Here is a 72,089-nt window from a genome sequence, read left to right as displayed (position 1 = left end):
TTATTAAACGACGGCTCCCTCACACGACCCTTTCCTCCCTGCCTGATAGGTACGTACTTATCCTGGACACTCAATAGTTGCTCCTTGAACAAGTTCCACATATCAATTACGCACTTGCCTTGGAATCTACTTTTCCAATCCACACATCCTAAGTCATGCCTCAACGCATCATAATTTCCCTGCCCCCAGCTATAACTCTTGCCCTGTAGTACACACTTATCCCTCTCCATCACGAGAGTAAAAATCACCGAATTGTGGTCACTGTCCCCAAAGTGCTCACCTACCTCTAGTTCTAATACCTGGCCTGGTTCGTTACCCAGAACCAAATCCAGTATGGCCTCACCTCTTGTAGGCTTATCTACATATTGTGTCAGGAAACTCTCCTGCACACATTGCACAAACACTGACCCATCTAACGAACTTGAGCTATAGCTTTCCCAATCAATATCAGGAAAGTTAAAGTCTCCCATAACAATCACCCTATTACTGTCGCTCTTCTCCTGAATCATCTTCACAATCCTTTCTTCAACGATTCTAGGACTATTAGGAGGCCTGTAAAAGACTCCTAACAGGGTGACCTCACCTCTCCTATTCCTAACCTCTACCCAAACTACCTCAGATGGCAAATCTTCGTCCATCTTCATTTCCACCGCTGTAATACTATCTTTGACAAGCAAAGCCACACCCCCCCTCTTTTGCCCCCACCTCTGACCCTACTAAAACATTTAAACCCTGGAACCTGCAACACCAAATCCTGTCCCTGATCTAGCCATGTCTCCGTAATAGCCACAACATCGAAGTCCCAGGTACCAACCCACGCTGTGAGTTCACCTACCTTATTTCGTATACTTCTGGAATTAAAGTACACACACTTCAAGCCACTCTTCTGTTTACAGGCACCCTCCTTTAAGATTGATGCCATATTCCTAACCTCCCTACACTCCAGGTCCTGCACGCTGAATGAAACTTAACTAATTTATTTTGAATTCCCACTGCATTCATCCATTCAATGAATCAAACAGCCCTCAATCATTCATTGAAAGAATCTGCACATGCTTTTCGAATCAGTATTGAATTTCCCATTTATTTAATGAAGCAAGTTGCATGCTCTCTCTTAAAGTAACCAACTGCATGCATCTGTTTACTCAAACAACCTGCACGTGTTAATACAATGTTTACAGCTTCTATCATTCATTCAACGTTTCAAGCTTAACTAATTCATTCAGTACAACAAACTGGAGGTATTCATTCAATGAGTAGAGCATCTCACATTGATTCAATACCACGCGTTTAAATCATACATTGAACGAAACAGACCGCACACATTCATTGAATGAAGCAAACTGCATGTGCTATTTCAATTAGTAGTGTTTCTCTCATTTATTCAGTGCCTCGAGCTAAACGAGTTATTTTAATGAAACAGCCTGCCCTTGTTAATTCAATCAGTCGAGCTTCTCTCATTCATTCAGTGCTAGACGTTTAGCGCATTGATTCTAAGAAACAAACGGCGACTTTTAAATTAAATGAAACACACTGCATGGATAGCTTCACTCATTCATTCCGTGGTACGATTTTGACGTTTTAATTCAATGAAGCAAACCACACTCATTCATTCAATTAAACAGACTGCTCGTCTGATTTCAATGAGTAGGGGAAGTCTCATTTATTCAATGCTTCGAGCTGAACTCATTGACTCAATGAAACAAACTGCACACATTCATTCAATCAAACAGATGCGCGTGTAAATTTAATGAGTAGTGCTTCTCTCATTTATTCAATGTCTCCAGCTTAATGTTTTCATTTAATGAAACAAGGTGAAACAAGTGAATCAGTCATTGATTCAATCTTCAATTATTGATTCAATGAATCAAACGGTATTCTTAGATTCAATGAAACAGATGTAACTAACTTGTTAGTTACTCAAACTGCACACTTTCATTCAAAGAAAGACTACACCTGTTAACTCAAAGAGTACAGCTTCTCTACTTTATTCAATATGACAAGCTTAACTCCTTCATTCAATGAAACAAACTGCAATCATTCAATCATTGTATCAAACTTCAATAATAGATTCAATGAATCAAACGTTATTCATTGATTCAATGAATGAAACTTAACTAATTTATTTTGAATTCCCACTGCATTCATTCATTCAATGAATCAAACAGCCCTCAATCATTCATTGAAAGAATCTGCACATGCTAATCGATACAGTAAAGAATTTCCCATTCATTTAATGAAGCAAGTTGCATGCTCTCTCGTAAAGGAAATAACTGCATGCAACCGTTTACTCAAACAACCTGCACGTGTTAATTCAATGGGTACAGCTTCTTTCATTCATTCAACGTTTCAAGCTTAACTAATTCATTCAGTACAACAAACTGGAGGTATTCATTCAATGAGTAGAGCATCTCACATTGATTCAATACCAAGCCTTCAAATCATCCTTTGAACGAAACAGACTGCACACATTCATTGAATGAAACAAAGTGCATGTGCTATTTCAATGAGTAGTGTTTCTCTCATTTATTCAGTGCCTCGATCTAAACGAGTTATTTTAATGAAACAGCCTGCACTAGTTAATTCAATCATCGAGCTTCTCTCATTCATTCAGTGCTAGACGTTTAGCGCATTGATTCTAAGAAACAAACTGCAACTTTTAAATCAAATGAAACACACTGCATGGATAGCTTCACTCATTCATTACATAGTACGAGTTTGACGTTTTAATTCTAATGAAGCAAACCACACTCATTCATTCAATTAAACAGACTGCTCGTCTGATTTCAATGAGCAGAGGAAGTCTCATTTATTCAATGCCTCGAGCTGAACGCATTGACTCAATGAAACAAACTGCACACCTTCATTCAATCAAACAGATTGCGCGTGTAAATTTAATGAGTAGTGCTTCTCTCATTTATTCAATGTCTCCAGCTTAAGATTTTCATTTAATGAAACAAGGTGAAACAAGTGAATCAGTCATTGATTCAATCTTCAATTATTGATTCAATGAATCAAACGGTATTCTTAGATTCAATGAAACAGATGTAAATAACTTGTTAACTGCACACTTTCATTCAAAGAAAGATTACATGTGTTAACTCAAAGAGTACAGCTTCTCTACTTTATTCAATATGACAAGATTAACTCCTTCATTCAATGAAACAAACTGCAATCATTCAATCATTGTATCAAACTTCAATAATAGATTCAATGAATCAAACGTTATTCATTGATTCAATGAATGAAACTTAACTAATTTATTTTGAATTCCCACTGCATTCATCCATTCAATGAATCAAACAGCCCTCAATCATTCATTGAAAGAATCTGCACATGCTAATCGATACAGTAAAGAATTTCCCATTCATTTAATGAAGCAAGTTGCATGCTCTCTCGTAAAGGAAATAACTGCATGCAACCGTTTACTCAAACAACCTGCACGTGTTAATTCAATGGGTAAAGCTTCTTTCATTTATTCAACGTTTCAAGCTTAACTAATTCATTCAGTACAACAAACTGGAGGTATTCATTCAATGAGTAGAGCATCTCACATTGATTCAATACCACGCGTTCAAATCATCCTTTGAACGAAACAGACTGCACACATTCATTGAATGAAACAAACTGCATGTGCTATTTCATTGAGTAGTGTTTCGCTCATTTATTCAGAGCCTCGAGCTAAACGAGTTATTTTAATGAAACAGCCTGCACTAGTTAATTCAATCATCGAGCTTCTCTCATTCATTCAGTGCTAGACGTTTAGCGCATTGATTCTAAGAAACAAACGGCAACTTTTAAATTAAATGAAACACACTGCATGGATAGCTTCACTCAATCATTCCGTGGTACGAGTTTGACGTTTTAATTCAATGAAGCAAACCATACTCATTCATTCAATTAAACAGACTGCTCGTCTGCTTTCAATGAGTAGGGGAAGTCTCATTTATTCAATGCTTCAAACTTCAAACATTGTTTCAATGAATCAAACGTTATTCATTGATTCAATGAATGGGATTTAACTCATTTATTTAATGATTCCAACTGCATTCATCCATTCAATGATTCAAACAGCACTCAGTCATTCCATGAAAAAATCTGCACATGCTAATCGAATGCTTTTCCCATTCATTCACTGCAACAAGTTGCATGCTTTCTGTCAATGAAACCAAGTGTTTGCATTCATTTAATCAAACAGCCTGCACGTGTTAATTCAATGAGTTAGAGCTTCTCTCATTCTTTCAATGCCACCAGTTTAGCTTATTGAAGCCAAGAAACAATCGGCACGTATTCATTCAATGAAAAACACTGCTTGTCCAAAAGCAATGAGTAGAGCTTCAGTCATTCATTCAGTGGTACGAATTTGACGTATTAATTCAATGAACAAACTGCACTCATTCATTCAATAAAACACATTGCGTTTGTTAATTCAAAGAGTAGAGTTTCCGCCATTCATTGAATGCCTCGAGCTAAACGAATTCTTTCGAGAAACAAATTGCACACATTCAGTCAATGAAAGAGACTGCTGGTTTGCTTTCAATGAGTACAGGTATTCTCATGTATTTAATGCCTCGAGCTGAACGCATTGACACAATCAAACAAACTGCACACATTCATTCAATCAAACAGATTGCGCGTGTAAATTCAATGACTAGTGCTTCTCTCGTTTATAAAATGTCCCGAGCATAAGTATTTCATTTAATGCAACAAGCTGAAACAAATAAATCAGTCGTTGGTTCAAACCGCAATCATTGATTCAATGAATCAAACGGTATTGTTAGATTCAATGAGACAGATGTAACTAACTTATTTAGTGAATTAAACTGCACACATTCATTGAAAGAAACATACCGCAGATGTTAACTCAAAGAGTATAGCTTCTCAACTTTATTCAATATTAACAGCTGAACTCCTTCGTTTATGAAACAAACTGCACTCATTCAATCACTGTATCAAACTTCAATCATTGTTTCAACAAATCAAACGTTATTCATTGATTCAATGAATGGGATTTAACTCATTTATTTAATGATTCCCACTGCATTCATCCATTCAATGATTCAAACAGCACTCAGTCATTCCATGAAAAAATCTGCACATGCTAATCGAATGCTTTTCCCATTCATTCAATGAAACAAGTTGCATGCTTCCTGTCAATGAAACCAAGTGTTTGCATTCATTTAATCAAACAGCCTGCACTTGTTAATTCAATGAGTAGAGCTTCTCTCATTCTTTCAGTGCCACCAGTTTAGCGTATTGAATCCCAGAAACAAACGGCACGTATTCATTCAATGAAAGACACTGTATGTCCAAAAGCAATGAGTAGAGGTTCAGTCATTCATTCAGTGGTACGAATTTGACGGATTAATTCACTGAAACACACTGCATTCATTCATTCAGTGAAACACATTGCGTTTGTTTATTCAATGACTAGAGCTTCCGCCATTCATTGAATGCCTCGAGCTAAACGAATTCTTTCGAGAAACAAATTGCACACATTCATTGAATGAAGCACACTGCTGGTTTGCTTTCAATGAGTACAGGTATTCTCATGTATTCAATGATTCGAGCTGAACGCATTTATACAATGAAACAAACTGCAGTCATTCATTCAATCAACAGATTGCGCGTGCAAATTCAATGAGTAGTGCTTCTCTCGTTTATTCAATGTCTCGAGCTTAAGGATTTCATTTAATGCAACAAGCTGAAACAAATGAATCAGTCGTTGATTCAAACCTCAATCAGTGATTCAATGAATCAAACGGTATTCTTAGATTCAATGAGACAGATGTAACTAACTTGTTTAGTTACTCAAACTGCACACTTTCCTTCAAAGAAAGCCTGCAAGTGTTAACTCAAAGAGTACAGCTTCTTTACTTTATTCAATATGACAAGCTTAACTCCTTCATTCAATGAAACAAACTGCAATCATTTAATCATTGTATCAAATTTCAATAATAGATTCAATGAATCAAACGTTCTGCATTGATTCAATGAATGAAACTTAACTAATTTATTTTGAATTCCTACTGCATTCATCCATTCAATGAATCAAACAAAACTCAATCATTCATTGAAAGAATCTGCACATGCTTTTCGAATCAGTATTGAATTTCCCATTTATTTAATGAAGCAAGTTGCATGCTCTCTCTTAAAGTAACCAACTGCATGCATTCGTTTACTCAAACAGACTGCACGTGTTAAATCAATGGGTACAGCTTCTTTCATTCATTCAAAGTTTGAAGCTTACACATTCAGTACACAAACTGGAGGTATTGATTCAATGAGTAGAGCCTCTCACATTGATTCAATACCAGGCGTTTAAATCATCCATTGAACCAAACAGACTGCACCCATTCATTTGAATGAAACAAACTGCATGTGCTATTTCAATCAATACTGTTTCTCTCATTTATTCAGTGCCCCGAGCTAAACGCTCTATTTTAATGAAACAGCCTGCACTTGTTCATTCTCTCATTCATTCTGTGCCAGAAGTTTAGCACATTGATTCTAAGAAAAAACGGCAACTTTTAAATTAAATGAAACACACTTCACTCATTCATTCCGTGGTACGAGTTTGACATTTTAATTCAATGCAGCAAACCACACTCTTTCATTCGATTAAACAAACTGCTCGTCTGCTTTCAATGAGTAGAGGAAATCTCATTTATTCAATGCCTCGAGCTGAATGCATTGACTCATTGAAACAAACTGCACACATTCATTCAAACAAACAGATTGCGCGTGTAAATTTAATGAGTAGTGCTTCTCTCATTTATTCAATGTCTCCAGCTTAATGTTTTCATTTAATCAAACAAGGTGAAACAAGTGAATCAGTCATTGATTCAATCTTCAATTATTGATTCAATGAATCAAACGGTATTCTTAGATTCAATGAAACAGATGTAACTAACTTGTTAGTTACTCAAACTGCACACTTTCATTCAAAGAAAGACTACACCTGTTAACTCAAAGAGTACAGCTTCTCTACTTTATTCAATATGACAAGCTTAACTCCTTCGTTTCATGAAACACACTGCAATCATTCAATCACTGTATCAAACTTCAATCGTTGTTTCAATAAATCAAACGTTATTCATTGATTAAATGAATGGGATTTAACTCATTTATTTAATGATTCCAACTGCATTCATCCATTCAATGATTCAAACAGCACTCAGTCATTCCATGAAAAAATCTGCACATGCTAATCGAATGCTTTTCCCATTCATTCAATGAAACAAGTTGCATGCTTCCTGTCAATGAAACCAAGTGTTTGCATTCATTTAATCAAACAGCCTGCACTTGTTAATTCAATGAGTAGAGCTTCTCTCATTCTTTCAGTGCCACCAGTTTAGCGTATTGAATCCCAGAAACAAACGGCACGTATTCATTCAATGAAAGACACTGTATGTCCAAAAGCAATGAGTAGAGGTTCAGTCATTCATTCAGTGGTACGAATTTGACGTATTAATTCACTGAAACACACTGCATTCATTCATTCAGTGAAACACATTGCGTTTGTTTATTCAATGACTAGAGCTTCCGCCATTCATTGAATGCCTCGAGCTAAACGAATTCTTTCGAGAAACAAAGTGCACACATTCAGTCAATGAAAGAGACTGCTGGTTTGCTTTCAATGAGTACAGGTATTCTCATGTATTTAATGCCTCGAGCTGAACGCATTGACACAATCAAACAAACTGCACACATTCATTCAATCAAAAAGATTGCGCGTGTAAATTCAATGACTAGTGCTTCTCTCGTTTATAAAATGTCCCGAGCATAAGTATTTCATTTAATGCAACAAGCTGAAACAAATAAATCAGTCGTTGGTTCAAACCGCAATCATTGATTCAATGAATCAAACGGTATTCTTAGATTCAATGAGACAGATGTAACTAACTTATTTAGTGAATTAAACTGCACACATTCATTGAAAGAAACATACCGCAGATGTTAACTCAAAGAGTATAGCTTCTCAACTTTATTCAATATTAACAGCTGAACTCCTTCGTTTATGAAACAAACTGCACTCATTCAATCACTGTATCAAACTTCAATCATTGTTTCAACAAATCAAACGTTATTCATTGATTCAATGAATGGGATTTAACTCATTTATTTAATGATTCCAACTGCATTCATCCATTCAATGATTCAAACAGCACTCAGTCATTCCATGAAAAAATCTGCACATGCTAATCGAATGCTTTTCCCATTCATTCAATGAAACAAGTTGCATGCTTCCTGTCAATGAAACCAAGTGTTTGCATTCATTTAATCAAACAGCCTGCACTTGTTAATTCAATGAGTAGAGCTTCTCTCATTCTTTCAGTGCCACCAGTTTAGCGTATTGAATCCCAGAAACAAACGGCACGTATTCATTCAATGAAAGACACTGTATGTCCAAAAGCAATGAGTAGAGGTTCAGTCATTCATTCAGTGGTACGAATTTGACGTATTAATTCACTGAAACACACTGCATTCATTCATTCAGTGAAACACATTGCGTTTGTTTATTCAATGACTAGAGCTTCCGCCATTCATTGAATGCCTCGAGCTAAACGAATTCTTTCGAGAAACAAATTGCACACATTCATTGAATGAAGCACACTGCTGGTTTGCTTTCAATGAGTACAGGTATTCTCATGTATTCAATGATTCGAGCTGAACGCATTTATACAATGAAACAAACTGCAGTCATTCATTCAATCAACAGATTGCGCGTGCAAATTCAATGAGTAGTGCTTCTCTCGTTTATTCAATGTCTCGAGCTTAAGGATTTCATTTAATGCAAAAAGCTGAAACAAATGAATCAGTCGTTGATTCAAACCTCAATCAGTGATTCAATGAATCAAACGGTATTCTTAGATTCAATGAGACAGATGTAACTAACTTGTTTAGTTACTCAAACTGCACACTTTCCTTCAAAGAAAGCCTGCAAGTGTTAACTCAAAGAGTACAGCTTCTTTACTTTATTCAATATGACAAGCTTAACTCCTTCATTCAATGAAACAAACTGCAATCATTTAATCATTGTATCAAACTTCAATAATAGATTCAATGAATCAAACGTTCTGCATTGATTCAATGAATGAAACTTAACTAATTTATTTTGAATTCCTACTGCATTCATCCATTCAATGAATCAAACAAACCTCAATCATTCATTGAAAGAATCTGCACATGCTTTTCGAATCAGTATTGAATTTCCCATTTATTTAATGAAGCAAGTTGCATGCTCTCTCTTAAAGTAACCAACTGCATGCATTCGTTTACTCAAACAGACTGCACGTGTTAAATCAATGGGTACAGCTTCTTTCATTCATTCAAAGTTTGAAGCTTACACATTCAGTACACAAACTGGAGGTATTGATTCAATGAGTAGAGCCTCTCACATTGATTCAATACCAGGCGTTTAAATCATCCATTGAACCAAACAGACTGCACCCATTCATTTGAATGAAACAAACTGCATGTGCTATTTCAATCAATACTGTTTCTCTCACTTATTCAGTGCCCCGAGCTAAACGCTCTATTTTAATGAAACAGCCTGCACTTGTTCATTCTCTCATTCATTCAGTGCCAGAAGTTTAGCACATTGATTCTAAGAAAAAACGGCAACTTTTAAATTAAATGAAACACACTTCACTCATTCATTCCGTGGTACGAGTTTGACATTTTAATTCAATGCAGCAAACCACACTCTTTCATTCGATTAAACAAACTGCTCGTCTGCTTTCAATGAGTAGAGGAAATCTCATTTATTCAATGCCTCGAGCTGAATGCATTGACTCATTGAAACAAACTGCACACATTCATTCAAACAAACAGATTGCGCGTGTAAATTTAATGAGTAGTGCTTCTCTCATTTATTCAATGTCTCCAGCTTAATGTTTTCATTTAATCAAACAAGGTGAAACAAGTGAATCAGTCATTGATTCAATCTTCAATTATTGATTCAATGAATCAAACGGTATTCTTAGATTCAATGAAACAGATGTAACTAACTTGTTAGTTACTCAAACTGCACACTTTCATTCAAAGAAAGACTACACCTGTTAACTCAAAGAGTACAGCTTCTCTACTTTATTCAATATGACAAGCTTAACTCCTTCGTTTCATGAAACACACTGCAATCATTCAATCCCTGTATCAAACTTCAATCGTTGTTTCAATAAATCAAACGTTATTCATTGATTCAATGAATGGGATTTAACTCATTTATTTAATGATTCCAACTGCATTCATCCATTCAATGATTCAAACAGCACTCAGTCATTCCATGAAAAAATCTGCACATGCTAATCGAATGCTTTTCCCATTCATTCAATGAAACAAGTTGCATGCTTCCTGTCAATGAAACCAAGTGTTTGCATTCATTTAATCAAACAGCCTGCACTTGTTAATTCAAAGAGTAGAGCTTCTCTCATTCTTTCAGTGCCACCAGTTTAGCGTATTGAATCCCAGAAACAAAGGGCACGTATTCATTCAATGAAAGACACTGTATGTCCAAAAGCAATGAGTAGAGGTTCAGTCATTCATTCAGTATTACGAATTTGACGTATTAATTCAATGAAACACTCAGCATTCATTCATTCAGTGAAACACATTGCGTTTGTTTATTCAATGACTAGAGCTTCCGCCATTCATTGAATGCCTCGAGCTAAACGAATTCTTTCGAGAAACAAATTGCACACATTCATTGAATGAAGCAAACTGCTGGTTTGCTTTCAATGAGTACAGGTATTCTCATGTATTCAATGCCTCGAGCTGAACGCATTGACACAATGAAACAAACTGCAGACATTCATTCAATCAACAGATTGCGCGTGCAAATTCAATGAGTAGTGCTTCTCTCGTTTATTCAATGACTCGAGCTTAAGGATTTCATTTAATGCAACAAGCTGAAACAAATGAATCAGTCGTTGATTCAAACCTCAATCAGTGATTCAATGAATCAAACGGTATTCTTAGATTCAATGAGACAGATGTAACTAACTTGTTTAGTTACTCAAACTGCACACTTTCCTTCAAAGAAAGCCTGCAAGTGTTAACTCAAAGAGTACAGCTTCTCTACGTTATTCAGTATGACAAGCTTAGCTCCTTCATTCAATGAAACAAACTGCAATCATTCAATCATTGTATCAAACTTCAATAATAGATTCAATGAATCAATCGTTATTCATTGATTCAATGAATGAAACTTAACTAATTTATTTTGAATTCCCACTGCATTCATCCTTTCATTGAATCAAACAGCCCTCAATCATTCATTGAAAGAATCTGCACATGCTTTTCGAATCAGTATTGAATTTCCCATTTATTTAATGAAGCAAGTTGCATGCTCTCTCTTCAAGTAACCAACTGCATGCATTCGTTTACTCAAACAGACTGCACGTGTTAAATCAATGGGTACAGCTTCTTTCATTCATTCAAAGTTTGAAGCTTACCTAATTTATTCAGTACAACAAACTGGAGGTATTGATTCAATGAGTAGAGCCTCTCACATTGATTCAATACTACGCGTTTAAATCATCCATGGAACCAAACAGACTGCACCCATTCATTGAATGAAACAAACTGCATGTGCTATTTCAATGAGTACTGATTCTCTCATTTATTCAGTGCCCCGAGCTAAACCATTTATTTTAATGAAACAGCCTGCACTTGTTCATTCTCTCATTCATTCAGTGCCAGAAGTTTAGCTCATTGATTCTAAGAAACAAACGGCAACTTTTAAATTAAATGAAACACACTTCACTCATTCATTCCGTGGTACGAGTTTGACATTTTAATTCAATGCAGCAACCACACTCTTTCATTTGAATAAACAGACTGCTCGCCTGCTTTCAATGAGTAGAGGAAATCTCATTTATTCAATGCCTCGAGCTGAATGCATTGACTCAATGAAACAAACTGCACACATTCATTCAATCAAACAGATTGCGCGTGTAAATTTAATGAGTAGTGCTTCTCTCATTTATTCAATGTCTCCAGCTTATGGTTTTCATTCAATGCAACAAGCTGAAACAGATGAATCAGTCGTTGGTTCAAAACTCAATCATTGCTTCAATGAATCAAACGGTATTCTTAGATTCAATGAGACAGATGTAAATAACTTATTTAGTGAATTAAACTGCATACATTCATTGAAAGAATCATACTGCACATGTTAACTCAAAGAGTAGAGCTTCTCTACTTTATTTAATATGACAAGCTTAACTCCTTCGTTTCATGAAACAAACTGCAATCATTCAATCCCTGTATCAAACTTCAATCATTGTTTCAATGAATCAAACGATATTCATTGATTCAATGAATGTGGTTTATCTCAATTATTTAATGATTCCAACTGCATTCATCCATTCAATGATTCAAACAGCACTCAATCATTCCATGAAAAAATCTGCACATGCTAATCGAATGCTTTTCCCAATCATTCAATGAAACAAGTTGCATGCTTCCTGTCAATGAAACCAAGTGTTTGCATTCATTTAATCAAACAGCCTGCACTTGTTAATTCAATGAGTAGAGCTTTTCTCATTCTTTCAGTGCCACCAGTTTAGCTTATTGAAGCCAAGAAACAAACGGCATGTATTAATTCAATGAAACACACTGTATGTCCAAAAGCACTGAGTAGAGCTTCCGTCATTTATTTAGTGGTACGAATTTGACGTATTAAAACAAAGAAACAAGCTGCACTCATTCATTCAATACAACACATTGCGTTTGTTAATTCAATTACAAGAGCTTCCGCCATTCATTGAATGCCTCGAGCTAAATGAATTCTTTCGAGAAACAAATTGCACACACTCATTGAATGAAACAGACTGCTGGTTTGCTTTCAATGAGTACAGGTATTCTCATGTATTCAATGCCTCGAGCTGAACGCATTGACACAATCAAACAAACTGCACACATTCATTCAATCAAACAGATTGCGCTTGCAAATTCAATGAAGTAGTGCTTCTCTCGTTTATACAATGTCTCCAGCTTAAGGATTTCATTTAATACAACAAGCTTACACAAATGAATCAGTCGTTGGTTCAAAACTCAATCATTCATTCAATGAATCAAACGGTATTCTTAGATTCAATGAGACAGATGTAACTAACATATTTAGTGAATTAAACTGCACTTATTCATTGAAAGAAACATACTGCACATGGTAACTCAAAGAGTAGAGCTTCTCTACTTTATTCAATATGACAAGCTTAACTCCTTCGTTTAATGAAACAAACTGCAATCATTCAATCACTGTATCAAACTTCAATCATTGCTTCAATAAATCAACCGATATTCATTGATTCAATGAATGGAATTTAACTCATTTATTTAATGATTCCAACTGCATTCATCCATTCAATGATTCAAACAGCACTCAGTCATTCCATGAAAAAATCTGCACATGGTAATCGAATGCTTTTCCCATTCATTCAATGAAACAAGTTGCATGCTTCCTGTCAATGAAACCAACTGTTTGCATTCATTTAATCAAACAGCCTGCACTTGTTAATTCAATGAGTAGAGCTTCTCTCATTCTTTCAGTGCCACCAGTTTGGCGTATTGAATACAAGAAACAAACGGCAATTAATCATTCAGTGAAAAACACTGCTTGTCCAAAAGCAATGAGTAGAGCTTCAGTCATCCATTCAGTGGTACGAATTTGACGTATTAATTCAATGAACAAACTGCACTCATTCATTCAATAAAACACATTGCGTTTGTTAATTCAAAGAGTAGAGTTTCCGCCATTCATTGAATGCCTCGAGATAAACGAATTCTTTCGAGAAACAAATTGCACACATTCAGTCAATGAAAGAGACTGTTGGTTTGGTTTCAATGAGTACAGGTATTCTCATGTATTTAATGCCTCGAGCTGAACGCATTGACACAATGAAACAAACTGCACACATTCATTCTATCAAACAGATTGCGCGTGTAAATGCAATGAGTAGTGCTTCTCTCGTTTATACAATGTCCCAAGCATAAGGATTTCATTTAATGCAACAAGCTGAAACAAATGAATCAGTCGTTGATTCAAACCTCAATAATTTATTCAATGAATCAAACGGTATTCTTAGATTCAATGAGACAGATGTAACTAACTTGTTTAGTTACTCAAACTGCACACTTTCATTCAAAGAAAGCCTGCACGTGTTAACTCAAAGAGTACAGCTTCTTTACTTTATTCAATATGACAATCTTAGATCCTTCATTCAATGAAACAAATTGCAATCATTCAATCATTGTATCAAACTTCAATAATAGATTCAATGAATCAAACGTTATTCTTTGATTCAATGAATGAATCTTAACTAATTTATTTTGAATTCCCACTGCATTCATCCATTCAATGAATTCAAACAGCCCTCAATCATTCATTGAAAGTATCTGCAAATGCTAGTCGAATCAGTATTGAAATTCCCATTCATTTAATGAAGCAAGTTGCATGCTCTCTCTTAAAGTAACCAACTGCATGCATTCGTTTTCTCAAACAGACTGCACGTTTTAATTCAATGGGTACAGCTTCTTTCATTCATTCAAAGTTTGAAGCTTACCTAATTAATTCAGTGCAACAAACTGGAGGTATTCATTCAATGAGTCGAGCCTCTCACATTGATTCAATACCACGTGTTTAAATCATCCATGGAACCAAACATACTGCACCCACTCATTGAATGAAACAAACTGCATGTGCTATTTCAATGAGTAGTGTTTCTCTCATTTATTCAGTGCCTCGAGCTAAACGATTTATTTTAATGAAACAGCCTGCACTTGTTCATTCTCTCATTCATTCAGTGCCAGAAGTTTAGCGCATTGATTCTAAGAAACAAACGGCAACTTTTAAATTAAGTGTAACACACTTCACTCATTCATTCCGTGGTACGAGTTTGACGTTTCAATTCAGTGAAGCAAACCACACTCTTTCATTCGATTAAACAGACTGCTCGTCTGCTTTCAATGAGTAGATGAAGTCTCATTTATTCAATGCCTCGAGCTGAACGCATCGACACAATGAAACAAACTGCACACCTTCATTCAATCAAACAGATTGCGCGTGTAAATTTAATGAGTAGTACTTCTCTCATTTATTCAATGTCTCCAGCTTAAGGTTTTCATTTAATGCAACAAGCTGAAACAAATGAATCAGTCGTTGGTTCAAACCTCAATGAATCAAACGGTATTGTTAGATTCAATGAGACAGGTGTAACTAACTTATTTAGTGAATTAAACTGCACACATTCATTGAAAGAAACATACCGCAGATGTTAACTCAAAGAGTATAGCTTCTCAAATTTATTCAATATTAACAGCTGAACACCTTCGTTTATGAAACAAACTGCAATCATTCAATCACTGTATCAAACTTCAATCATTGTTTCAATAAATCAAACGGTATTCATTGATTCAATGAATGTGATTTATCTCAATTATTTAATGATTCCAACTGCATTCACCCATTCAATGATTCAAACAGCACTCAGTCATTCCATGAAAAAATCTGCATATGCTAATCGAATGCTTTTCCCATTCATTTAATGAAACAAGTTGCATGCTTCCTGTCAATGAAACCAAGTGTTTGCATTCATTTAATCAAACAGCCTGCACTTGTTAATTCAATGAGTAGAGCTTCTCTCATTCTTTCAGTGCCACCAGTTTAGCGTATTGAATCCAAGAAACAAACGGAACTTATTCATTCAATGAAACACACTGTATGTCCAAAGGCAATGAGTAGTGGTTCAGTCATGCATTCAGTGGTACGAATTTGACGTATTAATTCAAAGAAACACACTGCATTCATTCATTCAGTGAAACACATTGCGTTTGTTTATTCAATGACTAGACCTTCCGCCATTCATTGAATGCCTCGAGCTAAACGAATTCTTTCGAGAAACAAATTGCACACATTCAGTCAATGAAACAGACTGCTGGTTTGCTTTCAATGAGTACAGGTATTCTCATGTATTCAATGCCGCGAGCTGAACGCATTGACACAGTGAAACAAACTGCACACATTCATTCAATCAAACAGATAGCTCGTGTAAATTCAATGAGTAGTGCTTCTCTCGTTTATACAATGTCCCGAGCATAAGGATTTCATTTAATGCAACAAGATGAAACAAATAAATCAGTCGTTGATTCAAACCTCAATCATTGATTCAATGAATCAAACGGTATTCTTAGATTCAATGAGACAGATGTAACTAACTTGTTTAGTTACTCAAACTGCACACTTTCATTCAAAGAACGCCTGCACGTGTTAAATCAAAGAGTACAGCTTCTTTACTTTATTCAATATGACAAGCTTAACTCTTTCATTCAATGAAACAAACTGCAATCTTTCAATCATTGTATCAAACTTCAATAATAGATTCAATGAATCAAACGTTATGCATTGATTCAATGAATGAAACTTAACTAATTCATTTTGAATTCCCACTGCATTCATCCATTCAATGAATTCAAACAGCCCTCAGTCATTCATTGAAAGAATCTGCACATGCTTTTCGAATCAGTATTGAATTTCCCATTTATTTAATGAAGCAAGTTGCATGCTCTCTCTTAAAGTAACCAACTGCATGCATTCGTTTACTCAAACAGACTGCACGTGTTAAATCAATGGGTACAGCTTCTTTCATTCATTCAAAGTTTGAAGTTTACCTAATTCATTCAGTACAACAAAATGGAGGTTTTGTTTCAATGAGTAGAGACTCTCACATTGATTCAATACCACGCGTTTAAATCATCCATTGAACCAAACAGACTGAACACATTCATTGAATGAAACAAACTTATTGTGCTATTTCAATGAGTACTGTTTCTCTCATTTATTCAGTGCCCCGAGCTAAACGCTCTATTTTAATGAAACAGCCTGCACTTGTTCATTCTCTCATTCATTCAGTGCCAGAAGTTTAGCGCATTGATTCTAAGAAAAAACGGCAACTTTTAAATTAAATGAAACACACTTCCCTCATTCATTCCGTGGTACGAGTTTGACATTTTAATTCATTGAAGCAAACCACACTCTTTCATTCGATTAAACAGACTGCTCGTCTGATTTCAATGAGTAGAGGAAATCTCATTTATTCAATGCCTCGAGCTGAATGCATTGACTCAATGAAACAAACTGCACACATTCATTCAATCAAACAGATTGCGCGTGTAAATTTAATGAGTAGTGCTTCTCTCATTTATTCAATGTCTCCAGCTTAAGGTTTTCATTTAATGCAACAAGCTGAAACAAATGAATCAGTCGTTGATTCAAACCTCAATCATTGATTCAATGAATCAAACGGTATTGTTAGATTCAATGAGACAGATGTAACTAACTTATTTAGTGAATTAAACTGCACACAATCATTGAAAGAAATATACTGCACATGTTAACTCAAAGAGTAGAGCTTCTCTACTTTATTCAATATGACAAGCTTAACTCCTTCGTTTCATGAAACAAATTGCAATCATTCAATCACTGTATCAAACTTCAATCATTGTTTCAATGAATCAAACGTTATTCATTGATTCAATGAATGGAATATAACTCATTTTTTAATGATTCCAACTGCATTCATCCATTCAATGATTCAAACAGCACTCAGTCATTCCATGAAAAAATCTGCACATGGTAATCGAATGCTTTTCCCATTCATTCAATGAAACAAGTTGCATGCTTTCTGTCAATGAAACCAAGTGTTTGCATTCATTTAATCAAACAGCCTGCACTTGTTATTTCAATGAGTTAGAGCTTCTCTCATTCTTTCAATGCCACCAGTTTAGCTTATTGAAGCCATGAAACAATCGGCACGTATTCATTCAATGAAACACACTGCTTGTCCAAAAGCAATGAGTAGAGCTTCAGTCATTCTTTCAGTGGTACGAATTTGACGTATTAATTCAATCAAACAAGCTGCACTCATTCATTCAATGAAACACATTGCGTTTGTTAATTCAATGACTAGACATTCCGCCATTCATTGAATGCCTCGAGCTAAACGAATTCTTTCGAGAAACAAATTGCACACATTCATTGAATGAAACAGACTGCTGGTTTGCTTTCAATGAGTACAGGTATACTCATGTATTCAATGCCTCGAGCTGAACGCACTGACACAATCAAACAAACTGCACACATTCATTCAATCAAACAGATTGCGCTTGCAAATTCAATGCGTAGGGCTGCTCTCGTTTATTCAATGTCTCGAGCTTAAGCATTTCATTTAATGCAACAAGCTGAAACAAATGAATCAGTCGTTGATTCAAACCTCAATCATTGATTCAATGAATCAAACGGTATTCTTAGATTCAATGAGACAGATGTAAATAACTTGTTTAGTTACTCAAACTGCACACTTTCATTCAAATAAAGGCTGCAAGTGTTAACTCAAAGAGTACAGCTTCTCTACGTTATTCAGTATGACAAGCTTAGCTCCTTCATTCAATGAAACAAACTGCAATCATTCAATCATTGTATCAAACTTCAATAATAGATTCAATGAATCAATCGTTATTCATTGATTCAATGAATGAAACTTAACTAATTTATTTTGAATTCCCACTGCATTCATCCATTCAATGAATCAAACAGCCCTCAATCATTCATTGAAAGAATCTGCACATGCTTATCGAATCAGTATTGAATTTCCCATTTATTTAATGAAGCAAGTTGCATGCTCTCTCTTAAAGTAACCAACTGCATGCATTCGGTTACTCAAACAGACTGCACGTGTTAAATCAATGGGTACAGCTTTCTTTCATTCATTCAACGTTTCAAGCATAACTAATTAATTCAGTACAACAAACTGGAGGTATTGATTCAATGAGTAGAGCCACTCACATTGATTCAATACCACACGTTTAAATTATCCATTGAACCAAAGAGACTGCACCCATTCATTGAATGTAAGAAACTGCATGTGCTATTTCAATGAGTACTGTTTCTCTCATTTATTCAGTGCCCCAAGCTAAACGATTTATTTTAATGTAACAGTCTGCACTTGTTCATTCTCTCATTCATTCAGTGCCAGAAGTTTAGCGCATTGATTCTAAGAAACAAACGGCATTTTTAAATTAAATGAAACACACTTCAGTCATTCATTCCGTGGTGAATTAAACTGCCCACATTCATTGAAAGAATCATACTGCACATGTTAACTCATAGCGTTGAGCTTCTCTACTTTATGCAATATGACAAGCTTAACTCCTTCGTTTAATGAAACAAACTGCAATCATTCAATCACTGTATCAAACTTCAATCATTGTTTCAATGAATCAAACGTTATTCATTGATTCAATGAATGCGATTTAACTCATTTATTTAATGATTCGAACTGCATTTATCCATTCAATGATTCAAACATCACTCAGTCATTCCATGAAAAAAATCTGCACATGCTAATCGAATGCTTTTCCCATTCATTCAATGAAACAAGTTGCATGCTTTCAGTCAATGAAACCAAGAGTTTGCATTCATTTAATCAAACAGCCTGCACTTGTTAATTCAATGAGTAGAGCTTCTCTCATTCTTTCAGTGCCACCAGTTTAGTTTTTTGAAGCCAAGAAACAAACGGCACTTATTCATTCAATGAAACACACTGCATGTCCAAAAGTAATGAGTAGAGGTTCTGTCATTCATTCAGTGGTACGGATTTGACGTATTAAAACAATGAAAAAACTGCACTCATTCATTCAATGAAACACATTGCATTTGTTAATTCAATGACTAGAGCTTCCGCCATTCATTGAATGCCTCGAGCTAAACGAATTCTTTCGAGAAACAAATTGCACACATTCATTCAATGAAACAGACTGCTGGTTTGCTTTCAATGAGTACCGGTATTCTCATGTATTCAATGCCTCGAGCTGAACGCATTGACACAATGAAACAAACTGCACACATTCATTCAATCAAACAGATTGCGCGTGTAAATTAAATGAGTAGTGCTTCTCTCGTATATACAATGTCTCGAGCTTAAGGATTTCATTTAATACAACAAGCTTAAACAAATGAATCAGTCGTTGGTTCAAACCTCAATCATTGATTCAATGAATCAAACGGTATTGTTAGATTCAATGAGACAGATGTAACTAACTTATTTAGTGAATTAAACTGCACACAATCATTGAAAGAAATATACTGCACATGTTAACTCAAAGAGTAGAGCTTCTCTACTTTATTCAATATGACAAGGTTAACTCCTTCGTTTCATGAAACAAACTGCAATCATTCAATCACTGTATCAAACTTCAATCATTGTTTCAATGAATCAAACGTTATTCATTGATTCAATGAATGGGATTTAACTCATTTTTTAATGATTCCAACTGCATTCATCCATTCAATGATTCAAACAACAGTCAGTCATTCCATGAAAAAATCTGCACATGCTAATCGAATGCTTTTCCCATGCATTCAATGAAACAATTTGCATGCTTTCTGTCAATGAAACCAAGTGTTTGCATTCATTTAATAAAACAGCCTACACTTGTAAATTCAATGAGTAGAGCTTCTCTCATTCTTTTAATGCCACCAGTTTAGCTTGTTGAAGCCAAGAAACAATCGGCACGTATTCATTCAATGAAACACACTGCTTGTCCAAAAGCAATGAGTAGAACTTCAGTCATTCATTCAGTGGTACGAATTTGACGTGTTAATTCAATGAAACAAACTGCACTCATTCATTCAATAAAACACATTGCGTTTGTTAATTCAAAGAGTAGAGCTTCAGCCATTCATTCAATGCCTCGAGCTAACCGAATTCTTTCGAGAAACAAATTGCACACATTCATTCAATGAAAGAGAATGCTGGTTAGCTTTCAAGGAGTACAGGTATTCTCATGTATTCAATGCCTCGAGCTGAACGCATTGACACAGTTAAACAAACTGCACTCATTCATTCAATCAAAAAGATTGCGCGTGTAAATTCAATGACTAGTGCTTCTCTCGTTTATACACTGTCCCGAGCATAAGGATTTCACTTAATGCAACAAGGTGAAACAAATGAATCAGTCGTTGATTCAAACCTCAATCATTGATTCAATGAATCAAACGGTATTCTTAGATTCAATGAGACAGATGTAACTAACTTGTTTAGTTACTCAAACTGCACACTTTCATTCAAAGAAAGCCTGCACGTGTTAACTCAAAGAGTACAGCTTCTTTACTTTATTCAATATGACAAGCTTAGCTCCTTCATTCAATGAAACAAATTGCAATCATTCATCATTGTATCAAACTTCAATAATACATTCAATGAATCAAACGTTATTCATTGATTAAACGAATGAAACTTAACCAATTTATTTTGAATTCCCACTGCATTCATCCATTCAATGAATTCAAACAGCCCTCAATCATTCATTGAAAGAATCTGCAGATGCTAGTCGAATCAGTATTGAATTTCCCATTCATTTAATGAAGCAAGTTGCATGCTGTCTCTTAAAGTAAACGACTGCATGCATTCGTTTACTCAAACAGACTGCACGTATTAATTGAATGGGTACAGCTTCTTTCATTCATTCAACGTTTGAAGTTTACCTAATTCATTCAGTGCAAAAAACTGGAGGTATTCATTCAATGAGTAGAACCTCTCACATTGATTCAATACCACGCGTTTAAATCATCCATGGAACCAAACAGACTGCACCCATTCATTGCATGAAACAAACTGCATGTGCTATTTCAATGAGTACTGTTTCTCTCATTTATTCAGTGCCTCGAGCTAAACGATTTATTTTATTGAAACAGCCTGCACTTGTTCATTCCCTCAATCATTCGGTGCCAGAGGTTTAGCGCATTGATTCTAAGAAACAAACGGCAACTTTTAAATTAAGTGAAACACACTTCACTCATTCAGTCGTGGTACGAGTTTGACGTTTTAATTCAGTGAAGCAAACCACTCTCTTTCATTCGATTAAACAGACTGCTCGTCTGCTTTCAATGAGTAGACGATGTCTCATTTATTCAATGCCTCGAGCTGAATGCAGTGACTCAATGAAACAAACCGCACACATTCATTCAATCAAACAGATTGCGCGTGTAAATTTAATGAGTAGTGCTTCTCTCATTTATTCAATGTCTCGAGCTTAAGGTTTTCATTTAATGCAACAAACTGAAACAAATGAATCAGTCGTTGGTTAAAAACTCAATAATTGATTCAATGAATCAAACGGTATTCTTAGATTCAATGAGACAGATGTAACTAACTTATTTAGTGAATTAAACTGCACACATTCATTGAAAGAAAAATACTGCACATGTTAACTCAAAGAGTAGAGCTTCTCTACTTTATTCAATATGACAAGGTTAACTCCTTCGTTTCATGAAACAAACTGCAATCATTCAATCCCTGTATCAAACTTCAATCATTGTTTCAATGAATCAAACGATATTCATTGATTCAATGTATCGGATTTATCTCATTTATTTAATGATTCCAACTGCATTCATCCATTCAATGATTCAAACAGCACTCAGTCATTTCATGAAAAAATCTGCACATGCTAATCGTATGCTTTTCCCATTCATTCAATGAAACAAGTTGCATGCTTTCTGTCAATGAAACCAAGTGTTTGCATTCATCTAATCAAACAGACTGCACTTGTTAATTCAATGAGTAGAGCTTCTCTCATTCTTTCAGTGCCACCAGTTTAGCTTATTGAAGCCAAGAAACAAACGGCACTTATTCATTCAATGCAACACACTGCATATCCAAAAGCAATGAGTAGAGCTTCAGTCTTTAAACAGTGGTTACGAATTTGACGTATTAAAACAATGAAACAAGCTGCACTCATTAATTCAATGAAACACATTGCGTTTGTTAATTCAATGTCTAGACATTCCGCCATTCAAAGAATGCCTCGAGCTAAACGAATTCTTTCGAGAAACAAATTGCACACATTCATTGAATGAAACAAACTGCTGGTTTGCTTTCAATGAGTACAGGTATTCTCATGTATTCAATGCCTCGAGCTGAACGCACTGACACAATGCAACAAACTGCACACATGCATTCAATCAAACAGATTGCGCTTGCAAATTTAATGAGTAGTGCTTCTCTTGTTTATTGAATGTCTCGAGCTTAAGGATTTCATTTAATGAAACAAGCTGAAACAAATGAATCAGTCGTTGATTAAAACCTCAATCAATGATTCAATGAATCAAACGGTATTCTTAGATTCAATGAGACAGATGTAACGAACTTGTTTAGTTACTCAAACTGCACACTTTCATTCAAACAAAGTCTGCACGCGTTAACACAAAGTGTACAGCTTCTCTACTTTATTCAGTATGACAAGCTTAGCTCCTTCATTCAATGAAACAAACTGCAATCATTCAATCATTGTATCAAACTTCAATAATAGATTCAATGAATCAATCGTTATTCATTGATTCAATGAATGAAACTTAACTAATTTATTTGAATTCCCACTGCATTCATCCATTCAATGAATCAAACAGCCCTCAATCATTCATTGAAAGAATCTGCGCATGCTTATCGAATCAGTATTGAATTTCCCAATCATTTAATGAAGCAAGTTGCATGCTCTCTCTTAAAGTAACCAACTGCATGCATTCGTTTACTCAAACAGACTGCACGTGTTAAATCAATGGGTACAGCTTCTTTCATTCATTCAACGTTTCAAGCTTACTTAATTCATTCAGTACAACAAACTGGAGGTATTCATTCAATGAGTAGAGCCTCTCACATTGATGCAATACCACGCGTTTAAATCATCCATTGAACCAAACACACTGCACCCATTCATTGAATGAAACAAACTGCATGTGCTATTTCAATGAGTACTGTTTCTCTCATTTATTCAGTGCCCCGAGCTAAACCATTTATTTTAATGAAACAGCCTGCACTTGTTCATTCTCTCATTCATTCAGTGCCAGAACTTTAGCGCATTGATTCTAAGAAACAAACGGCAACTTTTAAATTAAATGAAACACACTTCACTCATTCATTCCGTGGTACGAGTATGACGTTTTAATTCAATGAAGCAAACCACACTTTTTCATTCGATTAAACAGACTGCTCGTCTGATTTCAATGAGCAGAGGAAGTCTCATATATTCAAGGCCTCGAGCTGAATGCATTGACTCAATGAAACAAACTGCACACATTCATTCAATCAAACAGATTGCGCGTGTAAATTTAATGAGTAGTGCTTCTCTCATTTATTCAATGTCTCCAGCTTAAGGTTTTCATTTAATGCAACAAGCTGAAACAAATGAATCAGTCGTTGGTTCAAACCTCAATCATTGATTCAATGAATCAATCGGTATTCTTAGGTTCAATGAGACAGATGTAACTAACTTATTTAGTGAATTAAACTGCACACATTCATTGAAAGAAACATACTGCACATGTTAACTCAAAGAGTAAAGCTTCTCTACTTTATTCAATATGACAAGCTTAACTCCTTCGTTTAATCAAACAAACTGCAATCAATCTGTATCAAACTTCAATCATTGTTTCAATGAATCAAACGTTATTCATTGATTCAATGAATGGGATTTAACTCATTTATTTAATGATTCCAACTTTATTCATCCATTCAATGATTCAAACAGGACTCAGTCATTCCATGAAAAGATCTGCACATGCGAATCGAACGCTTTTCCCATTCATTCAATGAAACAAGTTGCATGCTTTCTGTCAATGAAACCAAGTGTTTGCATTCATTTATTCAAAAAGCTTGCACCTGTTAATTCAATGAGTAGAGCTTCTCTCATTCTTTCAGTGCCACCAGTTTAGCTTATTGAAGCCAAGAAACAAACGGCACATATTCATTCAATGAAACACACTGCATGTCCAAAAGCAATGAGTAGAGCTTCAGTCATTCTTTCAGTGGTACGAATTTGACATATTAATTCAATGAAACGAACTGCACTCATTCATTCATTAAAACACATTGCGTTTGTTAATTCAAAGAGTAGAGCTTGCGCCATTCATTGAATGCCTCGAGCTAAACGAATTCTTTCGAGAGACAAATTGCACACATTCATTGAATGAAACAGACTGCTGGTTTGCTTTGAATGAGTAGTGCTTCTCTCAATGAGTCGATATGAATACTGAGGCACGAATAAGTAGAATGGATGGCTTTGAGATATGTAGAGAAGAGGTGTTGGAAATTCTGGCAAGGGTGAAAATAGATAAGTCCCCTGGGCCTGATGGCATTTATCCTAGGATTCTCTGGGAAGCAAGGGAGGAGATTGCAGAGCCATTGGCCTTGATTTTTGTGTCCTCTTTGATTACAGGAGTAGTGCCAGAGGACTGGAGGGTAGCAAACGTGGTTCCCTTGTTCAAGAAGGGGAGTAGGGATAATCCTAGTAACTATAGGCCAGTGAGTCTCACTTCTGTTGTGGGCAAAGTCTTAGAGAGAATTGTAAGGGATAGGATTTATGCACATCTGGATAAGAATAATGTGATCAAGGATAGCCAGCATGGTTTTGTGAAGGGCAGGTCGTGCCTCACAAACCTTATTGAATTTTTGAGAAGGTGACTAAGGAGGTAGATGAGGGTAAAGCGGTAGATGTGGTATATATGGATTTTAGTAATGCGTTTGATAAGGTCCCCCATGGTAGGCTACTGCAGAAAATACAGAGATATGGCATCGAGGGTGAGTTGGAGGTTTGGATTAGGAATTGGCTGGCTGGAAGAAGACAGAGGGTAGTAGTTGATGGCAAAGGTTCATCTTGGAGTGCCGTCACTAGTGGTGTTCCGCAAGGATCTGTTTTGGGACCATTGCTGTTTGTCATTTTTATAAATGACCTGGAGGAAGGGTTAGAAGGTTGGGTGAGCAAGTTTGTAGATGATACGAAAGTCGGAGGAGTCGTAGACAGTGAGGAAGGATGTGGCAGGTTACAGCGGGATATAGAGAAGCTGCAGAGCTGGGCAGAAAGGTGGCAAATGGAGTTCAATGTAGCTAAGTGTGAGGTGATTCACTTTGGTAAGAGTAATAAAAAGATGGGGTACTGGGCTAATGGTCGGATACTTGGTAGTGTGGAAGAGGAGAGGGATCTTGGTGTCCATGTACACAGATCTCTGAAAGTTGCCACCCAGGTAAATAGTGCAGTGAAGAAGGCATATGGCGTACTGGCTTTTATTGGTAGAGGAATTGAGTTCCGGAGTCCTGAGGTCATGCTTCAGTTGTATAAGACTCTGGTGAGGCCGCATCTGGAATATTGTGTGCAGTTTTGGTCGCCATACTATAGGAAGGATGTGGAGGCACTGGAACGGGTGCAGAGGAGGTTTACCAGGATGTTGCCTGGTATGGTAGGAAGATCATATGAGGAAAGGCTGAGGCACTTTGGGTTGTTTTCATTGGAGAAAAGAAGGTTTAGGGGTGACTTGATAGAGGTGTACAAGATGATTAGGGGGTTAGATAGGGGTGACAGTGAGAACCTTTTTCCACGTATGGAGTCAGCTATTACAAGGGGGCATAGCTTTAAATTAAGGGGGAGGTAGATATAGGACTGATGTTAGGGGTAGGTTCTTCACTCAGCGAGTCGTAAGTTCATGGAATGCCCTGCCAGTAGCAGTAGTGGACTCTCCCTCTTAATGGGTATTTAAGCGGGCATTGGATAGGTATATGCAGGATAGTGGCTTAGTGTAGGTTAGGTGTGCTTTAATCGGCGCAACAACGAGGGCCGAAGGGCCTGTACTGCGCTGTAATGTTCTATGTTCTATGTATTCAATGCCTCGAGCTGAACGCATTGACACAATGAAACAAACTGCACACATTCATTCAATCAAACAGATTGCGCGTGCAAATTCAATGAGTAGTGCTTCTCTCGTGTATTCAATGTGTAGAGCTTAAGGATTTCATTTAATGCAACAAGCTGAAACAAATGAATCAGTCGTTGATTCAAACCTCAATCATTGACTCAATGAATCAAACGGTATTCTTAGATTCAATGAGACAGATGTAACTAACTTGTTTAGTTACTCAAACTGCACACTTTCATTCAAAGAAAGACTGCACGTGTTATCTCAAAGAGTACAGCTTCTCTACTTCATTCAATATGACAAGCTTGGCTCCTTCATTCAATGAAACAAACTGCAATCATTCAATCATTGTATCAAACTTCAATAATAGATTCAATGAATCAATCGTTATTCATTGATTCAATGAATGAAACTTAACTAATTTATTTTGAATTCCCACTGCATTCATCCATTCAATGAATCAAACAGCCCACAATCATTCATTGAAAGAATCTGCACATGCTGGTCGTATCAGTATTGAATTTCCCATTCATTTAATGTAGCAAGTTGCATGCTCTCTCTTAAAGAAACCAACTGCATGCATTCGTTTACTCAAACAGACTGGACGTGTTACATCAAAGGGTACAGCTTCTTTCATTCATTCAACGTTTCAAGCTTACCTAATTCATTCAGTACAACAAACTGGAGGTATTCATTCAATGAGTAGAGCCTCTCACATTGATGCAATACCACGCGTTTAAGTCATCCATTGAACCAAACAAGACTGCACCCATTCATTGAATGAAACAAACTGCATGTGCTATTTCAATGAGTATGTTTCTCTCATTTATTCAGTGCCCCGAGTTAAACGCTTTATTTTAATGAACAATCTCATTGATTCAGTGCCAGAAGTTTAGCGCATTGATTCTAAGAAACAAACGGCAACTTTTAAATTAAATGAAACACACTTCACTCATTCATTCCGTGGTACGAGTATGACGTTTTAATTCAATGAAGCAAACCACACTTTTTCATTCGATTAAACAGACTGCTCGTCTACTTTCAATGAGTAGAGGAAATCTCATTTATTCAATGCCTCGAGCTGAATGCATTGACTCAATGAAACAAACTGCACACATTCATTCAATCAAACAGATTGCGCGTGTAAATTTAATGAGTAGTGCTTCTCTCATTTATTCAATGTCTCCAGCTTAAGGTTTTCATTTAATGCAACAAGCTGAAATAAATGAATCAGTCGTTGGTTCAAACCTCAATCATTGATTCAATGAATCAATCGGTATTCTTAGGTTCAATGAGACAGATGTAACTTACTTATTTAGTGAATTAAACTGCACACATTCATTGAAAGAAACATACTGCACATGTTAACTCAAAGAGTAAAGCTTCTCTACTTTATTCAATATGACAAGCTTAACTCCTTCGTTTAATCAAACAAACTGCAATCAATCTGTATCAAACTTCAATCATTGTTTCAATGAATCAAACGTTATTCATTGATTCAATGAATGGGATTTAACTCATTTATTTAATGATTCCAACTGCATTCATCCATTCAATGATTCAAACAGCACTCAGTCATTCCATGAAAAGATCTGACATGCGAATCGAACGCTTTTCCCATTCATTCAATGAAACAAGTTGCATGCTTTCTGTCAATGAAACCAAATGTTTGCATTCATTTATTCAAAAAGCTTGCACTTGTTAATTCAAAGAGTAGAGCTTCTCTCATTCTTTCAGTGCCACCAGTTTAGCGTATTGAAGCCAAGAAACAAACGGCACGTATTCATTCAATGAAACACACTGCATGTCCTAAAGCAATGAGTAGAGCTTCAGTCATTTATTCAGTGGTACGAATTTGACATATTAATTCAATGAAACGAACTGCACTCATTCATTCATTAAAACACATTGCGTTTGTTAATTCAAAGAGTAGAGCTTGCGCCATTCATTGAATGCCTCGAGCTAAACGAATTCTTTCGAGAATAAAATTGCACACATTCATTGAATGAAACAGACTGCTGGTTTGCTTTCAATGAGTAGTGCTTCTCTCAATGAGTCGATATGAATACTGAGGCACGAATAAGTAGAATGGATGGCTTTGAGATATGTAGAAGAGGTGTTGGAAATTCTGGCAAGGGTGAAAATAGATAAGTCCCCTGGGCCTGATGGCATTTATCCTAGGATTCTCTGGGAAGCAAGGGAGGAGATTGCAGAGCCCTGGCCTTGATTTTTGTGTCATCTTTGTCTACAGGAGTAGTGCCAGAGGACTGGAGGGTAGCAAACGTGGTTCCCTTGTTCAAGAAGGGGAGTAGGGATAATCCTAGTAACTATAGGCCAGTGAGTCTCACTTCTGTTGTGGGCAAAGTCTTAGAGAGAATTGTAAAGGATAGGATTTATGCACATCTGGATAAGAATAATGTGATCAAGGATAGCCAGCATGGTTTTGTGAAGGGCAGGTCGTGCCTCAGAAACCTTATTGAATTCTTTGAGAAGGTGACTAAGGAGGTAGATGAGGGTAAAGCGGTAGATGTGGTATATATGGATTTTAGCAATGCGTTTGATAAGGTCCCCCATGGTAGGCTACTGCAGAAAATACAGAGATATGGCATCGAGGGTGAGTTGGAGGTTTGGATTAGGAATTGGCTGGCTGGAAGAAGACAGAGGGTAGTAGTTGATGGCAAAGGTTCATCTTGGAGTGCCGTCACTAGTGGTGTTCCGCAAGGATCTGTTTTGGGACCATTGCTGTTTGTCATTTTTATAAATGACCTGGAGGAAGGGTTAGAAGGTTGGGTGAGCAAGTTTGCAGATGATACGAAAGTCGGAGGAGTCGTAGACAGTGAGGAAGGATGTGGCAGGTTACAGCGGGATATAGAGAAGCTGCAGAGCTGGGCAGAAAGGTGGCAAATGGAGTTCAATGTAGCTAAGTGTGAGGTGATTCACTTTGGTAAGAGTAATAAAAAGATGGGGTACTGGGCTAATGGTCGGATACTTGGTAGTGTGGAAGAGGAGAGGGATCTTGGTGTCCATGTACACAGATCTCTGAAAGTTGCCACCCAGGTAAATAGTGCAGTGAAGAAGGCATATGGCGTACTGGCTTTTATTGGTAGAGGAATTGAGTTCCGGAGTCCTGAGGTCATGCTTCAGTTGTATAAGACTCTGGTGAGGCCGCATCTGGAATATTGTGTGCAGTTTTGGTCGCCATACTATAGGAAGGATGTGGAGGCACTGGAACGGGTGCAGAGGAGGTTTACCAGGATGTTGCCTGGTATGGTAGGAAGATCCTATGAGGAAAGGCTGAGGCACTTGGGGTTGTTTTCATTGGAGAAAAGAAGGTTTAGGGGTGACTTGATAGAGGTGTACAAGATGATTAGGGGGTTAGATAGGGGTGACAGTGAGAACCTTTTTCCACGTATAGAGTCAGCTATTACAAGGGGGCATAGCTTTAAACTAAGGGGGGGGTAGATATAGGACTGATGTTAGGGGTAGGTTCTTCACTCAGCGAGTCGTAAGTTCATGGAATGCCCTGCCAGTAGCAGTAGTGGACTCTCCCTCTTAATGGGTATTTAAGCGGGCATTGGATAGGTATATGCAGGATAGTGGCTTAGTGTAGGTTAGGTGTGCTTTAATCGGCGCAACATCGAGGGCCGAAGGGCCTGTACTGCGCTGTAATGTTCTATGTTCTATGTTCTATGTATTCAATGCCTCGAGCTGAACGCATTGACACAATGAAACAAACTGCACACATTCATTCAATCAAACAGATTGCGCGTGTAAATTCAATGAGTAGTGCTTCTCTCGTTTATTCAATGTGTAGAGCTTAAGGATTTCATTTAATGCAACAAGCTGAAACAAATGAATCAGTCGTTGATTCAAACCTCAATCATTGATTCAATGAATCAAACGGTATTCTTAGATTCAATGAGACAGGTGGAACTAACTGGTTTAATTACTCAAACTGCACACTTTCATTCAAAGAAAGACTGCACGTGTTAACTCAAAGAGTACAGCTTCTCTACTTCATTCAATATGACAAGCTTAGCTCCTTCATTCAATGAAACAAACTGCAATCATTCAATCATTGTATCAAACTTCAATAATATATTCAATGAATCAATCGTTATTCATTGATTCAATGAATGAAACTTAACTAATTTATTTTGAATTCCCACTGCATTCATCCATTCAATGAATCAAACAGCCCACAATCATTCATTGAAAGAATCTGCACATGCTGGTCGAATCAGTATTGAATTTCCCATTCATTTAATGTAGCAAGTTGCATGGTCTCTCTTAAAGAAACCAACTGCATGCATTCGTTTTGTCAAACAGACTGCACGTGTTACATCAAAGGGTACAGCTTCTTTCATTCATTCAACGTTTCAAGCTTACCTAATTCATTCAGTACAACAAACTGGAGGTATTCATTCAATGAGTAGAGCCTCTCACATTGATTCAATACCACGCCTTTAAATCATCCATTGAACCAAACAGACTACACCCATTCATTGAATGAACCAAACTGCATGTGCTATTTCAATGAGTAATGTTTCTCTCATTTATTCAGTGCCCCGAGTTAAACGCTTTATTTTAATGAACAAGCCTGCACAAGTTCATTCTCTCATTCATTCAGTGCCAGAGTTTAGCGCATTGATTCTAAGAAACAAACGGCAACTTTTAAATTAAATGAAACACACTTCACTCATTCATTCCGTGATACGAATTTGACGTTTTAATTCCATGAAGCAAACCACATTCTTTCATTCGATTAAACAGACTGCTCGTCTGCTTTCAATGAGTTGAGGAAATCTCATTTATTCAATGCCTCGAGCTGAATGCATTGACTCAATGAAACAAACTGCACACATTCATTCAATCAAACAGATTGCGCTTGTAAATTTAATGAGTAGTGCTTCTCTCATTTTTTGAATGTCACGAGCTTAAGTTTTCATTTAATCCAACATGCTGAAACAAATGAATCAGTCGTTGGTTCAAACCTCAATCATTGATTCAATGAATCAATCAGTATTCTTAGATTCAATGAGACAGATGTAACTAACTTATTTAGTGATTTAAACTGTACACATTCATTGAAAGAAACATACTGGACATGTTAACTCAAAGAGTAGAGCTTCTCTACTTTATTCAATATGGCAAGCTTAACTCCTTCGTTTATTAAAACAAACTGCAATCATTCAATCACGGTATCAAACTTCAATCATTGTTTCAATGATTCAAACGTTATTCATTGATTCAATGTATGGGATTTAACTCATTTATTTAATGATTCCAACTGCATTCAATGATTCAAACATCACTCTGTCATTCCATGAAAAAAGATCTGCACATGCTAATCGAATGCTTTTCCCATTCATTCAATGAAACAAGTTGCATGCTTTCTGTCAATGAAACCAAGTGTTTGCATTCATTTAATGAAACAGCCTGCACTTGTTAATTCAATGAGTAGAGATTCTCTCATTCTTTCAGTGCCACCAGTTTAGCGTATTGAATCCAAGAAACAAACAGCACTTATTCATTCAGTGAAACACACTGCATGTCCACAAGCAATGAGTAGAGCTTCAGTCATTCATTCAGTGGTACGAATTTGACGTATTAATTCAATGAAACAAACTGCACTCATTCATTCAATGAAACTCATTGCGTTTGATAATTCAATGACTAGAGCTTCCGCCATTCATTGAATGCCTCGAGCTAAACGAATTCTTTCGAGAAACAAATTGCACACATTCATTGAATGAAACAGACTGCCGGTTTTCTTTCAATGAGTACAGGTATTCTCATGTATTCAATGCCTCGAGCTGAACACATCGACACATTGAAACAAACTGCACACATTCATTCAATCAAACACATTGCGCGTGCAAATTCAATGAGTAGTGCTTCTCTCGTTTATTCAATGCCTCGAGCGTAAGGATTTCATTTAATGCAACAAGCTGAGACAAATGAATCAGTCGTTGATTCAAACCTCAATCATTGATTCAACGAATCAAACGGTATTCTTAGATTCAATGAGACAGATGTAACTAACTTGTTTAGTTACTCAAACTGCACACTTCCATTCAAAGAAAGACTGCACGTGTTAACTCAAAGAATACATCTTCTCTACTTTTTCAATATGACAAGCTAAACTCATTCATTCAATGAAACAAACTGCAATCATTCAATCATTGTATCAAACTCAATAATAGATTCAATGAATCAAACGTTATTCATTGATTCACTGAATGAAACTTAACTAATTTATTTGAATTCCCACTGCATTCATTCATTCAATGAATCAAACAGCCCTCAATCATTCATTGAAAGAATCTGCGCATGCTTATCGAATCAGTATTGAATTTCCCGTTCATTTAATGAAGCAAGTTGCATGCTCTCTCTTAAAGTAACCAACTGCATGCATTCGTTTACTCAAACAGACTGCACGTGTTAAATCATTGGGTACAGCTTCTTTCATTCATTCAACGTTTCAAGCTTACCTAATTTATTCAGTACAACAAACTGGAGGTATTCATTCAATGAGTAGAGCCTCTCACATTGATTCAATACGACGCGTTTAAATCATCCATTGAACCAAACACACTGCACCCATTCATTGAATGAAACAAACTGCATGTGCTATTTCAATGAGTACTGTTTCTCTCATTAATTCAGTGCGCCGAGCTAAACGATTTATTTTAATGAAACAGCCTGCCCTTGTTCATTCTCTCATTCATTCAGTGCCAGAAGTTTAGCGCATTAATTCTAAGAAACAAACGGCAACTTTTAAATTAAATGAAACACACTTCACTCATTCATTCCGTGGTACGAGTTTGACGTTTTAATTCAATGCAACAAACCACACTCTTTCATTCGATTAAACAGACTGCTCGTCTGCTTTCAATGAGTAGTGGAAATCTCAGTTTTCAATGCCTCGAGCTGAATGCATTGACTCAATGAAACAAACTGCACACATTCATTCAATCAAACAGATAGCGCGTGTAAATTTAATGAGTAGTGCTTCTCTCATTTATTCAATGTCACGAGCATAAGGATTTCATTTAATCCAACAAGGTGAAACAAATGAATCAGTCGTTGATTCAAACCTCAATCATTGATTCAATGAATCAAACGGTATTCTTAGATTCAATGAGACAGATGTAACTATCTTGTTTAGTGAATTTAACTGCACAGATTCATTGAAAGAAACATACTGCACATGTTAACTCAAAGAGTAGAGCTTCTCTACTTTATTCAATATGACAAGCTTAACTCCTTCGTTTAATGAAACAAACTGCAATCAATCAGTATCAAACTTCAATCATTGTTTCAATGAATCAAACGTTATTCATTGATTCAATGAATGGAATTTAACTCATTTATTTAATGATTCCAACTTTATTCATCCATTCAATGATTCAAACATCACTCAGTCATTTCATGAAAAGATCTGCACATGCGAATCGAACGCTTTTCCCATTCATTCAATGAAACAAGTTGCATGCTTTCTGTCAATGAAACCAAGTGTTTGCATTCATTTAATCAAACAGCCTGCACTTGTTAATTCAATGAGTAGAGCTTCTCTCACTCATTCAGTGCCACCAGTTTAGCTTATTGAAGCCAAGAAACAAACGGCACGTATTCATTCAATGAAACACACTGCATGTCCAAAAGCAATGAGTAGAGCTTCAGTCATTCATTCAGTGGTACGAATTTGACATATTAATTCAATGAAACAAACTGCACTCATTCATTCATTAAAATACATTGCGTCTGTTAATTCAAAGAGTAGAGCTTGCGCCATTCATTGAATGCCTCGAGCTAAACGAATTCTTTCGAGAAACAAATTGCACACATTCATTGAATGAAACAGACTGCTGGTTTGCTTTCAATGAGTACAGGTATTCTCATGTATTCAATGCCTCGAGCTGAACGCATTGACACAATGAAACAAACTGCACACATTCATTCAATCAAACAGAGTGCGCTTACAAATTCAATGAGTAGTGCTTCTCTCGTGTATTCAATGTGTAGCGCTTAAGGATTTCATTTAATGCAACAAGCTGAAACAAATGAACCAGTCGTTGATTCAAACCTCAATCATTGATTCAATGAATCAAACGGTATTCTTAGATTCAATGAGACAGATGTAACTAACTTGTTTAGTTACTCAACTGCACACTTTCATTCAAAGAAAGACTGCACGTGTTAATTCAAAGAGCACATCTTCTCTACTTTTTCAATATGACAAGCTTAGCTCCTTCATTCAATGAAACAAACTGCAATCATTCAATCATTGTATCAAACTTCAATAATGGATTCAATGAATCAAACGTTATTCAGTGATTCAATGAATGAAACTTAACTAATTTATTTTGAAATCCCACTGCATTCATCCATTCAATGAATCAAACAGCCCTCAATCATTCATTGAAAGAATCTGCACATGCTTATCGAATCAATATTGATTTTCCCATTTATATAATGAAGCAACTTGCACGCTCTCTCTTAAAGTAACCAACTGCATGCATTCGTTTACCAAAACTCACTGCATTTGTTAAATCAATGGGTACAGATTCTTTCATTCATTCAACGTTTCAATCTTACCTAATTCATTCACTACTACAAACTGGAGGTATTCATTCAATGAGCAGAGCCTCTCACATTGATTTAATATCACGCGTTTAAATCATCCATTCAACCAAACACACTGCACCCATTCATTGAATGAAACAAATTGCAAGTGCTATTTCAATGAGTACTGTTTCTCTCATTTATTCAGTGCCCCGAGCTTAACGATTTATTTTAATGAAACAGCCTGCACTTGTTCATTCTCTCATTCATTCAGTGCCAGAAGTTTAGCGCATTGATTGTAAGAAACAAACGGCAACTTTTAAATTGAATGTAACACACTTCACTCATTCATTCCGTGGTACGAGTTTGACGTTTTAATTCAATGAAGCAAACCACATTCTTTCATTCGATTAAACAGACTGCTCGTCGCCTTTCAATGAGTAGAGGAAATCTCATTTATACAATGCCTCGAGCTGAATGCATTGACTCAATGAAACAATCTGCACACATTCATTCAATCAAACAGATTGCGCGTGTAAATTTAATGAGTAGTGCTTCTCTCATTTATTCAATGGCTCCAGCTTAAGGTTTTCATTTAATGCAACAAGCTGAAACAAATGAATCAGTCGTTGGTTCAAACCTCAATCATTGATTCAATGAATCAAACGGTATTCTTAGATTCAATGAGACAGATGTAACTAACTTATTTAGTGAATTAAACTGAACACATTCATGGAAAGAAACATACTGCACATGTTAACTCAAAGAGTAGAGCTTCTCTACTTTATTCAATATGACCAGCTTAACTCCTTCGTTCAATGAAACAAACAGCAATCATTCAATCACTGTATCAAACTTCAATCATTGTTTCAATGAATCAAACGTTATTCATGAAATCAATGAATGGGATTTATCTCATTTATTTAATGATTCCAACTGCATTCATCCATTCAATGATTCAAACAGCACTCAGTCATTCCATGAAAAGATCTGCACATGCTAATCGAATGCTTTTCCCATTCATTCAATGAAACAAGTTGCATGCTTTTTGTCAATGAAACCAAGTGTTTGCATTCATTTAATCAAACAGCCTGCACTTGTTAATTCAATGAGTAGAGATTCTCTCATTCTTTCAGTGCCACCAGTTTAGCTTATTGAAGCCAAGAAACAAACGGCACGTATTCATTCAATGAAACACACTGCATGTCCAAAAGCAATGAGTAGAGCTTCAGTCATTCATTCAGTGGTACGAATTTGACGTGTTAATTAAATGAAACAAACTGCACTCATTCATTCAATGAAACACATTGCGTCTGTTAATTCAATGTCTAGAGCTTCCGCCATTCATTGAATGCCACGAGCTAAACGAATTCTTTCGAGAAACAAATTGCGCACATTCATTCAATGAAACAGGCTGCTGGTTTGCTTTCAATGAGTACAGGTATTCTCATGTATGCAATGCCTCGAGCTGAACGCATTGACACAATGAAACAAACTGCACACATTCATTCAATCAAACAGATTGCGCGTGCAAATTCAATGAGTTATGCTTCTCTCGTTTATTCAATGTCTCGAGCTTAAGGATTTCATTTAATGCAACAAGCTGAAACAAATTAATCAGTCGTTGATTCAAACATCAATCATTGATTCAATGAATCAAACGGTATTCTTAGATTCAATGAGACAGATGTAACTAACTTGTTTAGTTACTCAAACTGCACACTTTCATTCAAAGAAAGACTGCACGTGTTAATTCAAAGAGCACATCTTCTCTACTTTTTCAATATGACAAGCTTAGCTCCTTCATTCAATGAAACAAACTGCAATCATTCAATCGTTGTATCAAACTTCAATAATGGATTCAATGAATCAAACGTTATTCAGTGATTCAATGAATGAAACTTAACTAATTTATTTTGAAATCCCACTGCATTCATCCATTCAATGAATCAAACAGCCCTCAATCATTCATTAAAAGAATCTGCACATGCTTATCGAATCAATATTGATTTTCCCATATATAATGAAGCAACTTGCACGCTCTCTCTTAAAGTAACCAACTGCATGCATTCGTTTACCAAAACTCACTGCATTTGTTAAATCAATGGGTACAGATTCTTTCATTCATTCAACGTTTCAATCTTACCTAATTCATTCACTACTACAAACTGGAGGTATTCATTCAATGAGCAGAGCCTCTCACATTGATTTAATATCACGCGTTTAAATCATCCATTCAACCAAACACACTGCACCCATTCATTGAATGAAACAAATTGCAAGTGCTATTTCAATGAGTACTGTTTCTCTCATTTATTCAGTGCCCCGAGCTTAACGATTTATTTTAATGAAACAGCCTGCACTTGTTCATTCTCTCATTCATTCAGTGCCAGAAGTTTAGCGCATTGATTGTAAGAAACAAACGGCAACTTTTAAATTGAATGTAACACACTTCACTCATTCATTCCGTGGTACGAGTTTGACGTTTTAATTCAATGAAGCAAACCACATTCTTTCATTCGATTAAACAGACTGCTCGTCGCCTTTCAATGAGTAGAGGAAATCTCATTTATACAATGCCTCGAGCTGAATGCATTGACTCAATGAAACAAACTGCACACATTCATTCAATCAAACAGATTGCGCGTGTAAATTTAATGAGTAGTGCTTCTCTCATTTATTCAATGGCTCCAACTTAAGGTTTTCATTTAATGCAACAAGCTGAAACAAATGAATCAGTCGTTGGTTCAAACCTCAATCATTGATTCAATGAATCAAACGGTATTCTTAGATTCAATGAGACAGATGTAACTAACTTATTTAGTGAATTAAACTGAACACATTCATTGAAAGAAACATACTGCACATGTTAACTCAAAGAGTAGAGCTTCTCTACTTTATTCAATATGACCAGCTTAACTCCTTCGTTCAATGAAACAAACTGCAATCATTCAATCACTGTATCAAACTTCAATCATTGTTTCAATGAATCAAACGTTATTCATGAATTCAATGAATGGGATTTATCTCATTTATTTAATGATTCCAACTGCATTCATCCATTCAATGATTCAAACAGCACTCAGTCATTCCATGAAAAGATCTGCACATGCTAATCGAATGCTTTTCCCATTCATTCAATGAAACAAGTTGCATGCTTTTTGTCAATGAAACCAAGTGTTTGCATTCATTTAATCAAACAGCATGCACTTGTTAATTCAATGAGTAGAGATTCTCTCATTCTTTCAGTGCCACCAGTTTAGCTTATTGAAGCCAAGAAACAAACGGCACGTATTCATTCAATGAAACACACTGCATGTCCAAAAGCAATGAGTAGAGCTTCAGTCATTCATTCAGTGGTACGAATTTGACGTATTAATTAAATGAAACAAACTGCACTCATTCATTCAATGAAACACATTGCGTCTGTTAATTCAATGTCTAGAGCTTCCGCCATTCATTGAATGCCACGAGCTAAATGAATTCTTTCGAGAAACAAATTGCGCACATTCATTCAATGAAACAGGCTGCTGGTTTGCTTTCAATGAGTACAGGTATTCTCATGTATGCAATGCCTCGAGCTGAACGCATTGACACAATGAAACAAACTGCACACATTCATTCAATCAAACAGATTGCGCGTGCAAATTCAATGAGTTATGCTTCTCTCGTTTATTCAATGTCTCGAGCTTAAGGATTTCATTTAATGCAACAAGCTGAAACAAATTAATCAGTCGTTGATTCAAACATCAATCATTGATTCAATGAATCAAACGGTATTCTTAGATTCAATGAGACTGATGTAACTAACTTGTTTAGTTACTCAAACTGCACACTTTCATTCAAAGAAAGACTGCACGTGTTAATTCAAAGAGTACAGCTTTATTCAATATGACAAGCTTAGCTCCTTCATTCAATGAAACAAACTGCAATCATTCAATCATTGTATCAAACTTCAATAATGGATTGAATGAATCAAACGTTATTCAGTGATTCAATGAATGAAACTTAACTAATTTATTTTGAATTCCCACTGCATTCATCCTTTCAATGAATCAAACAGCCCTCAATCATTCATTGAAAGAATCTGCACATGCTTATCGAATCAGTATTGAATTTCCCATTTATTTAATGATGCAAGTTGCATGCTCTCTCTTAAATTAACCAACTGCATACATTCGTTTACTCCAACACACTGCACGTGTTAATTCAATGGGTACAGCTTCTTTCATTCATTCAACGTTTCAAGCTTACCTAATTCATTCAGAGCAACAAACTGGAGGTATTCATTCAATGAGTAAAGCCTCTCACATTGATTCAATACCACGCGTTGAAATCATCCATGGAACCAAACTGACTGCACTCATTCATTGAATGAAACAAACTGCATGTGCTATTTCAATGAGTACTGATTCTCTCATTTATTCAGTGCCCCGAGCTAAACCATTTATTTTAATGAAACAGCCTGCACTTGTTCATTCTCTCATTCATTCAGTGCCAGAAGTTTAGCGCATTGATTCTAAGAAACAAACGGCAACTTTTAAATTAAATGAAACACACTTCACTCATTCATTCCGTGGTACGAGTTTGACGTTTTAATTCAATGAAGCAAACCACACTCATTCATTCAATTAAACAGACTGCTCGTCTGCTTTCAATGAGTAGAGGAAGTATCATTTATTCAATGCCTGGAGCTGAATGCATTGACTCAATGAAACAAACTGCACACATTCGTTCAATCAAACAGACTGTGCGTGTAAATTTAATGAGTAGTGCTTCTCTCATTTATTCAATGTCTCGAGCTTAAGGTTTTCATTTAATGCAACAAGCTGAAACCTCAATCATTGAGGTTGCTTCAAACCTCAATCATTGATTCAATGAATCAAACGGTATTCTTAGATTCAATGAGACAGATGTAACTAACTTATTTAGTGAATTAAACTGCACACATTCATTGAAAGAAACATACTGCACATGTTAACTCAAAGAGTAGAGCTTCTCTACTTTATTCAGTATGACAAGCTTAACTCCTTCGTTTAATGAAACAAACTGCAATCATTCAATCACTGTATCAAACTTCAATCTTTGTTTCAATGAATCAAACTTTATTCATTGATTCAATGAATGGGATTTAACTCATTTATTTAATGATTCCAACTGCATTCATCCATTCAATGATTCAAACAGTACTCAGTCATTCCATGAAAAGATCTGCACATGCTAATCGAATGATTTTCCCATTCATTCAATGAAACAAGTTGCATTGTTTCTGTCAATGAAACCAAGTGTTTGCATTCATTTAATCAAGCAGCCTGCACTTGTTAATTCAATGAGTAGAGCTTCTCTCAGTCTTTCAGTGCCTCCAGTTTAGCTTATTGAAGCCAAGAAACAAACGGCAAATATTTATTCAATCAAACAGATTGCGCGTGCAAATTCAATGAGTTATGCTTCTCTCGTTTATTCAATGTCTCGAGCTTAAGGATTTCATTTAATGCAACAAGCTGAAACAAATGAAACAGTCGTTGAATCAAACCTCAATCATTGATTCAATGAATCAAACGGTATTCTTAGATTCAATGAGACAGGTGTAACTAACTTGTTTAGTTACTCAAACTGCACACTTTCATTCAAACAAAGACTGCAAGTGTTAACTTAAAGAGTTCAGATTCTCTACTTTATTAAATATGACAAGCTGAGCTCCTTCATTCAATGAAACAAACTGCAATCATTCAATCATTGTATCAAACTTCAAAAATAGATTCAATGAATCAAACGTTATTCATTGATTCAATGAATAAAACTTAACTAATTTATTTCGAATTCCCACTGCGTTCATCCATTCAATGTATCAAACAGCCCTCAATCATTCATTGAAAGAATCAGCACATGCTTATCGAATCAATATTGAATTTCCCATTTATTTAATGAAGCAAGTTGCATGCTCTCTCTTAAAGTAAACAACTGCATGCATTCCTTTACTCAAACAGACTGCACGTGTTAAATCTATGGGTGCAGCTTCTTTCATTCATTCAACTTTTCAAGCTTACCTAATTCATTCAGTACAACAAACTGGAGGTATTCATTCAATGAGTAGAGCCTCTCACATTGATTCAATGCCACGCGTTTAAATCAAACATTGAACCAAACAGAGTGCACCCATTCATTGAATGAAACAAACTACATGTGCTATTTCAATGAGTACTGTTTCTCTCATTTATTCAGTGCCCCAACTAAACGATTTATTTTAATGAAACAGCCTGCACTTGTTCATTCTCTCATTCGTTCAGTGCCAGAAGTTTAGCGCATTGATTCTAAGAAACAAGTGGCATCTTTAAAATTAAATGAAACACAATTCACTCATTCATTCCGTGGTACGATTTTGACGTTTTAATTCAATGAAGCAAACCACACTCTTTCAGTCGATTAAACAGACTGCTCGTCTGCTTTCAATGAGCAGAGGAAATGTCATTTATTCAATGCCTCGAGCTGAATGCATTCACTTAATGAAACAAACGGCACACATTCATTCATTCAAACAGATTGCGCGTGTAAATTTAATGAGTAGTGCTTCTCTCATTTATTCAATGTCTCGAGCTTAAGGTTTTCCTTTAATGCAACAAGCTGAAACAAATGAATCAGTCGTTGCTTCAAACCTCAATCATTGATTCAATGAATCAAACGGTATTCTTAGATTCAATGAGACAGATGTAACTAACTTATTTAGTGAATTAAACTGCACACATTCATTGAAAGAAACATACTGCACATGTTAACTCAAAGAGTAGAGCTTCTCTACTTTATTCAATATGACAAGCTTAACTCCTTCGTTTAATGAAACAAACTGCAATCATTCAATCCCTGCATCAAACTTCAATCATTGTTTCAATTAATCAAAAGATATTCATTGAGGCAATGTATGGGATTTGTCTCAATTATTTAATGATTCCAACTGCATTCATCCATTCAATGATTCAAACAGCACTCAGTCATTTCATGAAAGGATCTGCACATGCTAATCGAATTCTTTCCCCATTCATTCAATGAAACAAGTTGCATGCTATCTGTCAATGAAACCAAGTGTTTGCATTCATTTAATCAAACAGCCTGCACTTGTGAATTCAATGAGTAGAGCTTCTCTCATTCTTTCAGTGCCTCCAGTTTAGCTTATCGAAGCCAAGAAACAAACGGCACTTATTCATTCAATGAAACACACTGCATGTCCAAAAGCAATGAGTAGAGCTTCAGTCATTCATTCAGTGGTACGAATTTGACGTATTAATTAAATGAAACAGACTGCACTCATTCATTCAATGAAACACATTGCGTTTGTTAATTCAATGACTAGAGCTTCCGCCATTCATTGAATGCCTCGAGCTAAACGAATTCTTTCGAGAAACAAATTGCACACATTCATTGAATGAAACAGACTGCTGGTTTGCTTTCAATGAGTATTCAATGCCTGGAGCTGAACGCATTGACACAATGAAACAAACTGCACACATTCATTCAATCAAACAGATTGCGCGTGCAAATTCAATGAGTAGTGCTTCTCTCGTTTACTCAATGTCTCAAGCTTAAGGATTTCATTTAATGCAACAAGCTGAAACAAATGAATCAGTCGTTGATTCAATCCTCAATCATTGATTCAATGAATCAAACGGTATTCTTAGATTCAATGAGACATATGTAACTAACTTGTTTAGTTACTCAAACTGCACACTTTCATTCAAACAAAGACTGCACGTGTTAACTCAAAGCGTACAGCTTCTGTACTTTATCCAATATGACAAGCTGAGCTCCTTCATTCAATGAAACAAACTGCAATCATTCATTCCTTGTATCAAACTTCAATAATAGATTCAATGAATCAAACGTTATTCATGAATGGGATTTAACTCATTTATTTAATGATTCCAACTGCATTCATGCATTCAATGATTCAAACAGCACTCAGTCATTCCATGAAAAGATCTGCACATGCTAATCGAATGCTTTTCCCATTCATTCAATGAAAAAAGTTGCATGCTTTCTGTCAATGAAACCAAGTGTTGCATTCATTTAAAAAAAAACAGCCTGCACTTGTTAATTCAATGAGTAGAGATTCTCTCAGTTTTTCAGTGCCACCAGTTTAGCTTATCGAAGCCAAGACACAAACGGCACGTATTCATTCAATGAAACACACTGCATGTCCAAAAGCAATGAGTAGAGCTTCAGTCATTCATTCAGTGGTACGAATTTGACGTATTAATTCAATGAAACAAACTGCACTCATTCATTCAATGAAACACATTGCGTTTGTTAATTCAATGACTAGAGCTTCCGCCATTCATTGAATGCCTCGAGCTAAACGAATTCTTTCGAGAAAAAAATAGCACACATTCATTGAATGAAACAGACTGCTGGTTTGCTTTCAATGAGTACAGGTATTCTCATGTATTCAATGCCTCGAGCTGAACGCATTGACACAATGAAACAAACTGCACACATTCATTCTATGAAACAGATTGCGCATGCAAATTCAATGAGTAGTGCTTCTCTCGTTTATTCAATGTCTCGAAATTAAGGATTTCATTTAATGCAACAAGCTAAAACAAATGAAACAGTCGTTGAATCAAACCTCAATCATTGATTCAATGAATCAAACGGTATTCTTAGATTCAATGAGACAGATGTAACTAAATTGTTTAGTTACTCAAACTGCACACTGTCATTCAAACAAAGTCTGCAAGTGTTAACTCAAAGAGTACAGCTTCTCTACTTTATTCAATATGACAAGCTGAGCTCCTTCATTCAATGAAACAAACTTCAATCATTCAATCATTGTATCAATCTTCAATAATAGATTCAATGAATCAAACGTTATTCATTGATTCAATGAATGAAACTTAACTACTTTATTTTGAATTCCAACTGCATTCATCCATTCAATGTATCAAACAGCCCTCAATCATTCATTGAAAGAATCAGCACATGCTTATCGAATCAATATTGAATTTCCCATTTATTTAATGAAACAAGTTGCATGCTCTCTCTTAAAGTAAACAACTGCATGCATTCCTTTACTCAAACAGACTGCACGTGTTAAATCAATGGGTACTGCTTCTTTCATTCATTCAACGATTCAAGCTTACCTAATTCATTCAGTACAACAAACTGGAGGTATTCATTCAATGAGTACAGCCTCTCACATTGATTCAATACCACGCGTTTAAATCATCCATTGAACAGAACAGTCAGCACCCATTCATTGAATGAAACAAACTGCATGTGCTATTTCAATGAGTAGTGTTATTCTGATTTATTCAGTGCCCCGAGCTAAACGATTTATTTTAATGAAACAGCCTGCACTTGTTCAATCTCTCATTCATTCCGAACTAGAAGTTTAGTGCATTGATTCTAAAAAAACAAACGGCAACTTTTAAATTAAATGCAACACACTTGACTCATTCATTCTGTGGTACGAGTTTGACGTTTTAATTCAATGAAGCAAACACCACTCTTTCATTCGATTAAACAGACTGCTCGTCTGCTATCAATGAGTAGAGGAAATCTCATTTATTCAATGCCTCGAGCTGAATGCATTGACTCAATGCAACGAACTGCACACATTCAATCAATCAAACAGATTGCGCGTGTAAATTTAATGAGTAGTGCTTCTCTAATTTATTCAATGTCTCGAGCTTAACGTTTTCATTTAATGCAACAAGCTGAAACAAATGAATCAGCCCTTGGTTCTTTCCTCAATCAGCGATTCAATGAATCAATCGATATTCTTAGATTCAATGAGACAGATGTAACTAACTTGTCTAGTTACTCAAACTGCACACTGTCATTCAAACAAAGACTGCAAGTGTTAACTCAAAGAGTACAGCTTCTCTACTTTATTCAATATGACAAGCTGAGCTCCTTCATTCAATGAAACAAACTGCAATCATTCAATCATTGTATCAAACTTCAATAATACATTCAATGAATCAAACGTTATTCATTGATTCAATGAATGGGATTTAACTCATTTATTTAATCATTTCAACTGCATTCATCCATTCAATGATTCAAACAGCACTCAGTCATTCCATGGAAAAAAACCTGCATATGCTAATCGAATGCTTTTCCCATTCATTCAATGAAACAAGTTGCATGCTTTCTGTCAATGAAACCAAGTGTTTGCATTCATTTAATCAAACAGCCTGCACTTGTTAATTCAATGAGTAGAGCTTCTCTCATTCTTTCAGTGCCACCAGTTTAGCGTATTGAAGCAAAGAAACAAACGGCACTTATTCATTCAATGAAACACAATGCATGTCCAAAAGCAATGAGTAGAGCTTCAGTCATTCATTCAGTGGTACGAATTAGACGTATTAATTCAATCAAACAAACTGCACTCATTCATTCAATGAAACAGACTGCTGGTTTGCTTTCAATGAGTACAGGTATTCTCATGTATTCAATGCCTCGAGCTGAACGCATTGACACAATGAAACAAACTGCACACATTCATTCAATCAAACAGATTGCGCGTGTAAATTCAATAAGTAGTGCTTCTCTCATTTATTCAATGTCTCGAGCTTAAGGATTTCATTTAATGCAACAAGCAGAAACAAATGAATCAGTCGTTGGTTCAAACTTCAATCATTGATTCAATGAATCAAACGGTATTCTTAGATTCAATGAGACAGATGTAACTAACTTATTTAGTGAATTAAACTGCACACACTCATGGAAAGAAACATACTGCACATGTTAACTCAAAGAGTAGAGCTTCTCTACTTTATTCAATATGACAAGCTTAACTCCTTTGTTTAATGAAACAAACTGCAATCATTCAATCACTCTATCAAACTTCAATCATTGTTTCAATGAATCAAACGTTATTCATTGATTCAATGAATTGGGATTTAACTCATTTATTTAATGATTCCAACTGCATTAATCCATTCAATGATTCAAACAGCACTCAGTCATTCCATGATAAAATATTTGCACATGCTAATCGAATGCTTTTCCCATTCATTCAATGACACAAGTTCCATGCTTTCTGTCAATGAAACCAAGTGTTTGCATTCATTTAATCAAACAGTCTGCACTTGTTAATTCAATGTGTAGAGCTTCTCTCATTCCTTCAGTGCCACCAGTTTAGCGTATTGAAGCCAAGAAACAAACGGCACTTATTAATTCAATGAAACACACTGCATGTCCAAAAGCAATGCGTAGAGCTTCAGTCATTCATTCAGTGGTACGAATTAGACGTATTAATTCAATCAAACAAACTGCACTCATTCATTCAATGAAACACATTGCGTTTGTTAATTCAATGACTAGAGCTACCGCCATTCATTTAATGCCTCGAGCTAAACGAATTCTTTCGAGAAACAGATTGCACACATTCATTCAATGAAACAGACTGCTGATTTGCTTTCAATGAGTACAGGTATTCTCATGTATTCAATGCCTGGAGCTGAACGCATTGACACAATGAAACAAACTGCACACATTCATTCAATCAAACAGATTGCGCGTGTAAATTCAATGAGTAGTGCTTCTCTCATTTATTCAATGTCTCGAGCTTAAGGATTTCATTTAATGCAACAAGCTGAAACAAATGAATCAGTCGTTGGTTCAAACTTCAATCATTGATTCAATGAATCAAACGGTATTCTTAGATTCAATGAGACAGATGTAACTAACTTATTTAGTGAATTAAACTGCACACATTCATGGAAAGAAACATACCGCACATGTTAACTCAAAGAGTAGAGCTTCTCTACTTTATTCAATATGACAAGCTTAACTCCTTCGTTTAATGAAACAAACTGCAATCATTCAATCACTCTATCAAACTTCAATCATTGTTTCAATGAATCAAACGTTATTCATTGATTCAATGAATGGGATTTAACTCATTTATTTAATGATTCCAACTGCATTCATCCATTCAATGATTCAAACAGCACTCAGTCATTCCATGAAAAAATATCTGCACATGCTAATCGAATGCTTTTCCCATTCATTCAATGACACAAGTTGCATGCTTTCTGTCAATGAAACCAAGTGTTTGCATTCATTTAATCAAACAGCCTGCACTTGTTAATTCAATGAGTAGAGCTTCTCTCATTCCTTCAGTGCCACCAGTTTAGCGTATTGAAGCCAAGAAACAAACGGCACTTCTTAATTCAATGAAACACACTGCATGTCCAAAAGCAATGAGTAGAGCTTCAGTCATTCATTCAGTGGTACGAATTAGACGTATTAATTCAATCAAACAAACTGTACTCATTCATTCAATGAAATACATTGCGTTTGTTAATTCAATGACTAGAGCTTCCGCCATTCACTGAATGCCTTGAGCTAAACGAATTCTTTCGATAAACAAATTGCACACATTCATTAAATGAAACAGACTGCTGGTTTCCTTCAATGAGTACAGGTATTCTCATGTATTCAATGCCTCGAGCTGAACGCATTGACACAATGAAACAGACTGCACACATTCATTCAATCAAACAGATTGCGCGTCCAAATTCAATGAGTAGTGCTTCTCTCGTTTATTCAATGTCTCGAACTTAAGGATTTCATTTAATGAAACAAGCTGAAACAAATGAAACAGTCTTTGAATCAAACCTCAATCAGCGATTCAATGAATCAATCGGTATTCTTCGATTTAATTAAACAGATGTAACTAACTTGTTTAGTTACTCAAACTGCACACTGTCATTCAAACAAAGACTGCAAGTGTTAACTCAAAGAGTACAGCTTCTCTACTTTATTCAATATGACAAGCTGAGCTCCTTCATTCAATGAAACAAACTGCAATCATTCAATCATTGTATCAAACTTCAATAATAGATTCAATGAATCAAACGTTATTCATTGATTCAATGAATGGGATTTAACTCATTTATTTAATCATTTCAACTGCATTCATCCATTCAATGATTCAAACAGCACTCAGTCATTCCATGAAAAAAAACCTGCACATGCTAATCGAATGCTTTTCCCATTCATTCAATGAAACAAGTTGCATGCTTTCTGTCAATGAAACCAAGTGTTTGCATTCATTTAATCAAACAGCCTGCACTTGTTAATTCAATGAGTAGAGCTTCTCTCATTCTTTCAGTGCCACCAGTTTAGCGTATTGAAGCAAAGAAACAAACGGCACTTATTCATTCAATGAAACACAATGCATGTTCAAAAGCAATGAGTAGAGCTTCAGTCATTCATTCAGTGGTATGAATTAGACGTATTAATTCAATCAAACAAACTGCACTCATTCATTCAATGAAACACATTGCGTTTGTTAATTCAATGACTAGAGCTACCGCCATTCATTTAATGCCTCGAGCTAAACGAATTCTTTCGTGAAACAGATTGCACACATTCATTCAATGAAACAGGCTGCTGGTTTGCTTTCAATGAGTACAGGTATTCTCATGTATTCAATGCCTCGAGCTGAACGCATTGACACAATGAAACAAACTGCACACATACATTCAATCAAACAGATTGCGCGTGTAAATTTAATGAGTAGTACTTCTCTCATTTATTCAATGTCTCGAGCTTAAGGTTTTCATTTAATGCAACAAGCTGAAACAAATGAATCAGTCGTTGTTTCAAACCTCAATCATTGATTCAATGAATCCAACGGTATTCTTAGATTCAATGAGACAGATGTAACTAACTTATTTAGTGAATTAAACTGCACACATTCATTGAAAGAAACATACTGCACATGTTAACTCAAAGAGTAGAGCTTCTCTACTTTATTCAATATAACAGCTTAACTCCTTCGGTTTAATGAAACAAACTGCAATCATTCAATCACTCTATCAAACTTCAATCATTGTTTCAATGATACAAACGTTATTCATTGATTCAATGAATGGGATTTAACTCATTTATTTAATGATTCCAACTGCATTCATGCATTCAATGATTCAAACAGCACTCAGTCATTCCATGAAAAAAAATCTGCACATGCTAATCGAATGCTTTTCCCATTCATTTAATGAAACAAGTTGCATGCTTTCTGTCCATGAAACCAAGTGTTTGCATTCATTTAATCAAACACCCTGCACTTGTTAATTCAATGAGTAGAGCTTCTCTCATTCTTTCAGTGCCACCAGTTTAGCTTATTGAAGCCAAGAAACAAACGGCACGTATTCATTCAATGAAACACAATGCATGTTCAAAAGCAATGAGTAGAGCTTCAGTCATTCATTCAGTGGTACGAATTAGACGTATTAATTCAATCAAACAAACTGCACTCATTCATTCAATGAAACACATTGCGTTTGTTAATTCAATGACTAGAGCTACCGCCATTCATTTAATGCCTCGAGCTAAACGAATTCTTTCGTGAAACAGATTGCACACATTCATTCAATGAAACAGGCTGCTGGTTTGCTTTCAATGAGTACAGGTATTCTCATGTATTCAATGCCTCGAGCTGAACGCATTGACACAATGAAACAAACTGCACACATACATTCAATCAAACAGATTGCGCGTGTAAATTTAATGAGTAGTACTTCTCTCATTTATTCAATGTCTCGAGCTTAAGGTTTTCATTTAATGCAACAAGCTGAAACAAATGAATCAGTCGTTGTTTCAAACCTCAATCATTGATTCAATGAATCCAACGGTATTCTTAGATTCAATGAGACAGATGTAACTAACTTATTTAGTGAATTAAACTGCACACATTCATTGAAAGAAACATACTGCACATGTTAACTCAAAGAGTAGAGCTTCTCTACTTTATTCAATATAACAGCTTAACTCCTTCGGTTTAATGAAACAAACTGCAATCATTCAATCACTCTATCAAACTTCAATCATTGTTTCAATGATACAAACGTTATTCATTGATTCAATGAATGGGATTTAACTCATTTATTTAATGATTCCAACTGCATTCATGCATTCAATGATTCAAACAGCACTCAGTCATTCCATGAAAAAAAATCTGCACATGCTAATCGAATGCTTTTCCCATTCATTTAATGAAACAAGTTGCATGCTTTCTGTCCATGAAACCAAGTGTTTGCATTCATTTAATCAAACACCCTGCACTTGTTAATTCAATGAGTAGAGCTTCTCTCATTCTTTCAGTGCCACCAGTTTAGCTTATTGAAGCCAAGAAACAAACGGCACGTATTCATTCAATGAATCACACTGCATGTCCAAAAGCAATGAGTAGAGCTTCAGTCATTCATTCAGTGGTACGAATTTGATCTATTAATTCAATCAAACAAACTGCACTCATTCATTCAATGAAACACATTGCGTTTGTTAATTCAATGACTAGAGCTTCCGCCATTCATTGAATGCCTCGAGCTAAACGAATTCTTTCGAGAAAAAAATTGCACACATTCATTGAATGAAACAGACTGCTGGTTTGCTTTCAATGAGTACAGGTATTCTCATGTATTCAATGCTTGGAGCTGAACGCATTGACACAATGAAACAAACTGCACACATTCATTCAATCAAACAGATTGCGCGTCCAAATTCATTGTGTAGTGCTTCCCTCGTTTATTCAATTTCTCGAATTTAAGGATTTCATTTCATGCAACAAGCTGAAACAAATGAACCAATCTTTGAATCAAACCTCAATCATTGATTCAATGAATCCAACGGTATTCTTAGATTCAATGAGACAGATGTAACTAACTTGTTTAGTTACTCAAACTACACACTTTCATTCAAACAAAGACTGCAAGTGTTAACTCAAAGAGTACAGCTTCTCTACTTTATTCAATATGACAAGCTGAGCTCCTTCATTCAATGAAACAAACTGCAATCGTTCAATCATTGTATCAAACTTCAATAATAGATTCAATGAATCAAACGTTATTCATTGATTCAATGAATGAAACTTAACTAATTTATTTTGAATTCCCACTGCATTCATCCATTCAATGTATCAAACAGCCCTCAATGATTCATTGAAAGAATCAGCACATGCTTATCGAATCAATATTGAATTTCCCATTTATTTAATGAAGCAAGTTGCATGCTCTCTCTTAAAGTAAACAACTGCATGCATTCGTTTATTCAAACAGACTGCACGTGTTAAATCAACGTTTCAAGCTTACCTAATTCGATCCGTACACCAAACTGGAGGTATTCATTCAATGAGTAGAGCCTCTCACATTGATTCAATACCACGCGTTTAAATCATCCATTGAACAAAAGAGTCTGCACCCATTCATTGAATGAAACAAACTGCATGTGCTATTTCAATGAGTACAGTATCTCTCATTTATTCAGTGCTCCGAGCTAAATGATTTATTTTAATGAAAAAGCCTGCACTTGTTCAATCTCTCATTCATTCCATGCCAGAAGTTTAGCGCATTGATTCTAAAAAACAAACGGCAACTTTTAAATTAAATGAAACACACTTTACTCATTCATTCCGTGGTCCGAGTTTGACGTTTTAATTCAATGAAGCAAACCACACTCTTTCATTCGATGAAACAGACTGCTGGTTTGCTTTCAATGACTACAGGTATTCTCATGTATTCAATGCCTCGAGCTGAACGCACTGACACAATGAAAAAAACTGCACACATTCATTCAATCAAACAGATTGCGCGTGTAAATTCAATGAGTAGTGCTTCTCTCATTTATTCAATGTCTCGAGCTTAAGGATTTCATTTAATGCAACAAGCTGTAACAAATGAATCAGTCGTTGTTTCAAACCTCAATCATTGATTCAATGAATCAAACGGTATTCTTAGATTCAATGAGACAGATGTAACTAACTTATTTAGTGAATTAAACTGCACACATTCATTGAAAGAAACATACTGCACATGTTAACTCAAAGAGTAGAGCTTCTCTACTTTATTCAATATGACAGCTTAACTCCTTCGGTTTAATGAAACAAACTGCAATCATTCAATCACTCTATCAAACTTCAATCATTGTTTCAATGAATCAAACGTTATTCGTTGATTCAATGAATGGGATTTAACTCATTTATTTAATGATTCCAACTGCATTCATGCATTCAATGATTCAAACAGCACTCAGTCATTCCATGAAAAAAAATCTGCACATGCTAATCGAATGCTTTTCCCATTCATTTAATGAAACAAGTTGCATGCTTTCTGTCAATGAAACCAAGTGTTTGCATTCATTTAATCAAGCAGCCTGCACTTGTTAATTCAATGAGTAGAGCTTCTCTCATTCTTTCAGTGCCACCAGTTTAGCTTATTGAAGCCAAGAAACAAACGGCACGTATTCATTCAATGAATCACACTGCATGTCCAAAAGCAATGAGTAGAGCTTCAGTCATTCATTCAGTGGTACGAATTTGATCTATTAATTCAATCAAACAAACTGCACTCATTCATTCAATGAAACACATTGCGTTTGTTAATTCAATGACTAGAGCTTCCGCCATTCATTGAATGCCTCGAGCTAAACGAATTCTTTCGAGAAAAAAATTGCACACATTCATTGAATGAAACAGACTGCTGGTTTGCTTTCAATGAGTACAGGTATTCTCATGTATTCAATGCTTGGAGCTGAACGCATTGACACAATGAAACAAACTGCACACATTCATTCAATCAAACAGATTGCGCGTCCAAATTCATTGTGTAGTGCTTCCCTCGTTTATTCAATTTCTCGAATTTAAGGATTTCATTTCATGCAACAAGCTGAAACAAATGAACCAATCTTTGAATCAAACCTCAATCATTGATTCAATGAATCCAACGGTATTCTTAGATTCAATGAGACAGATGTAACTAACTTGTTTAGTTACTCAAACTACACACTTTCATTCAAACAAAGACTGCAAGTGTTAACTCAAAGAGTACAGCTTCTCTACTTTATTCAATATGACAAGCTGAGCTCCTTCATTCAATGAAACAAACTGCAATCATTCAATCATTGTATCAAACTTCAATAATAGATTCAATGAATCAAACGTTATTCATTGAGTCAATGAATGAAACTTAACTAATTTATTTTGAATTCCCACTGCATTCATCCATTCAATGTATCAAACAGCCCTCAATCATTCATTGAAAGAATCAGCACATGCTTATCGAATCAATATTGAATTTCCATTTATTTAATGAAGCAAGTTGCATGCTCTCTCTTAAAGTAAACAACTGCATGCATTCGTTTATTCAAACAGACTGCACGTGTTAAATCAACGTTTCAAGCTTACCTAATTCGATCCGTACACCAAACTGGAGGTATTCATTCAATGAGTAGAGCCTCTCACATTTATTCAATACCACGCGTTTAAATCATCCATTGAACAAAAGAGTCTGCACCCATTCATTGAATGAAACAAACTGCATGTGCTATTTCAATGAGTACAGTATCTCTCATTTATTCAGTGCTCCGAGCTAAATGATTTATTTTAATGAAAAAGCCTGCATTTGTTCAATCTCTCATTCATTCCATGCCAGAAGTTTAGCGCATTGATTCTAAAAAACAAACGGCAACTTTTAAATTAAATGAAACACACTTTACTCATTCATTCCGTGGTCCGAGTTTGACGTTTTAATTCAATGAAGCAAACCACACTCTTTCATTCGATGAAACAGACTGCTGGTTTGCTTTCAATGACTACAGGTATTCTCATGTATTCAATGCCTCGAGCTGAACGCACTGACACAATGAAAAAAACTGCACACATTCATTCAATCAAACAGATTGCGCGTGTAAATTCAATGAGTAGTGCTTCTCTCATTTATTCAATGTCTCGAGCTTAAGGATTTCATTTAATGCAACAAGCTGTAACAAATGAATCAGTCGTTGTTTCAAACCTCAATCATTGATTCAATGAATCAAACGGTATTCTTAGATTCAATGAGACAGATATAACTAACTTATTTAGTGAATTAAACTGCACACATTCATTGAAAGAAACATACTGCACATGTTAACTCAAAGAGTAGAGCTTCTCTACTTTATTCAATATGACAGCTTAACTCCTTCGGTTTAATGAAACAAACTGCAATCATTCAATCACTCTATCAAACTTCAATCATTGTTTCAATGAATCAAACGTTATTCATTGATTCAATGAATGGGATTTAACTCATTTATTTAATGATTCCAACTGCATTCATGCATTCAATGATTCAAACAGCACTCAGTCATTCCATGAAAAAAAATCTGCACATGCTAATCGAATGCTTTTCCCATTCATTTAATGAAACAAGTTGCATGCTTTCTGTCAATGAAACCAAGTGTTTGCATTCATTTAATCAAGCAGCCTGCACTTGTTAATTCAATGAGTAGAGCTTCTCTCATTCTTTCAGTGCCACCAGTTTAGCTTATTGAAGCCAAGAAACAAACGGCACGTATTCATTCAATGAATCACACTGCATGTCCAAAAGCAATGAGTAGAGCTTCAGTCATTCATTCAGTGGTACGAATTTGATCTATTAATTCAATCAAACAAACTGCACTCATTCATTCAATGAAACACATTGCTTTTGTTAATTCAATGACTAGAGCTTCCGCCATTCATTGAATGCCTCGAGCTAAACGAATTCTTTCGAGAAAAAAATTGCACACATTCATTGAATGAAACAGACTGCTGGTTTGCTTTCAATGAGTACAGGTATTCTCATGTATTCAATGCTTGGAGCTGAACGCATTGACACAATGAAACAAACTGCACACATTCATTCAATCAAACAGATTGCGCGTCCAAATTCATTGTGTAGTGCTTCCCTCGTTTATTCAATTTCTCGAATTTAAGGATTTCATTTCATGCAACAAGCTGAAACAAATGAACCAATCTTTGAATCAAACCTCAATCATTGATTCAATGAATCCAACGGTATTCTTAGATTCAATGAGACAGATGTAACTAACTTGTTTAGTTACTCAAACTACACACTTTCATTCAAACAAAGACTGCAAGTGTTAACTCAAAGAGTACAGCTTCTCTACTTTATTCAATATGACAAGCTGAGCTCCTTCATTCAATGAAACAAACTGCAATCGTTCAATCATTGTATCAAACTTCAATAATAGATTCAATGAATCAAACGTTATTCATTGATTCAATGAATGAAACTTAACTAATTTATTTTGAATTCCCACTGCATTCATCCATTCAATGTATCAAACAGCCCTCAATGATTCATTGAAAGAATCAGCACATGCTTATCGAATCAATATTGAATTTCCCATTTATTTAATGAAGCAAGTTGCATGCTCTCTCTTAAAGTAAACAACTGCATGCATTCGTTTATTCAAACAGACTGCACGTGTTAAATCAACGTTTCAAGCTTACCTAATTCGATCCGTACACCAAACTGGAGGTATTCATTCAATGAGTAGAGCCTCTCACATTGATTCAATACCACGCGTTTAAATCATCCATTGAACAAAAGAGTCTGCACCCATTCATTGAATGAAACAAACTGCATGTGCTATTTCAATGAGTACAGTATCTCTCATTTATTCAGTGCTCCGAGCTAAATGATTTATTTTAATGAAAAAGCCTGCACTTGTTCAATCTCTCATTCATTCCATGCCAGAAGTTTAGCGCATTGATTCTAAAAAACAAACGGCAACTTTTAAATTAAATGAAACACACTTTACTCATTCATTCCGTGGTCCGAGTTTGACGTTTTAATTCAATGAAGCAAACCACACTCTTTCATTCGATGAAACAGACTGCTGGTTTGCTTTCAATGACTACAGGTATTCTCATGTATTCAATGCCTCGAGCTGAACGCACTGACACAATGAAAAAAACTGCACACATTCATTCAATCAAACAGATTGCGCGTGTAAATTCAATGAGTAGTGCTTCTCTCATTTATTCAATGTCTCGAGCTTAAGGATTTCATTTAATGCAACAAGCTGTAACAAATGAATCAGTCGTTGTTTCAAACCTCAATCATTGATTCAATGAATCAAACGGTATTCTTAGATTCAATGAGACAGATGTAACTAACTTATTTAGTGAATTAAACTGCACACATTCATTGAAAGAAACATACTGCACATGTTAACTCAAAGAGTAGAGCTTCTCTACTTTATTCAATATGACAGCTTAACTCCTTCGGTTTAATGAAACAAACTGCAATCATTCAATCACTCTATCAAACTTCAATCATTGTTTCAATGAATCAAACGTTATTCGTTGATTCAATGAATGGGATTTAACTCATTTATTTAATGATTCCAACTGCATTCATGCATTCAATGATTCAAACAGCACTCAGTCATTCCATGAAAAAAAATCTGCACATGCTAATCGAATGCTTTTCCCATTCATTTAATGAAACAAGTTGCATGCTTTCTGTCAATGAAACCAAGTGTTTGCATTCATTTAATCAAGCAGCCTGCACTTGTTAATTCAATGAGTAGAGCTTCTCTCATTCTTTCAGTGCCACCAGTTTAGCTTATTGAAGCCAAGAAACAAACGGCACGTATTCATTCAATGAATCACACTGCATGTCCAAAAGCAATGAGTAGAGCTTCAGTCATTCATTCAGTGGTACGAATTTGATCTATTAATTCAATCAAACAAACTGCACTCATTCATTCAATGAAACACATTGCGTTTGTTAATTCAATGACTAGAGCTTCCGCCATTCATTGAATGCCTCGAGCTAAACGAATTCTTTCGAGAAAAAAATTGCACACATTCATTGAATGAAACAGACTGCTGGTTTGCTTTCAATGAGTACAGGTATTCTCATGTATTCAATGCTTGGAGCTGAACGCATTGACACAATGAAACAAACTGCACACATTCATTCAATCAAACAGATTGCGCGTCCAAATTCATTGTGTAGTGCTTCCCTCGTTTATTCAATTTCTCGAATTTAAGGATTTCATTTCATGCAACAAGCTGAAACAAATGAACCAATCTTTGAATCAAACCTCAATCATTGATTCAATGAATCCAACGGTATTCTTAGATTCAATGAGACAGATGTAACTAACTTGTTTAGTTACTCAAACTACACACTTTCATTCAAACAAAGACTGCAAGTGTTAACTCAAAGAGTACAGCTTCTCTACTTTATTCAATATGACAAGCTGAGCTCCTTCATTCAATGAAACAAACTGCAATCATTCAATCATTGTATCAAACTTCAATAATAGATTCAATGAATCAAACGTTATTCATTGAGTCAATGAATGAAACTTAACTAATTTATTTTGAATTCCCACTGCATTCATCCATTCAATGTATCAAACAGCCCTCAATCATTCATTGAAAGAATCAGCACATGCTTATCGAATCAATATTGAATTTCCATTTATTTAATGAAGCAAGTTGCATGCTCTCTCTTAAAGTAAACAACTGCATGCATTCGTTTATTCAAACAGACTGCACGTGTTAAATCAACGTTTCAAGCTTACCTAATTCGATCCGTACACCAAACTGGAGGTATTCATTCAATGAGTAGAGCCTCTCACATTTATTCAATACCACGCGTTTAAATCATCCATTGAACAAAAGAGTCTGCACCCATTCATTGAATGAAACAAACTGCATGTGCTATTTCAATGAGTACAGTATCTCTCATTTATTCAGTGCTCCGAGCTAAATGATTTATTTTAATGAAAAAGCCTGCATTTGTTCAATCTCTCATTCATTCCATGCCAGAAGTTTAGCGCATTGATTCTAAAAAACAAACGGCAACTTTTAAATTAAATGAAACACACTTTACTCATTCATTCCGTGGTCCGAGTTTGACGTTTTAATTCAATGAAGCAAACCACACTCTTTCATTCGATGAAACAGACTGCTGGTTTGCTTTCAATGACTACAGGTATTCTCATGTATTCAATGCCTCGAGCTGAACGCACTGACACAATGAAAAAAACTGCACACATTCATTCAATCAAACAGATTGCGCGTGTAAATTCAATGAGTAGTGCTTCTCTCATTTATTCAATGTCTCGAGCTTAAGGATTTCATTTAATGCAACAAGCTGTAACAAATGAATCAGTCGTTGTTTCAAACCTCAATCATTGATTCAATGAATCAAACGGTATTCTTAGATTCAATGAGACAGATATAACTAACTTATTTAGTGAATTAAACTGCACACATTCATTGAAAGAAACATACTGCACATGTTAACTCAAAGAGTAGAGCTTCTCTACTTTATTCAATATGACAGCTTAACTCCTTCGGTTTAATGAAACAAACTGCAATCATTCAATCACTCTATCAAACTTCAATCATTGTTTCAATGAATCAAACGTTATTCATTGATTCAATGAATGGGATTTAACTCATTTATTTAATGATTCCAACTGCATTCATGCATTCAATGATTCAAACAGCACTCAGTCATTCCATGAAAAAAAATCTGCACATGCTAATCGAATGCTTTTCCCATTCATTTAATGAAACAAGTTGCATGCTTTCTGTCAATGAAACCAAGTGTTTGCATTCATTTAATCAAGCAGCCTGCACTTGTTAATTCAATGAGTAGAGCTTCTCTCATTCTTTCAGTGCCACCAGTTTAGCTTATTGAAGCCAAGAAACAAACGGCACGTATTCATTCAATGAATCACACTGCATGTCCAAAAGCAATGAGTAGAGCTTCAGTCATTCATTCAGTGGTACGAATTTGATCTATTAATTCAATCAAACAAACTGCACTCATTCATTCAATGAAACACATTGCTTTTGTTAATTCAATGACTAGAGCTTCCGCCATTCATTGAATGCCTCGAGCTAAACGAATTCTTTCGAGAAAAAAATTGCACACATTCATTGAATGAAACAGACTGCTGGTTTGCTTTCAATGAGTACAGGTATTCTCATGTATTCAATGCCTGGAGCTGAACGCATTGACACAATGAAACAAACTGCACACATTCATTCAATCAAACAGATTGCGCGTCCAAATTCATTGTGTAGTGCTTCCCTCGTTTATTCAATTTCTCGAATTTAAGGATTTCATTTCATGCAACAAGCTGAAACAAATGAACCAATCTTTGAATCAAACCTCAATCATTGATTCAATGAATCCAACGGTATTCTTAGATTCAATGAGACAGATGTAACTAACTTGTTTAGTTACTCAAACTACACACTTTCATTCAAACAAAGACTGCAAGTGTTAACTCAAAGAGTACAGCTTCTCTACTTTATTCTATATGACAAGCTGAGCTCCTTCATTCAATGAAACAAACTGCAATCATTCAATCATTGTATCAAACTTCAATAATAGATTCAATGAATCAAACGTTATTCATTGAGTCAATGAATGAAACTTAACTAATTTATTTTGAATTCCAACTGCATTCATCCATTCAATGTATCAAACAGCCCTCAATCATTCATTGAAAGAATCAGCACATGCTTATCGAATCAATATTGAATTTCCCATTTATTTAATGAAGCAAGTTGCATGCTCTCTCTTAAAGTAAACAACTGCATGCATTCGTTTATTCAAACAGACTGCACGTGTTAAATCAACGTTTCAAGCTTACCTAATTCGATCCGTACACCAAACTGGAGGTATTCATTCAATGAGTAGAGCCTCTCACATTGATTCAATACCACGCGTTTAAATCATCCATTGAACAAAAGAGTCTGCACCCATTCATTGAATGAAACAAACTGCATGTGCTATTTCAATGAGTACAGTTTCTCTCATTTATTCAGTGCTCCGAGCTAAATGATTTATTTTAATGAAAAAGCCTGCACTTGTTCAATCTCTCATTCATTCCATACCAGAAGTTTAGCGCATTGATTCTAAAAAACAAACGGCAACTTTTAAGTTAAATGAAACACACTTTACTCATTCATTCCGTGGTCCGAGTTTGACGTTTTAATTCAATGGAGCAAACCACACTCTTTCATTCGATGAAACAGACTGCTGGTTTGCTTTCAATGAGTACAGGTATTCTCATGTATTCAATGCCTCGAGCTGAACGCATTGACACAATGAAAAAAACTGCACACATTCATTCAATCAAACAGATTGCGCGTGTAAATTCAATGAGTAGTGCTTCTCTCATTTATTCAATGTCTCGAGCTTAAGGATTTCATTTAATGCAACAAGCTGTAACAAATGAATCAGTCGTTGGTTCAAACTTCAATCATTGATTCAATGAATCAAACGGTATTCTTAGATTCAATGAGACAGAAGTAACTAACTTATTTAGTGAATTAAACTGCACACATTCATGGAAAGAAACATACTGCACATGTTAACTCAAAGAGTAGAGCTTCTCTACTTTATTCAATATGACAAGCTTAACTCCTTCGTTTAATGAAACAAACTGCAATCATTCAATCACTGTATCAAACATCAATCATTGTTTCAACGAATCAAACGTTATTCATTGATTCAATGAATGGGATTTAACTCATTTATTTAATGATTCCAACTGCATTCATCCATTCAATGATTCAAACAGCACTCAGTCATTCCATGATAAAATATCTGCACATGCTAATCGAATGCTTTTCCCATTCATTCAATGAAACAAGTTGCATTCTTTCTGTCAATGAAACCAAGTGTTTGCATTCATTTAATCAAACAGCCTGCACTTGTTAATTCAATGAGTAGAGCTTCTCTCATTCCTTCAGTGCCACCAGTTTAGCGTATTGAAGCCAAGAAACAAACGGCACTTATTAATTCAATGAAACACAATGCATGTCCAAAAGCAATGAGTAGAGCTTCAGTCATTCATTCAGTGGTACGAATTTGACGTATTAATTCAATGAAACAAACTGCACTCATTCATTCAATGAAACACATTGCGTTTGTTAATTCAATGACTAGAGCTTCCGCCATTCATTGAATGCCTCGAGCTAAACGAATTCTTTCGAGAAACAAATTGCACACATTCATTGAATGAAACAGACTGCTGGTTTGCTTTCAATGAGTACAGGTATTCTCATGTATTCAATGCCTCGAGCTGAACGCATTGACACAATGCAACAAACTGCACACATTCATTCAATCAAACAGATTGCGCATGCAAATTCAATAAGTAGTGCTTCTCTCGTTTATTCAATGTCTCGAGCTTAAGGATTTCATTTAATGCAACAAGCTGGAACAAATGGATCAGTCGTTGATTCAAACCTCAATGATTGATTCAATGAATCAAACGGTATCTTAGATTCAATGAGACAGATGTAACTAACTTGTTTAGTGACTCAAACTGCACACTTTCATTCAAAGAAAGCCTGCACTTGTTAATCAAAGAGTACAGCTTCTCTACATAATTCAATACAACAAGCTTAACTCCTTCATTCAATGAAACAAACTGCAATCATGCAATCATTGTATCAAACTTCAATAATAGATTCAATGAATCAAACGTTATTCATTGATTCAATGAATGAAACTTAACTAATTTATTTTGAATTCCCACTGCATTCATCCATTCAATGAATCAACCAGCCCTCAATCATTCATTGAAAGAATCTGCACATGCTTATCGAATCAATCTTGAATTTCCCATTCATTTAATGAAGCCAGTTGCATGCTCTCTCTTAAAGTAACCAACTGCATGCATTCGTTTACTCAAACAGACTGCACGTGCTAAATCAATGGGTACACCTTCTTTCATTCATTCAACGTTTCAAGCTTTCCTAATTCATTCAGTAGAACAAACTAGAGGTATTCATTCAATGAGTAGAGCTTCTCACATTGATTCAATAGAACGTGTTTTAATCATCCATTGAACCAAACAGTCTGCACCCATTCATTGAATGAAACAAACTGCACGTGCTATTTCAATGAGTACATTTTCTCTCATTTATTCAGTGCCCCGAGCTAAACGATTTATTTTAATGAAACAGCCTGCACTTGTTCATTCTCTCATTCATTCAGTGCCAGAACTTTAGCGCATTGATTCTAAGAAACAAACGGCAACTTTTAAATTAAATGAAACACACTTCACTCATTCATTCCGTGGTACGAGTTTGACGTTTTAATTCAATGAAGCAAACCACACTCTTTCATTCGATTAAACAGTCTGCTCGTCTGCTTTCAATGAGTAGAGGAAGTGTCATTTATTAAATGCCTCGAGCTGAATGCATTGACTCAATGAAACAAACTGCACACCTTCATTCAATCAAACAGATTGCGCGTGTAAATTTAATGAGTAGTGCTTCTCTCATTTATTCAATGTCTCGAGCTTAAGGTTTTCATTTAATGCAACAAGCTGAAACAAATGAATCAGTCGTTGGTTCAAACCTCAATCATTGATTCAATGATCAAACGGTATTCTTAGATTCAATGAGACAGATGTAACTAACTTAGTTAGTGAATTAAACTGCACACACTCATGGAAAGAAACATACAGCACATGTTAACTCAAAGAGTAGAGCTTCTCTACTTTATTCAATATGACAAGCTTAACTCCGTCTTTTAATGAAACAAACTGCAATCATTCAATCACTCTATCAAACTTCAATCATTGTTTCAATGAATCAAACGTTATTCATGGATTCAATGAATGGGATTTAACTCATTTATTTAAAGATTCCAACTGCATTCATCCATTCAATGATTCAAACAGCACTCAGTCATGCCATGAAAAAATCTGCACATGCTAATCGATTGCTTTTCCCATTCATTCAATGAAACAAGTTGCATGCTTTCTGTCAATGAAACCAAGTGTTTGCATTCATTTAATCAAACAGCCTGCACTTGTTAATTCAATGAGTAGAGCTTCTCTCATTCTTTCAGTGCCACCAGTTTAGCGTATTGAAGCCAAGAAACAAACGGCACGTATTCATTCAATGAAACACACTGCATGTCCAAAAGCAATGAGTAGAGCTTCAGTCATGTATTCAGTGGTACGAATTAGACGTATTTATTCAATGAAACAAACTGCACTCATTCATTCAATGAAACACATTGCGTTTGTTAATTCAATGACAACAGCTTCCGCTATTCATTGAATGCCTCGAGCTAAACGAATTTTTTCGAGAAACAGATTGCACACATTCATTCAATGAAACAGACTGCTGGTTTGCGTTCAATGAGTACAGGTATTCTCATGTATTCAATGCCTCGAGCTGAACGCATTGACACAATGAAACAATTTGCACACATTCATTCAATCAAACAGATTCCGTGTGTAAATTCAATGAGTAGTGCTTCTCTCATTTATTCAATGTCTCGAGCTTAAGGTTTTCATTTAATGCAACAAGCTGAAACAAATGAATCAGTCGTTGGTTCAAACTTCAATCATTGATTCAATGAATCAAACGGTATTGTTAGATTCAATGAGACAGATGTAACTAACTTATTTAGTGAATTAAACTGCACACATTCTTTGACAGAAACACACTGCACATGTTAACTCAAAGAATAGAGCTTCTCTATTCAATATGACAAGCTTAACTCCTTCGTTTAATGAAACAAACTGCAATCATTCAATCATCTATCAAACTTCAATCATTGTTTCAATGAATCAAACGATATTCATTGATTCAATGAATGGGATTTAACTCATTTATTTAATGATTCCAACTGCATTCATCCATTCAATGATTCAAACAGCACTCAGACATTCCATGAAAAATATCTGCACATGCTAATCGAATGCTTTTACCATTCATTTAATGAAACAAGTTGCATGCTTTCTGTCAATGAAACCAAGTGTTTGCATTCATTTAATCAAACAGCGTGCACTTGTTATTTCAATGATTAGAGCTTCTCTCATTCTTTCGGTGCAACCAGTTTAGCTTATTGAAGCCAAGAAACAAACGGCACGTATTCATTCAATGAATCACACTGCATGTTCAAAAGCAATGAGTAGAGCTTCAGTCATTTATTCAGTGGTACGAATTTGACGTATTAATTCAATGAAACAAACTGCACTCATTCATTCAATGAAACACATTGCGTTTGTTAATTCAATGACTAGAGCTTCCGCCATTCATTGAATGCCTCGAGCTAAAGGAATTCTTTCGAGAAACAAATTGCACACATTCATTCAATGAAACAGACTGCTGGTTTGCTTTCAATGAGTACAGGTATTCTCATGTATTCAATGCCTCGAGCTGAACGCATTGTCACAATGCAACAAACTGCACACATTCATTCAATCAAACAGATTGCGCGTGCAAATTCAATAAGTAGTGCTTCTCTCGTTTATTCAATGTCTCGAGCTTAAGGATTTCATTTAATGCAACAAGCTGGAACAAATTAATCAGTCGTTGATTCAACCCTCAATGATTGATTCAATGAATCAAACGGTATCTTAGATTCAATGAGACAGATGTAACTAACTTGTTTAGTGGCTCAAACTGCACACTTTCATTCAAAGAAAGCCTGCACTTGTTAATCAAAGAGTACAGTTTCTCTACATAATTCAATACAACAAGCTTAACTCCTTCATTCAATGAAACAAACTGCAATCATGCAATCATTGTATCAAACTTCAATAATAGATTCAATGAATCAAACGTTATTCATTGATTCAATGAATGAAACTTAACTAATTTATTTTGAATTCCCACTGCATTCATCCATTCAATGAATCAACCAGCCCTCAATGATTCATTGAAAGAATCTGCACATGCTTATCGAATCAATCTTGAATTTCCCATTCATTTAATGAAGCCAGTTGCATGCTCTCTCTTAAAGTAACCAACTGCATGCATTCGTTTACTCAAACAGACTGCACGTGCTAAATCAATGGGTACAGCTTCTTTCATTCATTCAACGTTTCAAGCTTTCCTAATTCATTCAGTAGAACAAACTAGAGGTATTCATTCAATGAGTAGAGCCTCTCACATTGATTCAATAGAACGTGTTTTAATCATCCATTGAACCAAACAGTCTGCACCCATTCATTGAATGAAACAAACTGCATGTGCCATTTCAATGAGTACAGGTTCTCTCATTTATTCAGTGCCCCGAGCTAAACGATTTATTTTAATGAAACAACCTGCACTTGTTCATTCTCTCATTCATTCAGTGCCAGAACTTTAGCGCATTGATTCTAAGAAACAAACGGCAACTTTTAAATTAAATGAAACACACTTCACTCATTCATTCCGTGGTACGAGTTTGACGTTTTAATTCAATGAAGCAAACCACACTCTTTCATTCGATTAAACAGTCTGCTCGTCTGCTTTCAATGAGTAGAGGAAGTCTCATTTATTAAATGCCTCGAGCTGAATGCATTGACTCAATGAAACAAACTGCACACCTTCATTCAATCAAACAGATTGCGCGTGTAAATTTAATGAGTAGTGCTTCTCTCATTTATTCAATGTCTCGAGCTTAAGGTTTTCATTTAATGCAAGAAGCTGAAACAAATGAATCAGTCGTTGGTTCAAACTTCAATCATTGATTCAATGAATCAAACGGTATTCTTAGATTCAATGAGACAGATGTAACTAACTTATTTAGTGAATTAAACTGCACACATTCATTGACAGAAACACACTGCACATGTTAACTCAAACAGTAGAGCTTCTCTACTTTATTCAATATGACAAGCTTAACTCCTTCGTTTAATGAAACAAACTGCAATCGTTCAATCATCTATCAAACTTCAATCATTGTTTCAATGAATCAAACGTTATTCATTGATTCAATGAATGGGATTTAACTCATTTATTTAATGATTCCAACTGCATTCATCCATTCAATGATTCAAACAGCACTCAGTCATTTCATGAAAAATATCTGCACATGCTAATCGAATGCTTTTCCCATTCATTTAATGAAACAAGTTGCATGCTTTCTGTCAATGAAACCAAGTGTTTGCATTCATTTAATCAAACAGCCTGCACTTGTTAATTCAATGAGTAGAGCTTCTCTCACACTTTCAGTGCCACCAGTTTAGCTTATTGTAGCCAAGAAACAAACGGCACGTATTCATTCAATGAAACACACTGCATGTCCAAAAGCAATGAGTAGAGCTTCAGTCATTCATTCAGTGGTACGAATTTGACGTATTAATTCAATGAAACAAACTGCACTCATTCATTCAATGAAACACATTGCGTTTGTTAATTCAATGACTAGAGCTTCCGCCATTCATTGAATGCCTCGAGCTAAAGGAATTCTTTCGAGAAACAAATTGCACACATTCATTGAATGAAACAGACTGCTGGTTTGCTTTCAATGAGTACAGGTATTCTCATGTATTCAATGCCTCGAGCTGAACGCATTGACACAATGCAACAAACTGCACACATTCATTAGATCAAACAGATTGCGCATGCAAATTCAATAAGTAGTGCTTCTCTCGTTTATTCAATGTCTCGAGCTTAAGGATTTCATTTAATGCAACAAGCTGGAACAAATGGATCAGTCGTTGATTCAAACCTCAATGATTGATTCAATGAATCAAACGGTATCTTAGATTCAATGAGACAGATGTAACTAACTTGTTTAGTGACTCAAACTGCACACTTTCATTCAAAGAAAGCCTGCACTTGTTAATAAAAGAGTACAGTTTCTCTACATAATTCAATACAACAAGCTTAACTCCTTCGTTCAATGAAACAAACTGCAATCATGCAATCATTGTATCAAACTTCAATAATAGATTCAATGAATCAAACGTTATTCATTGATTCAATGAATGAAACTTAACTAATTTATTTTGAATTCCCACTGCATTCATCCATGCAATGAATCAAACAGCCCTCAATGATTCATTGAAAGAATCTGCACATGCTTATCGAATCAATCTTGAATTTCCCATTCATTTAATGAAGCCAGTTGCATGCTCTCTCTTAAAGTAACCAACTGCATGCATTCGTTTACTCAAACAGACTGCACGTGCTAAATCAATGGGTACAGCTTCTTTCATTCATTCAACGTTTCAAGCTTTCCTAATTCATTCAGTAGAACAAACTAGAGGTATTCATTCAATGAGTAGAGCCTCTCACATTGATTCAATAGAACGTGTTTTAATCATCCATTGAACCAAACAGTCTGCACCCATTCATTGAATGAAACAAACTGCATGTGCTATTTCAATGAGTACAGTTTCTCTCATTTATTCAGTGCCCCGAGCTAAACGATTTATTTTAATGAAACAACCTGCACTTGTTCATTATCTCATTCATTCAGTGCCAGAACTTTAGCGCATTGATTCTGAGAAACAAACGGCAACTTTTAAATTAAATGAAACACACTTCACTCATTCATTCCGTGGTACGAGTTTGACGTTTTAATTCAATGAAGCAAACCACACTCTTTCATTCGATTAAACAGTCTGCTCGTCTGCTTTCAATGAGTAGAGGAAGTCTCATTTATTAAATGCCTCGAGCTGAATGCATTGACTCAATGAAACAAACTGCACACCTTCATTCAATGAAACAGATTGCGCGTGTAAATTTAATGAGTAGTGCTTCTCTCATTTATTCAATGTCTCGAACTTAAGGTTTTCATTTAATGCAACAAGCTGAAACAAATGAATCAGTCGTTGGTTCAAACCTCAATCATTGATTCAATGATCAAACGGTATTCTTTGATTCAATGAGACAGATGTAACTAACTTAGTTAGTGAATTAAACTGCACACACTCATGGAAAGAAACATACAGCACATGTTAACTCAAAGAGTAGAGCTTCTCTACTTTATTCAATATGACAAGCTTAACTCCGTCTTTTAATGAAACAAACTGCAATCATTCAATCACTCTATCAAACTTCAATCATTGTTTCAATGAATCAAACGTTATTCATGGATTCAATGAATGGGATTTAACTCATTTATTTAAAGATTCCAACTGCATTCATCCATTCAATGATTCAAACAGCACTCAGTCATTCCATGAAAAAATCTGCACATGCTAATCGATTGCTTTTCCCATTCATTCAATGAAACAAGTTTCATGCTTTCTGTCAATGAAACCAAGTGTTTGCATTCATTTAATCAAACAGCCTGCACTTGTTAATTCAATGAGTAGAGCTTCTCTCATTCTTTCAGTGCCACCAGTTTAGCTTATTGAAGCCAAGAAACAAAAGGCACGTATTCATTCAATGAAACACACTGCATGTCCAAAAGCAATGAGTAGAGCTTCAGTCATGTATTCAGTGGTACGAATTAGACGTATTTATTCAATGAAACAAACTGCACTCATTCATTCAATGAAACACATTGCGTTTGTTAATTCAATGACAACAGCTTCCGCTATTCATTGAATGCCTCGAGCTAAACGAATTTTTTCGAGAAACAAATTGCACACATTCATTCAATGAAACAGACTGCTGGTTTGCGTTCAATGAGTACAGGTATTCTCATGTATTCAATGCCTCGAGCTGAACGCATTGACACAATGAAACAAATTGCACACATTAATTCAATCAAACAGATTGCGTGTGTAAGTTCAATGAGTAGTGCTTCTCTCATTTATTCAATGTCTCGAGCTTAAGGTTTTCATTTAATGCAACAAGCTGAAACAAATGCATCAGTCGTTGGTTCAAACTTCAATCATTGATTCAATGAATCAAACGGTATTGTTAGATTCAATGAGACAGATGTAACTAACTTATTTAGTGAATTAAACTGCACACATTCATTGACAGAAACACACTGCACATGTTAACTCAAAGAGTAGAGCTTCTCTATTCAATATGACAAGCTTAACTCCTTCGTTTAATGAAACAAACTGCAATCATTCAATCATCTATTAAACTTCAATCATTGTTTCAATGAATCAAACGTTATTCATTGATTCAATGAATGGGATGTAACTCATTTATTTAATGATTCCAACTGCATTCATGCATTCAATGATTCAAACAGCACTCAGACATTACATGAAAAATATCTGCACATGCTAATCGAATGCTTTTACCATTCATTTAATGAAACAAGTTGCATGCTTTCTGTCAATGAAACCAAGTGTTTGCATTCATTTAATCAAACAGCCTGCACTTGTCATTTCAATGAGTAGAGCTTCTCTCATTCTTTCGGTGCAACCAGTTTAGCTTATTGAAGCCAAGAAACAAACGGCACGTATTCATTCAATGAAACACACTGCATGTCCAAAAGCAATGAGTAGAGCTTCAGTCATTTATTCAGTGGTACGAATTTGACGTATTAATTCAATGAAACAAACTGCACTCATTCATTCAATGAAACACATTGCGTTTGTTAATTCAATGACTAAAGCTTCCGCCATTCATTGAATGCCTCGAGCTAAAGGAATTCTTTCGAGAAACAAATTGCACACATTCATTCAATGAAACAGACTGCTGGTTTGCTTTCAAAGAGTACAGGTATTCTCATGTATTCAATGCCTCGAGCTGAACGCATTGACACAATGCAACAAACTGCACACATTCATTCAATCAAACAGATTGCGCGTGCAAATTCAATAAGTAGTGCTTCTCTCGTTTATTCAATGTCTCGAGCTTAAGGATTTCATTTAATGCAACAAGCTGGAACAAATGAATCAATCGTTGATTCAAACCTCAATGATTGATTCAATGAATCAAACGGTATCTTAGATTCAATGAGACAGATGTAACTAACTTGTTTAGTGACTCAACTTGCACACTTTCATTCAAAGAAAGCCTGCACTTGTTAATCAAAGAGTACAGCTTCTCTACATAATTTAATACAACAAGCTTAACTCCTTCATTCAATGAAACAAACTGCAATCATGCAATCATTGTATCAAACTTCAATAATAGATTCAATGAATCAAACGTTATTCATTGATTCAATGAATGAAACTTAACTAATTTATTTTGAATTCCCACTGCGTTCATCCATTCAATGAATCAACCAGCCCTCAATCATTCATTGAAAGAATCTGCACATGCTTATCGAATCAATCTTGAATTTCCCATTCATTTAATAAAGCCAGTTGCATGCTCTCTCTTAAAGTAACCAACTGCATGCATTCGTTTACTCAAACAGACTGCACGTGCTAAATTAATGGGTACAGCTTCTTTCATTCATTCAACGTTCCAAGCTTGCCTAATTCATTCAGTAGAACAAATTAGAGGTATTCATTCAATGAGTAGAGCCTCTCACATTGATTCAATAGAACGTGTTTTAATCATCCATTGAACCAAACAGTCTGCACCCATTCATTGAATGAAACAAACTGCATGTGCTATTTCAATGAGTACAGTTTCTCTCATTTATTCAGTGCCCCGAGCTAAACGATTTATTTTAATGAAACAGCCTGCAGTTGTTCATTCTCTCATTCATTCAGTGCCAGAAGTTTAGCGCATTGATTCTAAGAAACAAACGGCAACTTTTAAATTAAATGAAACACACTTCACTCATTCATTCCGTGGTACGAGTTTGACGTTTTAATTCAATGAAGCAAACCACACTCTTTCATTCGATTAAACAGTCTGCTCGTCTGCTTTCAATGAGTAGAGGAAGTCTCAATTATTAAATGCCTCGAGCTGAATGCATTGACTCAATGAAACAAACTGCACACCTTCATTCAATCAAACAGATTGCGAGTGTAAATTAAAAGGGTAGTGCTTCTCTCATTTATTCAATGTCTCGAGCTTAAGGATTTCATTTAATGCAACAAGCTGGAACAAATGAATCAATCGTTGATTCAAACCTCAATGATTGATTCAATGAATCAAACGGTATCTTAGATTCAATGAGACAGATGTAACTAACTTGTTTAGTGACTCAACTTGCACACTTTCATTCAAAGAAAGCCTGCACTTGTTTATCAAAGAGTACAGCTTCTCTACATAATTTAATACAACAAGCTTAACTCCTTCATTCATTGAAACAAACTGCAATCATGCAATCATTGTATCAAACTTCAATAATAGATTCAATGAATCAAACGTTATTCATTGATTCAATGAATGAAACTTAACTAATTTATTTTGAATTCCCACTGCGTTCATCCATTCAATGAATCAACCAGCCCTCAATCATTCATTGAAAGAATCTGCACATGCTTATCGAATCAATCTTGAATTTCCCATTCATTTAATGAAGCCAGTTGCATGCTCTCTCTTAAAGTAACCAACTGCATGCATTCGTTTACTCAAACAGACTGCACGTGCTAAATGAATGGGTACAGCTTCTTTCATTCATTCAACGTTCCAAGCTTGCCTAATTCATTCAGTAGAACAAATTAGAGGTATTCATTCATTGAGTAGAGCCTCTCACATTGATTCAATACCACGTGTTTTAATCATCCATTGAACCAAACAGTCTGCACCCATTCATTGAATGAAACAAACTGCATGTGCTATTTCAATGAGTACAGTTTCTCTCATTTATTCAGTGCCCCGAGCTAAACGATTTATTTTAATGAAACTGCCTGCACTTGTTCATTCTCTCATTCATTCAGTGCCAGAACTTTAGCGCATTGATTCTAAGAAACAAACGGCAACTTTTAAATTAAATGAAACACACTTCACTCATTCATTCCGTGGTACGAGTTTGACGTTTTAATTCAATGAAGCAAACCACACTCTTTCATTCGATTAAACAGTCTGCTCGTCTGCTTTCAATGAGTAGAGGAAGTATCATATATTAAATGCCTCGAGCTGAATGCATTGACTCAATGAAACAAACTGCACACCTTCATTCAATCAAACAGATTGCGCGTGTAAATTTAATGAGTAGTGCTTCTCTCATTTATTCAATGTCTCGAGCTTAAGGTTTTCATTCAATGCAACAAGCTGAAACAAATGAATCAGTCGTTGGTTCAAACCTCAATCATTGATTCAATGATCAAACGGTATTCTTTGATTCAATGAGACAGATGTAACTAACTTAGTTAGTGAATTAAACTGCACACACTCATGGAAAGAAACATACAGCACATGTTAACTCAAAGAGTAGAGCTTCTCTACTTTATTCAATATGAC

The sequence above is a fragment of the Chiloscyllium punctatum genome, chromosome Y (assembly GCF_047496795.1).
Source record: "Chiloscyllium punctatum isolate Juve2018m chromosome Y, sChiPun1.3, whole genome shotgun sequence".
NCBI lineage: Eukaryota > Metazoa > Chordata > Chondrichthyes > Orectolobiformes > Hemiscylliidae > Chiloscyllium > Chiloscyllium punctatum.
This window is presented reverse-complemented; position numbering follows the sequence as displayed.